Source organism: Protopterus annectens, chromosome 5.part0, assembly GCF_019279795.1.
Source record: "Protopterus annectens isolate FY-2018-M chromosome 5.part0, PAN1.0, whole genome shotgun sequence".
In the NCBI taxonomy this organism is placed as follows: Eukaryota; Metazoa; Chordata; order Ceratodontiformes; family Protopteridae; genus Protopterus; species Protopterus annectens.
Genome location: NC_056735.1, coordinates 1,765,503,123 through 1,765,575,211, shown reverse-complemented (window position 1 = coordinate 1,765,575,211; position 72,089 = coordinate 1,765,503,123).

Sequence of the window (72,089 nt, the reverse complement as noted above, 5' to 3'; positions counted from 1 at the left end):
GGGATGGGCATATGATGACTGGCCTTTAAATAAGGTTCAGTGGAATAGCAATTAATAAATACATTAGGTAAAATCAGTACAAATAACAGTGTATAAACACTGTTTATATCTTTAATGATTTCCAATTGTTATTTGTTATTTTCTTGCATGTTGATATTTAGTAAACCCATGAGACACATTGGGCATAAGTATGAGAAAATGAATTAATGTAAAGAGCAGAACTATTTCTTTAGTTTTCTTCAGTGTCTAATGAAGAGGACTAATGAGGAAGTAATGGTGGCTTTAACGATTAACATCTCTGCCTTATATCTTCAGGGTTTGGGGTTGGGTCTTGATCAACAGTCATTGTCTATGTTGAATCTGAATGCTCTTCTGCTCTCCTCATGGCTTGTGGGTTTTATCTGGGGACTTTGGTTTCCTCCCAATTCCTAAAAACATGCCTGTTCATTGCTACACTAAAGTAGTGCCCCCCCACACACACACACACATAGATATTTTTCAGTTAGTGGAAAAGATCGATTTGGCGTTACATTGACGTGCTTAACATTGGCACAATAATGTTGAATCTTGCAACACTGACATGTTCTGTGCACGTCCATAGGTTACTTCTCAGAAAATGCAATGAAACAGAGAGTGCTTTGCAGGGAGGCAAGCCCCCCTGCATCCCACTACTAATTATATATACTAACTCCAAAATAGTAAAATCCTAGGGAAGGAGCATATTCCCCTTCTCCCAAAGATTATACTTCACCACACAACTGTGAACCATCTGCATTGTTAACCAAAATGGGTTGACAATACAGGTAGTCATGATCGACCAATTTCATGGAACCGATATAGATATCTTGTGGTCCATGTTGTGGCTAAAAAGGGTCCATGATGTCAAGTTGACTTAACTAGTTAACAAATTAAGAAATAAAGTTGATTTTAGAAATACAAAGCTGCATGTTTGGCAACATTTGTAAATTAAGGAATTTTTACATTAAGCTCATGCCACACAGATCTATTTGATTCTTCCTTCTTCCTACACTAAAAGAAAACAGGAGGAACACACGAGAGTTAAGGATTACAGAAATCATCCTGGTACCAAGTAGATTTTCTGATGTACCTACAAGCATCCTTCTGGTGGCTATCAAACACCTTCCAAAGCTGACTGTGCTGACCTTGATGTGGTTATATACTTCCTCATGTCTGTAATGCTCAGCTGGAGTGTAATGTAATGGAATGTTCAAATGACCCTGTAAATATGGAGACCATTTCTTGATCTTCTTCTAGAGGGAGATCATTTCATGTCCTACAAACTGATCCCACCCCATGGATGGTCAAGCTAATGTCAGTCACTTATTCCCATGCTTCTGTGGTCAGCTGCTCCAGCACTCAGGCTGCCACCCAAACCCTGATCAGCTGGTGCAGATATGGGGGTCCCTGCACCAGGAAGCCTCTTTTAAATACAGTTTTTGCACAAGTGTCAAGATGGAACAGCTACAGCATGAAACTGATAGAACAGTTGGAACTTTACTGGAAAATGTAATTCATGCCCATAGGTGTGACTATGTTCGATAGCTTTGCTTAGAATTATGTAGTTTGGTTTATGGACAGCTGTCATGAAATTAAGTAGCAATATAATAATGTCAAGATTATGTTAAAAATATCACTTATCGCCACTGAATATGAAGACATGTACACCACCAGCATGCAAACAGCTGCAGAGATGCAGCTGTATCCCATAGGAACAAGTGCAAGGTAAACCCCAGAAACAAACTCATATGGTGGAACCATAATATCAACAAGCATTATAAAAAAGGAAAAGAATTTTGAACAAAAGTAAGAAGAGTAATTCCCAGAACGTTAGACCACTTGTCACAGAAATAAACATAACACAGGAGCTTAATAAAATCCATTAAAGCCAAGTTTGAGATTAAAATATCTATCCAAGACAAAGGGAATCACAAGGCAATTTTTAGTTATGTTCATAATCTCAAAAGCACAACACAGCAATGTGCTGAGCTGATTGTGAATGATGTTATCTACATTGAGCCTGAAGATATAGTGAATGTACTGGCCAATAAATTTAGCTCTAACTTTACCTCTCATTCTCCTTCACCTCAAGGTATATCAAAATATACCTTAAAATGGCTTACCTCCAGCTGTCACACACAAGATCAAGTCCTAAAAGTGTTATCAAATTTATTTATTTTATTTATTTCATTTTATTTATTTTATTTTACATTTGTTTACTGGGATAGTCCGACTGGACACATGTCCATTTTCAGTGGAGGCCCGAGGAGAAAAGCTCCATAAGAATAAAACAGCAATATCTATATATAACATTTATACAAAATGACATTTATGCAATAAAAAAAAATTTAAACGGAGTGGCATTTATACAGGGAAGAAAGAAAAAATGTTGCACAAGAAAAGTGGTACTAATTCCACAATAGTTGTGTATGATGTATTATTTACACATAGTAAATAGGTAAGTAATTACACAGTAAAGAAATAGCATGGTATTGGGAAGCTAGATAAAGAAGATAGTCACAGCTTTTGTTTGTAGGAGAGATATTAGTTAGGGGAGTAGAGTTACACTTTGATTATGTAGTTTGCAGTATACAGTATTTCAAGAACATGAATATTAGGGACTTTAAAGACTGTTAGTAGTGAGAGATCTCAAATGAGACCTGATTATGAAGAACTATAGGACTAGTCATTAACCACCTTAAGATTATAGGTTCATAGGTTCATAGGTTTATACTAGGCTATCTTCCCTAAGGCATTTATAAGCCTAGCCCAAATTATTGTGGCTTACGCCACCCCTTATATGAAAAAATACTGTGCCCATTAGTTTGTTGTGCCTCTGTCCAGCAGTGACACAGAGTTGATTCCTGGGGTAAACCTACGATCTCCCATCCACAGGTCTAGATTTCTCTTGAACAGAGTCAGCGAGGTGCTCTGCCTCACATGGACCGGGATTTTATTCCACAGCATAGGGAGTCTCTGAGTGATAAATCTATCCCTCCAGCACGTCCTATTTATATCCGTGCTAAGGTTTAAGTCGCTTGCTCTAGTGGTTTTGATGGATTTGGATTTTTTGAGGTGGAGCATGTCCATTAATTCCGGGTTGGACATGGCCTTGTATGTCAGGCACATGTCACCTCTGAGCAGACGGTATGCGACTGAATAGAGCTGGAGTTTCTTCAATCTGGCAGCATATGACAGATTTTGGAGTCCCTTTATCCTTTTGGTGAGGAACTTTTGGGGTCTCTCCAATTGCTGCAGATGTCGGGTGAGATACATCCTGAATGGGGCATTGTACTCGATCATTGGTCTGATAAGTGAAGAGTACAGGGGAACAATGACCTCACTAGATCTGGATGTGAATCCCTTCATGATCAGGTGGGCAATGTAGAAGGTCTTTCTAACCACTTTAGCAATGTGAGTGTCAAAAGAAAGGCCACTGTCAACCTGGGTCCCCAGGTCTCTGATAACCTCTTCTGTGCTTAGTGGATTGCCACCTATATGGTAGCTTGGGGTTACCTTGTTTTTCCCGAAGGGTATGACTATACATTTTGGCGTTTAACTTCAGGCCATGGCTCTGGCACCAGCTATCTGTTTCCGTGAGTCCCTTCTGAAGGATATCCGTGTCCGATGCACTTTCCACTATGGCCCAGTTTGCAGTCGTCTGCAAACTTTGTCAGCCAAAGTCCTCCCATGTTGGCCTGTACTTCTGAGAAGTAGATGCCAAACAATAGGGGGCCAAGGACCGAGCCCTGTGGGACACCACTTGTGACCGGCTTGGAGTCTGACACAGCGCCAGCAACTCTAACCCTGTGGGTTCTGTCCTTAAGCCAGTTTGCAACCCATCTTGTGACATATGGGTTTACATTTAAGCTGGTAAGTTTTTCTACAATACCCGAGTGGGGTATTGTGTCGAAAGCCTTTGCAAGGTCAAGATAGGCTGTATGGACTGCCTTTCCCTCATCAATGGCCTTGGTGACTGTTTCGAAGAAGTCAACCAAGTTCAAAAGGCATGATCTTCCCTTAACAAAGCCAAACTGGGTCGGGTCCAATGTCTGCAAGTCCCCTATATCTTTGTTTATGAGCTCCATTATGATCCTCTCCATAGCTTTGCAGACTAGACTTGTTAAGCTTATGGGGTAATTACCAGGGTCCGTAGAGGCACCGCCTTTGTGGAGTGGGACCACAGTTGCCGTACGCCACTCCTTGGGCACGTATCCTGTGGTAAGGCTGAGATTAAACAGCTGCCTTATGTGCGGGTTTAATTCCTCATTTAGCTCGTGTAGCACACAGCCAGGGACACCATCCGGTCCCATTGATGCTGTGTTTTAGCTTTAGAGAGAGCAGCTTTCACCTGCGCATTTGAGATGTCCGGGAGGCTACACTCGGCTGGGATAGTTATCTCTCCTTTAGGGGGGGAGGGGGGGGTGAAGTTTGCACTGAACCTTCTGCCAGTATGTTGGCAATGTCTGTGGGTTCAGTGATTTTTGTATCATTTTGGACTAATTCTGAGCATATCTGGGAGTTTCCACCCAGGTTCCTAACATAGCTGAAAAAGGCCTTATGATTGTCCTTTGAATCCATGGCAATTTTTCTCTCAAAATTGGCCTTAGTTGATTTTATGAGTGCTCGTATTTTTTACTAATAATGATCAGGGGTGACTTCCCTTTTATGGATTTTGTTCTATCATGTAATAGCTTTCTCCTCTTATTGTAAAGTTTGTTAATGGCTGGGGTCCACCAGACTGGACGTTTGCCCTTTGTGGAAAGAGTCTTGGTTTTATTTGGGATTGCCTGATCCATGCAGTCCTGGAGGTGTTCATAGAAGGCATTTGTAAGGGCTTCCGCAGCTTGGGTTGTGGTTTCCTCTGGCTCAGGGGCCTTGAAGGATACCACACCAGTCTTGAGTAGTGTGAAGTTTGCTTTAGAGAAGTTCTTCACTATGGTCTTTTTGCTTGGGGTGGGGGGATGTGGATTTCCAGTGAGATTAGTTTATGATCAGATCTCACCAATGAGGGATATACTTCCAGTGTGGAGCATTTTGTCCCCATGTTTGTGACAATGAGATCTAGTATATTTTCTCCTCTCGTGGGAACAGTGACTAGCTGTTCCATGGCATTTGAATTTATGAACTCCAGGAACCGTTGGGCTAGAAAGTTAGGGCTTGAGTAATGTTCCCAGTCTATATTCGGGTAGTTGAAGTCACCCAATATGATGGTGTTTGGAGATACATTTATACCCTCCAGTGTCTTCAGGAAGGCTGTGTGGGGTTCCTGAGTTTGAGAGGGTGGCCTGTAGCATGCTACAATTTGTAGAGCAGTTTTGCCTATGGTTAGTTGCACCTGGATGGTTTCCGAAGCTTCGTGCGTTGCCACCAACCTGGAGGTGTGAGTATCCTTTATGAATATGGATACACCGCCTCCTTTTGTGGTGTGGTCCGGGTTTTGGGGCGGAACGCATGATATGAGGTAAAACCTAATAGTGCCGGGTGCTCTCAGGAGCCTTGAACCAGGTTTCAGTTACAGCACAGACATCGATGTTCTCCATACTGAGAAGGGCCTCGAGTGCGTGCATTTTGAGATTTAGACTTCTGGCATTGAGCAGCATTACCCTCAGTTTCTTCCCATTTTTGTTTTCTAGGGTGGTAGGTTTAGAATTTGAGCCTTGCCTAAAAAAGGCACTATGGGGGTGGCAAGAGCCTTAGCTAATATCCGGAATCCCAGGGGTGACAGGTGCAAGCCGTCCCTTGCGAAGCAGCGTGGCTTGTCAATCATGTCATCCCAGGCAGACAGACACTGGATCCCCTTTGAATGACACCAGACATTAAGCCAATTGTTAAAGCTGATCATCTTGTCTCTATATTGTGGCATCATTCTTGGTGAAGGAAGGATACTGCTCAGGGTTAGGGTCATACCTGCCTGGGCTACATAATCAGAGAGCTCCTCTATGTCTCTTTTCATGTAGTCCAGGGAGGTACGTCTCAGGTCGTTCACACCAGCATGGACAATGACTGTGTCATATTTGTACTTGCCATGGAGTGACCAGTGCTTGTGTTATGTGGCGGATTCTAGCGCCCGATAGGCAGCTTACTGTGACCCTCTCCTTGTTCAGCCTGGTGAGTGGGACGTCAGTGTGTCTGACTATGGAGTCACCTATGACAAGTATGTTTGGTGTTGTATTTGGCCTTAAGGGCTGTGACTGCTTTGCACACTGCTTTTGTGGTTTATGTGTTGCTTGTGGGGTGTCTTGAGGTAGCAGTTGTTTGGGTGTCTGCTTTGGAGGCCTCTGCTGTTTAGGTAAATTTTTACTCAGAGCCTCCGAGTATGTCTTTGTGTGTTTATGTGTTTGATTCAGTGGAGTGGTAGCATTATGTGAGGCTGGTTTTGTGGTGTGTGTAGTTGCCTTCTCCTCCTGTCTGGTCTTGCCAGTCCTGAGTAAAGAGAGCTCAGCCTCCAGTTTGGCTAAATAGCTGCATCTCTCGCAAGTATTTGTGTTATGTGGGAGGAGGAGAGGGTTGTCTGTGTACATGAGGCAGTTATAACATTGCCTCAAGATTCCCAGATTCACCAGCTGGACCGGAGAGGAGATTGACAACTGACCTTTGGACATGCTAGAATAATATTGGGAAATCCTTAATTGAAAACAAGGGCCAGTGGGGAGTGAGGGTGTAGTGCTTTTAATTTTTAGTGCTGACTTATATAATTGCTTTAGTGAGCAAGTGCCAGGTAACTTGAGTGCAATGTGTTACAAGTAACTAAATGCAAAAACGACAAACAGTAACTTTCTTTCAAGTGAAACAAGGAAATAAGTACAGTAAGTAATGCAGATATCACCAGTGATCCACAGAAGCGCTGAGAAGTTGCGTATTAGGTGGAATTAGGTTCCAGGGAAATAACAAGCAAACAAACAACAAGCATATAAACAAAGCTAGATTCAGTAGGCCTGGATCTAGTCTATGCTAGAGCAAACAAGGTGAACCAATTTCAGTAAGATACAGTTCAAATATTCAGGCACTATAAACCTTTAACCAGAAAATTCCCAGCTCAGAAGGGCAGAGTCCAGCCTCTTCTCCCACAAGAGTGCAGACCACGAACCTTCTTAATGTAAAATAACTGGCCTGAAGCCCAAGCGCCTAAACCAGAACTAATACACTTGGACACTGGGCTCTCAATCAGCAGTTCCCAACTTAGAAGGATGAAAGCTACCTGTCCTGCCACCACAGTGCTTGCCACAAACCTTCCTAATGTAAAACAACTGTTCTGAAGCCCAAGTGCTTAATCCACAAGATGGAAGTGAATTAGTCTGGGGTATTACAAGGGCATAGCCATTTGTTTTGAAAGTGAGTTTTTAACTTTGATTTAAATTGAGAGAGGGTTAGGATAGATGATATTTCATACGGTAGTGAGTTCCACACTTTGCCTACATAGTTAGCAAACAGGGATTCTCCCGCTAAGTTTTTGGCTGCATTGATTTTAATAAGTGGTTTGTTGGTGGACCGTAAAGTTCTGGGACTGGAATAAGGTAACAGTATATTTTGGAGTCAGGGTGTTTTTTCTCTTTGGTAGAATATCCTATGGGCCATGTTTAGTTGGTTGTAGACCAAGAGATGTGGAAGTTCAAGCCAACTGAGCTTTTTAAGGGCGATACAAGCTCTTGATGGGGACTTGGTGGTGTATCTAGCAATTTTATTGTAGCAAGTTTCCAGCTTCACTATTTCAGATTTTCTTAGATTAGTGAGTATGGGAGCTGCATATAGTAGTGTAGATAATAAGTGTGCTTGGGTAAATTTGGCTTTAGTGTCATTTGTAAAGTATTGCTTGTTCTTATATAATGTTTCAAGTTTTTTGTGTACTTTTTTATTGTTGGGATATGCGGGCATCAAATATCATATTGTAGTCAATTTCAACTCCTAGCAGCTTGATATGAGGTGAGGGTGAAATGGGTTGTCTAATGAGGTTATGTTAAAAGCGCATAGAGCTGCATTTGATTTAGTTGGCTGGAATAACATGTTTGTTTTTTGGTGGTTTAGAATTAACTGTGAATTGGTTAGCCATGTTTCTACTGCTTGGAAGGATTGTTGTGTTATTTTTGTTTAAGTTCTTCTATGGTAGTAGCAGCACAGATGACTGTTGAGTCGTCTGCACACTGGATGAGTGATGCTTGTGGGGTTGAGGTGTGTAGGTTATTAGTGAAGATGGAGAAGAGTAATGGGCCTAAGAGTGATCCTTGTGGGACCCCTAATGTTACAGGTAGGAAGGGTGATAGTGTTTGTTGCCAGCGTGCAGCTTGCTGATGCCTGTTTAGGTAGTCCTGGAACCAGGCAAGGGTAAAATAGGACAGGTTGAGGTCAGAGAGGACATTTAGGAGTTTGCTGTGTGATACCATATCAAAGGGCCTAAGACTCTTTCCACAAAGGGCAAACGTCCAGTCTGGTGGACCCCAGCCATTAACAAACTTTACAATAAGAGGAGAAAGCTATTACATGATAGAACAAAATCCATAAAAGGGAAGTCACCCCTGATCATTATTAGTAAAAAATTACGAGCACTCATAAAATCAACTAAGGCCAATTTTGAGAGAAAAATTGCCATGGATTCAAAGGACAATCATAAGGCCTTTTTCAGCTATGTTAGGAACCTGGGTGGAAACTCACAGATATGCTCAGAATTAGTCCAAAATGATACAAAATCACTGAACCCACAGACATTGCCAACATACTGGCAGACAGGTTCAGTGCAAACTTCACCCCCCACTACCCCCCTAAAGGAGAGATAACTATCCCAGCCGAGTGTAGCCTCCCGGACATCTCAAATGCGCAGGTGACAGTTGCTCTCTCTAAAGCTAAAACACAGCATCAATGGGACGAATGGTGTCCCCGGCTGTGTGCTACGAGCTAAATGAGGAATTAAACCGCACATAAGGCAGCTGTTTAATCTCAGCCTTACCACAGGATACGTGCCCAAGGAGTGGCGACGGCAACTGTGGTCCCACTCCACAAAGGTGGCCTCTACGGACCCTGGTAATTACCGCCCATAAGCTTAACAAGTCTAGTCTGCAAAGCTATGGAGAGGATCATAATGGAGCTCATAAACAAAGATATAGGGACTTGCAGACATTGGACCCGACCCAGTTTGGCTTTGTCAAGGGAAGATCATGCCTTTTGAACTTGGTCGACTTCTTGAAATAGTCACCAAGGCCATTGATGAGGAAAGGCAGTCCATACAGCCTACCTTGACCTTGCAAGGCTTCGACACAATACCCCACTCGGTATTGTAGAAAACTTACCAGCTTAAATGTAAACCCATATGTCACAAGATGGGTTGCAAACTGGCTTAAGGACAGAACCCACAGGGTTAGAGTTGCTGGCGCTGTGTCAGACTCCAAGCCGGTCACAAGTGGTGTCCCACAGGGCTCGGTCCTTGGCCCCTATTGTTTGGCATCTACTTCTCAGAAGTACAGGCCAACATGGGAGGACTTTGGCTGACAAAGTTTGCAGATGACTGCAAACTGGGCCATAGTGGAAAGTGCATCGGACACTGATATCCTTCAGAAGGGACTCACGGAAACAGATAGCTGGTGCCAGAGCCATGGCCTGAAGTTAAACGCCAAAAATGTATAGTCATACCCTTCGGGAAAAACAAGGTAACCCCAAGCTACCATATAGGTGGCAATCCACTAAGCACAGAAGAGGTTATCAGGGACCTGGGGACCCAGGTTGACAGTGGCCTTTCTTTTGACACTCACATTGCTAAAGTGGTTAGAAAGACCTTCTACATTGCCCACCTGATCATGAAGGATTCACATCCAGATCTAGTGAGGTCATTGTTCCCCTGTACTCTTCACTTATCAGACCAATGATCGAGTACAATGCCCCATTCGGGATGTATCTCACCCGACATCTGCAGCAATTGGAGAGACCCCAAAAGTTCCTCACCAAAAGGATAAAGGGACTCCAAAATCTGTCATATGCTGCCAGATTGAAGAAACTCCAGCTCTATTCAGTCGCATACCGTCTGCTCAGAGGTGACATGTGCCTGACATACAAGGCCATGTCCAACCCAGAATTAATGGACATGCTCCACCTCAAAAAATCCAAATCCACCAAAACCACTAGAGCAAGCGACTTAAACCTTAGCACGGATATAAATAGGACGTGCTGGAGGGATAGATTTATCACTCAGAGACTCCCTATGCTGTGGAATAAAATCCCGGTCCATGTGAGGCAGAGCACCTCGCTGACTCTGTTCAAGAGAAATCTAGACCTGTGGATGGGAGATCGTAGGTTTACCCCGGGAATCATCTCTGGGTCACTGCTGGACAGAGGCACAACAAACTAATGGGCACAGTATTTTTTCATATAAGGGGTGGCGTAAGCCACAATAATTTGGGCTAGGCTTATAAATGCCTTAGGGCAGATAGCCTAGTATAAACCTATGAACCTATGAACCTAAAGGTTTTTGAGAAATCTAAAAAGATAGAGGATACATAGTTACCATATTTTCTATGAAGGTTGACAGTGTTAGAGAATGACATTAATGCTGTCGTACTGTGATACAGTCGAAAGCCATGATGGGTATTGGTTAGTAGTTTGTTAGCATGCAGGTAGTATGTAATTTGTTTGTGAACAATTCTTTTAAGGATTTTAGAAAGTGGGGATAGGATGTGCTGAGCTGATTGTGCTGAGGTGATACTGCATTAATGGTCCTGACAACATCCCTGGATGCATCTTAAATAGCATGAAGCACGATTTAACCATGCCCCTAACAACACCATTCAATCTCAGCTTTCATACATATTTTGCATTAAGCAATTGGAAAACAGCTTAAGTAATTTGCCTGCTAGGACCTTCCACATACCGGGATAATTATAGACCCATATGTTTGGCCAGCTTTATATGCAAAGCCATGGAAAGACTTGTCATGGAACTAATCAATCAGGACATGGGGAATCTCCAAACACTGGACCCATCTCAGTCATGATTACTCAACCTGGTCAATTTTTTTTAAATAGTCACCAAAGCAATGGATGAATGCAAAATGATACACACTGCATACTTGGCCAGAACTTTTGACACAATTCCCCCAGTTAGGTATAGTAGAAAGGCTAAATAAACTGGAAATAAAGCCCTATGTCACCCACTGAATTGTAGATGGTTTACAGATATGACTTAGAAAATTGAGTATGGAGAGGTTACCTCCACTAAAGAGACCAGTCACCAGTGGAGTCCCCCAAGCTTCTATGCTGGGACCTCTCCTGTTTAGCATCTACTTTTCTGAAGAAAAAGTCAATACCAAAGGGTTATTGCTGACTAAGTTTGCAGATGACTGTAAGTTAGGAGCAGCTACTAAATCCCCAAATGACTTAGCTATCCTGCAGAAAGGTTTGTCTCAAATAAATAACTGTTGCCTAAATCAGGGACTGAAACTAAATGCCAGAAAAATGCATTATTGTATCCTTTACAAAGTCATCTACCACTGGGAACTATCACATTGACAATATGCCCCCAAGTATTAATTAATACAGTTGCATGGCTAACATTTCCATGGGGTGTCACCAATTAGCATTTCCAATAATTTCCCTAAAGGCACCTCACAAAAACTGTTACTACTGAATTTTCATCAACCTGCTTTCCTCAAATCTGTGATGCAATATGTGACAAACAAGCAATGGAAATGTATGAGCTCAGCTTTGAAACTACAAATTTAGAGCATGCCATACTATAAATCACTGATTTCCAGAAAGCCAACTATCCAAAATAATGAAAAACTAATGCCCAAAACACAGAAGGGTGAATAATTAAATCTTAGGCATTTTTCCCTGCAATCAAGCCCACAATACAACTCTTACGTGGGGTACTAACCCCCACACCACATGAAATTACTATATATACATATTATATATATATATATATATATATATATATATATATATATATATATATATATATATATATATATATATATATATATATATATATATATATATATATATATATAAAACTCTATGGGTGCACCAACTCGAAGAAGGGAGAAATCTCCCAAAACAAGTGCATCATTGCTGGCATGCAATTAGAAATCACACCAACAATGACTTCCTATCTTAAACAGCATTTAATGCTTTGTGTCTTGTTGTTTTTTTTTTTTCCTGTGGACAAATGAAGGTCGAAGAATTTTACTTCAACTAACAGATGGAATGTGCCTGTCTAATGCCTTTCATCTGGAACTTACTATGGTTGCTCTAGGTAAAGATGCTTTCAATACTCCTAAATATTGCTCGCCAGTTAAACAGAAAAGATCTTACCAAAACATAATTGTCATGTGAAAAAAAAAGTATTACATAAATCAGGGCAACAGCTAAATCATAGAAAATATCATTGTAGTCTGAGAGAACAGCTCAGAATAAAAGTCATATCCTAAAATGAAGCTTGAAAGTTTTAAAAGCAGCACCACCATTCTAGCAGGTATGCCATTCTGGTGTGACCAAGAGCATTATTTTAATTGCACATTCAATCCTGAATAAACATTGTCACATAGTATTCTGAATAGTTAGCACTTTAATATAAACAATGTATTCCTCATAATTACAATATCTACAATGTAGGCAAGAGTTTACAAAAACAAAGCATACATAAAATTCATCTTAACTTTGTTGTGTGTGCAAATAGGTGTTGGCCCAGAACCCTTAAGTAAACATCAGCAATAATATTACTGCAAAATAGTGAAAACACATGCAGTTTAGTATACTGATTGTCTATTAATGTAATTTTCACTCTGTATTACTGCATTCCAGAACTTGGTGAGTTAAGTCTTGGGATACATTTTCCTGCAGACTAATGGTATTTATTTGGGCAGCTTTTTTTAAATAAAAAGCATTGTAAACTTTTTATTAAGATAACTACCCAAATAAATGTAAAGTTTCTCTGTGTAACACCATGCTAGGCAACGGTCCATAGATTTTACTGGACATATCTCTGGACACACAAAGAATGCTTCTACAAAAGTCTAAGGAAGAATCATATTTTCTCTGAGTTTATGTCACTGAGGTTAAGGATCACAATTAATCCTTACTGGCATGAAGGAGTTTTCAGGTTTTAATAGAGGCTGAAGATGTTTACCAACAGAATGAATATCCTGATAGTACTTTATGCACCACATTCAGTGGTGCAAAAGGTAAATTACAGAAGCATGTCAAAACAATTCAAGGAAAATCATGGACATAAATCCTAGCATTGTTAAAATGTGTTGGCCTGACTTTATATACTTTATGATTGTATCACAGGTGGGATGTCAGTGATGGCTCATATATCACAGTTTTGTATGTCTCCCATTTAGGAATAAATTTTAAACTTTGCAAAAATAAGTCTATTCCTTAAAGCTTGTAGTGGACCACAGTGGTCCAATACAAGCCTTGGTCTGACCACTGTGATAAAAAAATCCATTTAAATTATATGTACTAATTTTGCCAGAAATACAAAACATGTTAAGTGGTTTCATATTGTTATGCAGTGGTTAACCCAAAGCAAAAAGCCAGAATGGAAAGGGACTGAAGATTTGTTATTCAAAATATCCAAAAAGGAGTTAGCAGATGCTATTTGGTAAACATAAGTGCTTGCATTTAAGTTAGTCCTGACCACAAAGCTATACTCTGCAACATTTGTAAAATTCTCAGTTACTGCAACACAAACACAAATGGACTAAGGTCATTTGCTGCCCTAAGAACTAAATGGGCAGACCACAAACTATGATAAAAAAAAAGTTAGGAACCTCACAATCATAATTTCCATAATTCTGATTTCTATGATAATTCATCCTACAGCATGTTGCATTTCAAAAAAGTTTACATTTTGCAATGGCTTTTGTTTCTAATATGATTTCTTTGAATCCATCCTAATTTAGTCTTTACTTATCATGCAGCTTGTTATGTATTTTAAATCACACTGGCCATATAAAAAAGAAGACCCATTTTGTTATTCAAAAGAAATTAAGTAGTACACTACTGAAATCATAAATAGGGGCACCTAATAAGGGATCTGAAAATATGTCACATCAAAGTTTAGTAATTGTCTGTAAAACAGTGACAGATGGATTAATGTGAAACCTATCAATACATATCTAAATGAGCATATTAGTACAATTACTCAACATTGCAAAATATGTAAAACTCATTGGAAGATAAGGAGCTATCAGCTGCTGATGCACACAAGTCCATTTTGACATGTAATCTAGAACCATCACAAAACTGAAAGCTACAAAAGTAATACAGTAGTAAAATATGTAAAGGCATTCTGGTCATCTTGGTTGAAAGACTTGTAGTGGTTGTGTAGAGTACAGTCTGTTGTAAAATGTCTTACAGGAGGCTTTAGCTCTTAGTCATTCATCATGGCAGACTCATAAGGTATCATTTTGACTCAAGCATAGACTCCAGCAGTGGCAAATTAGCCCGTATTTATCTTCCCAGCATTAGCTATGAAAGGCTAACTCTTATGGCATTGTATGGAGTAGCACAACATGACATTAGAGCTCTTGGAGAAGCTAGCTGACTCATGATCATTTCTGACAGTTTTGACCACCTGAGCTACCACCAACTTAGGCAGCTGGTGCCTCAGTTTATCTTCTTATCCAAGGGGTGATACACTCAGGAGTGCAGCATACCCTTTTACTGCTCTGCAGTGTCAGCAATCGATATAACCTAACTGCTGTGGGAATAGATCCCACAGCCTTCTGCACCAAAAACGAGTGTGCTACCTGCTGTGCCACTGGCACTGACAAATTGATCTCTTATTCATTACTTCTAAAAAGTTTCAAGTACATGATAATGTAATACAACTACGAAAATTATAAACCACAACGAAAAAGGCAAAAGAAAGGTACCAACTGCAGACCAGTCGAAATGTTTAAAACCAAAATGCTTTACTTGCTAGCGCTTTCATGCGGAAATTCACCACACTTCTTCAGACCAGACATGATAATGTAAGATAGAAAAGGAAAGTTTTAACTTATGGTATGTGCGAGCTTTTGAATAATATAATTACAGATCCTATATGATTAAACTGAAACACAGAGGGACACGTCCAAGGATTAAAGTTATTTTACTATCAGTTACTGTACATATATCAATCATGACAGCAAATTGAAAGTATTATAGTAAGTATGCCCATATGAAGCACTTAACAGTTTTTAAATTAAATTTCTGTATAATTTCTTCAATGCTCAGTATACGACTGTAAATAATATAATATGGGCATTTATATATGATTTACAAGCATCAGCTTTTTTTTAAAGAAAATGATGGCTACTTTTACCATATAGGAAAAAGAAACATGATTTCCCAATAACATATTAACATAATTTAAGACACAGTCTGGGTTTGTCATCCCTTACATTAATTAGTCTTGTGATGACTGCGGCAGTTGATAGTGCTATACTGACAACTGCACAGCATTTTAGGTAGGTCTAAATGTGAATAACTAGATGCAGGATGTGTTTAATGAGTTAACCAAAAGTAATACAAGCAGTAATAAAATGCCAGTTAAAAAAAATGGGATACATTCAAAATGCTGAATGGCCGAAATGTGGAATGGTAAAACATCAACTACAAAAGATAAAAAGTAATTTGATGAGATCGCAGTAGAGAAGAGACAGTGTTTTGACATTTTCTTGATATAGTGCAATCTCAGTGATAGTATATATAATTAGAAGGGATGTGGGGGTGCAAGGAGGATTACCCCTGCATAGAATATTTATCTACTTTTTCAGTGTTTTGCATTTTAGCCTCTCATGGTCAATCTTTTCTTGTCTGGCACTTCAGCCCTTCAGCAACTTGAATGTATTCCACATTAGTATGCATGCTCCAAAGAACACTAACCTTGAGGCATACTAAATTAAAAAGCCACAAAATCATAATTTTTGCAGGGATGCAAGCACCCTTGCTAATCATATATACTAATTCAGAGATCACACAATGCCAGGGTAAGGGCATATTCCCAACATCAATAATGTAGTACTCTCACATTGCTGCTGACCATCTGTTCGGTGGATCGAACTATGATGACTAAACAGATGTTGACTATAATAACATTTGAATAAATTCATTGTTGTCGATCACCTGTTTAGGCAACCAAATTATGATGACTAAACAGATGTTTGCTATTTGCTATAGTAGCATTTGCATAAATTCATGTCTCCCTTACATATACATATATATATATATATATATTTATATATATATATATATATATATATATATATATATATATATATATATATATACATACACACACACACACACACACACACACACACGTATATATACACACACACACACACACACACACACACACACACACACACACACACACACACATATGTATATATCTATCTATCTGGATCTATGTCAGATTATCAAAGTTCCGAAACTTCCAAATTCATATGGCTGAGACCATATGATCAAAGTTTCGGAACTTCGAACGTTAAAAAAAAAAAAAAAAACTAAAAATTCTATTTTTAGCATTTTTGCAGGGGGGCAATCTCCCCTTCACCCCCACAGTCCCTTATAATTAAATATACCAAGTCCATTACAGAAAAGGTTAAATTTGCCATTCCATGCTGTACCATGATCGCCATTCAAAATGTTTCAAATTTTCGATCATATGGTCCGAGTATATGACTTTCAAAGTTTTGAAACTTTGATAATCTATATATAGCTAGATAGCTAGATAGATATAGATATATATAGATATAGATAGATATATAGATACATACATATATATATATATATATATATATATATATATATATATATATATATATATACACATGTATATATTTATATATATATATATATACATATATATATATATATATATATATATATTTATGGATTTACTTCATAATCTCGAAATACTGAAACATCGAATTTCAGTATCTCAAGACCATGAAACCAAATCCACAAAACACCGAAACTAGAAAGCCCCGAGCCCAAAACCACGAAATTCAAAAACCCAAACAAACCACACACACCACACCACACATACACCAAAACACCCACATCACAATTTAAAACACAAAACTACACACATACACAACTCATACACACATAAGCGGGGGGCAAGCCCCCCCTACTTATATATACTAACTCTGAGATAGCACATGCAAGAAACAAAAGTAAACTCACACATGCACATTCTCCAGTCCCTCACACACACATCAAACATATCAGCACACTCATATACAATCTACCTCTCACTCAAAACCCTTACAAAACACTCACTTACCTGACATAACACCTAGATCTATACACGGCATTGCGCACCATCAACACACAAACCAGGAAACAATGTAGCGTAAATCCATAACTGCAAATTCGAGATATTCGAATTTGCGATTATGAACTTTCACTATTTTCAACATTCGGCTTTATAGTCTCAAGATACTGAAATTCGACATTTCAGTATTTTGAGATTATAAAGTGTTTATATATATATATATATATATATATATATATATATATATATATATATATAAAACTAAACACCCTTGGAATGGCGAAGCCAGCTAGGAAAATCACATACAAATTACCGCTTTCATTCCAATTTATTATACAGAGCTTCTTTAGAATATATATGTAGAAGCAAGTTAAAACATTTTATATGATTATATTACTAATGTCACCTCACAGTTAGACGTTGCCCGTTCAATTCTCAGTTAGAGCGTCTTCTGTGTGGTGACATGCGTGAATGGGCGTTCCTTCGTTGAAGGTTGTGCATTAGGCTCGGCAAGCTAGCACGTAAAAATCTATTGCCAATCACTAGCAGACCGGAGTTCCGCTGTGGCGACCCCTAACCGGGAAAGGCCGAAAGACAAAACAACATATTACTAATGCAAAAGAGATTATTTTCTGACGTTTCATGACTACCCAAAGTTTCAAGAGAAATATTTTTCTTGCAAAACTGTTACATAATATGGCAGTTCATACATGTCAGGTTTCTACAAATCTCAGTATGGCCATAACCATTTTAATTGTTGACAATTTTTTGAACAGTTGAGCTGTAAAGATTCACATTATTTTCAGTACTCACAATTTGATGTTCAGTATACAGAATAAGAAAAAATGTACATTATTAAAATCTGATCCAGTGTATTTTGAAAATTTCACTTATAATTTCTTATATGCACCCTGTCCATCTCTTTAGTGTCACTGCAGTTTTAAAAAACTTGTGTAAAGCTCTGCTGTTTGCAACTAGTTAAGGAGAAGGTATGAGTTATTTTTCTGCTAGGGCAGCTGTATGCTGGCATTAATAATATACAGCCACACCATAATTTCTAACTTCAAAATATCAAACTTGTTTTTCTTTTCTGAAACAGCTGATTGCTAAAATTCAGCAGCAAGAGAACAGAGTGGCCAGCCAACCTCAAACTAGCACCCAGCTCTCCTGCTTGTTGTAAGATCATCTCTTAGTCTGCTGAGGCATTGGAAAATTAGATCCCTAGATGTTTTAACATTATCTTTGTAATTAATATAGTGCATCTATTCTATGGCATGTAGTTCAGTGGGATGCAGTCAATTTCCTGACAGCTGTTTCTTTGATTGCTAATAGAGTATAGAAATTGTGCTAGTACATCTTTCAGTGACAAACATTTTCCTTTCCTCCATTGGTTTGCCACCTTATAGTGAATATATATAATTTCAGGGGTACGGAGCAATTTCCCCTCTGCAAAAACATGTATTTTCAGGATTGTCAAGAGGTATTTCAGCAGAATTTTTGATCCACTGGCAGTCAAATAAATTGCAATCAATAAATCAAACTGAATCCAGTTCATTTGGATTAATGGAAGCAGATGGTGTCCTTGTTTTCCACATTGTCAGGAACAGGGACGTCGGGAGGCATACACACTGTACTGATTTCAGTACAACTTCTTAGAAGAGGGGGTAGCATTTAAAAAAAAAAGTACGTATTTTTAAAGGTTGTTGGCTCCTTTAAGGGGGATACAAGCCAGTTGGAAGCGAGCTCACATCATGTCTGTCTAGCCAAGAGCGGGAAATGTGCAGTAGTGAGCAAGTGGAAGAAGACAATCGCAAATGGATTATCACGCGCGGGAAATGTGAAGATGGAAGGCAATCGAGTGTCACAAACAGATTATCAGGTAAGGTAGGTGTGTGTGTGTAAATGCCCCCCACAGAATACACCTGCTGGCTATAGGTGTGTGTGAACATGCCCCCACAGAATACACCTGCTGGCTATAAGTGTTCAGGCTCAAACCCTATACCTTTGCTACAGGGTAAGAAGAGCCTAAAGTCCTTAACCACCACCATTTCTGAACTTTGTTCAGATTTGTTTTTCTAATGGTTGTTAGCTATGGTGAGAAGTGAGAACTGAGAACTGAAGTTGTATTTCCTCCATTATTGTTTTTGTTGTGTGTCCAGGTTTTTTCTGCTAAGGTGTGAAGTGAGAACTGTATTTGTATTCCCTCATTACTGGCTTTGTTTGTCCACGTTTTTTGTGCTAAGAGGTTGAGAGCTATCTAAATGATAGCCATTAAGTTTGTCTTCCTATTTGTCAAACTGCTGATTTAGCATAGTGGTATGTTGCACTGACTGTAATGCATATGGTTCTGGGTTCAAGACATGCATGGTGATAACACAGCATTTTATTCTAGCAACTTTCCAAAATTATACAAGCAATGTTTAAAATGTGTCCCTGGTTTTTGGGCTTTTGTCCCCCCCCCAATAAATGTTGGCTTTTTCCAGATTTCTTGTGCTGCAAAGTTCAGAGATACAGTTGAGTGTTGACATTTTACAAGGAGCTGAGAGCTGCAGGGGAACTAAAGTTTAGTGCTGCTTATGCTGAGTCAGCTTGTATTGTTAATAGCACAACATGTAGTGTACTTGCTTTTGATGCAGAAGGCTGTGGGTTTTTCTCCCACCGTAGGTAGATGCATTGCTGATACTGTACTGTGTTGTAAAGAGGGATGGATGCTGTAGTCTGTTTTGGCGAAGATATCTAGTAGTAACTATGAACCTGTTATCAGTTTGCCATCCATTCCCTATTGCAATATTACTAGCGTATCATTGTTTTTAATGCAACATAGGCAATTTATTCCTCAAGGGCAACAGGCACTTTATTTGTAGATGAAACCATGAAATATAAAGTTGTTTGCTAGCAGCAGCCTCTTCATTAGTTACAGATTTTTTTAATGTGGAATTATGTAGAAGGCTTTTACTAGTTCAGAGATTGTGCATATTTACTGATACTGGTGTACTGTAGAAGTTTGAGTAGACTTTTATGATGGAAATGTTATGAATTGGGCTGTTTTGTCATTATTTGTGCATGCATTTTGTTTCATTGTTTACTGGAAAAATGTTCAAACCAATAAATTTAAAATGGTCTCTAACAACTATACTGTATTGTACAAGGAATTTAATTTAATACAATCAGAAAGGTGTATCAAAGAGCACGTGTATGTATCATGTGCAAGGGGCCTATGATTTGAAAACAGCCCAAAGTTAATCTTTATCTGCCACTGGCAAAATGTATTTTCTTTGAATGTGGGTTTCAATGCTGTTTCAATGAATGTGAGTTTCAAGGGTAGAGAAGTTTTAATGCTAAGTCTAGTTTCATTGTGAGACTGCATTGCTTTGTTTAGCAGATATTTGTTGGTGTTCGTGCTGTAAAATGCAAAAATAAAACTTTTCTGGCAAATCATTTAGGAATGAAGTCACTAAATAATGACCGACATTAAGTTTCAGATGTCACAATTTTCAGAAAAATGCATGCTAAAGCAAGACCTGATATTCTATCAACTGTCTTAAGTTTATACGAGATCAATTTTTAGTACTGTTTGTATGTTCCCCCAATATATTTGGCCTTGTCCAGATTTCCTGCATTAAGAGGTTGAGAGGTATGTGCAAATAAACCGCTTTATAGAATTAGGAATATCCAAACCTCTCAACTGTCCCCAATTTTGGCTCAAAATATTGCTCTCCCCCTAATAATCTCTCCGCAAAATAGCAATTTTGGAAGAAAACGTGGAGGGTTTACTTTTATAAATAACTGTAATGATCAGAGTTATACATTACTTTTATTTCAGAAATGCATGTAGATTCTCTAATTTTGTCAGCTGCTCAAGTTAACTGTGCTCATATTAAAATGGTGTCCCTTCTTTGACAGGTTTCCAGCTGTATTGTCTGGCAATTTTCCATTTTTGCATCACATTTTTGGTCCATTTTTCATAAAATTGTGGTTTTCTGGCAAATTAGTGGCAAATCTTTAAAGACTGAAGTTAGAAAATAATGGCAGACATTTGAGTTTCAGATTTCATACCTTTCAGAAAATTCGTACTAATGCAAGACCTACTACTATTCTATTATCTTTCTAAGTTTATAAGAGCAATATTTAAAAAATTTTCGTATTTTTGGGCCTTTGCCTCAGTTTTATTTATGAGTTTGTTGCTCTAAGAGGTTGAGAGGTGCGTGTGTGTGTGTGTGTGTGTGTGTGTGTGTGTGTGTGTGTGTGTGTGTGTGTGTGTGTGTGTGTGTGTGAGGTAGGTAGGTAGCATACATCTCAACTGTCCAAATTTTGCAGAATGTCCAGATTTTTGCCCCATATTTTTTGCCTGTTCCTCATAAATTTTGTGATTTTCTAGAAAATCATTGAAGGTTGAAGTTGCTAAATAATGACAGACATTTGAGTTTCAGACTTCACGTCCTTTAGAAAAATTCATACTAGCACAAATCCTGTTATTCGAGCAACTTTCTCATACTAGCACAAATCCTGTTATTCTAGCAACTTTCTAAGTTCACGAGAGTATTTTTAATATCTGTCCCTGTTTATTTTAGGCTTTGTCCATATTTCTTGCACTAAGAGGTAGGTAGGGGTGTGTGTGTGAATGAAACACCCTAGTTAGGGGTAGCAGGTGGTTAGTAATTTACTCAAGCTCAAATCCTGTACCTTAGTTACAGAAAACAAAAGCATGAATCCTCTACCCCAACTACCATGCTGCATTTTTCAAAGAACTGACTTTCAGGTTCATTTTCAATTCAAGAAACTGAGTTTGAGTGAATCTATATTATATTACTGAAGAGGCATTACAGTGAATGCCTCTTCATCGACACTAAAAGAGCGAACCGTGAATTACGAGAATGGCCGTAGCTTGACTGGGGGGGGGGGGTAGCATTTTGAGAGCTGTGAGTACAAATTTGAAAATCCTAGCTACACCCCTGGTCAGGAACATCGATATTGGGTATATTATTCTTGTATGACCTATATTCACTGTCACCAAATGTATATATGGTTTAGTTGGAAAAATTTGGTAGGGCCTCTAAGTTTTTAGGCTGAGATTAAATCAATTTCTATTGAGTTCTGATACTTAAAACGAATCTTGTGATTTTCTTTACTTAGTATTCATGTGATATTATTGACTCTTCAGTGATCTACAAGTCTGTAATGACTTGCTGCATCAGGGTGGAGAGTGTTTCTTAGGAAGTGTAGATCATCATCACAGTTTCATTATTTCTGTCAAAACAGATCCCCATCTTATGCTATAGTCAAAACTTTAAGGTAGCACTGCAACTAAGAAAAATCACCTGGAATATCTGCTTTAAAGCTTATGGGTCACATAAATCAGTTATGATTACCTTTTAAAATTTAAAGTATTAGCTTTGTTATGAAGGACTTGACACCTCTAGGTGCATTTGCAGTTACCTCTTACTAATGCCTTTAGGCATCAAATATTGCTTATTCATATTTGCATCAATAATTCCAAAACCATGTTATGTACAAATTTTTAAAAGATGTCATTGTAAAGCTTACATAATGGCAAACTCAACTGCATTAATATTTGACCTCTGTCTAGTGCAGGTAGAGATATTAACTGTTTTTATGATATAAATTTATATAGCTATATTTTTCACATTCTTATAAATATCTCAACAACCACATAACACAGACAGATCTCCTTAGCCTCTCATGAAAGCTCTCAGCTAGATGAATAAAATACTGCTGACAGTATGTGTGTAACTTGAGTGGTTGCTGAGAGATTGCAAGTTGTTTACAAAATATTACAAACGTAACAGTTACTGTGTTTACTATGACTTATAAAATTCGGTTTAACACCTAGAGCCTAAATAATATTATAGTTTGCCATTTATACGTCTTCCGTAACTCCGTATGGTTCCAGAGATATGAACATTTGTTTGAAATGTGAGGACATAATTTGATTCTGTCAAAAGGCTTAGGCACCACCCATTGGAAGTTACAGTGTAAACTTCCTGAGCTCCACTGGAGTGAATGAGTTAAGTGAAAAATATTTGAAACAATTACGCAACATTTCTTGAGCAAAAATCTCAGGAGACACTGCTTTCCTGGATCTACTTGCGGTGATTAATTTAGTTTTGATGCACTGGTGTATTGATGTCCTTATTGTCCATTATCTGAAGACATCCAAGTTTACTGATAAGTCCAACCAGTCCTCTGATGTTAACAGAAGCAGGTGTGTGAGAAGACAAAAATTCCTTTTGTGTTACTACATGCAGGTCCCTGTTTTACTATTTTAAAAAGTATACTATCATATAATCATAGCAGACATAGGTTCATAGGTTCATAGGTTTATTCTAGGCTATCTGCCCTAAGGCATTTATAAGCCTAGCCCAAATTATTGTGGCTTACGCCACCCCTTATATGAAAAAATACTGTGCCCATTAGTTTGTTGTGCCTCTGTCCAGCAGTGACACAGAATTGATTCCTGAGGTAAACCTACGATCTCCCATCCACAGGTCTAGATTTCTCTTGAACAGAGTCAGCGAGGTGCTCTGCCTCACATGGACCGGGATTTTATTCCACAGCATAGGAGTCTCTGAGTGATAAATCTATCCCTCCAGCACGTCCTATTTATATCCGTGCTAAGGTTTAAGTCGCTTGCTCTAGTGGTTTTGGTGGATTTGGATTTTTTGAGGTGGAGCATGTCCATTAATTCCGGGTTGGACATGGCCTTGTATGTCAGGCACATGTCACCTCTGAGCAGACGGTATGCACTGAATAGAGCTGGAGTTTCTTCAATCTGGCAGCATATGACAGATTTTGGAGTCCCTTTATCCTTTGGTGAGGAACTTTGGGGTCTCTCCAATTGCTGCAGATGTCGGGTGAGATACATCCATCATTGGTCTGATAAGTGAAGAGTACAGGGGAACAATGACCTCACTAGATCTGGATGTGAATCCTTCATGATCAGGTGGGCAATGTAGAAGGTCTTTCTAACCACTTTAGCAATGTGAGTGTCAAAAGAAAGGCCACTGTCAACCTGGGTCCCCAGGTCCCTGATAACCTCTTCTGTGCTTAGTGGATTGCCACCTATATGGTAGCTTGGGGTTACCTTGTTTTCCCGAAGGGTATGACTATACATTTTTGGCTTAACTTCAGGCCATGGCTCTGGCACCAGCTATCTGTTGAGTCCCTTCTGAAGGATATCCGTGTCCGATGCACTTTCCACTATGGCCCAGTTTGCAGTTGTCTGCAAACTTTGTCAGCCAAAGTCCTCCCATGTTGGCCTGTACTTCTGAGAAGTAGATGCCAAACAATAGGGGGCCAAGGACCGAGCCCTGTGGACACCACTTGTGACCGGCTTGGAGGCTGACACAGCGCCAGCAACTCTAACCCTGTGGGTTCTGTCAGTTTGCAACCCATCTTGTGACATATGGGTTTACGTTTAAGCTGGTAGTTTTTCTACAATACCCGAGTGGGGTATTGTGGCAAGGTCAAGGTAGGCTGTATGGACTGCCTTTCCTCATCAATGGCCTTGGTGACTGTTTCAAGAAGTCAACCAAGTTCAAAGGCATGATCTTCCCTTGACAAAGCCAAACTGGGGCGGGTCCAATGTCTGCAACTCCCCTATATCTTTGTTTATGAGCTCCATTATGATCCTCTCCATAGCTTGGCAGACTAGACTTGTTGCTTATGGGGCGGTAATTACCAGGGTCCGAGGCACCGCCTTTGTGGAGTGGGACCACAGTTGCCGACGCCACTCCTTGGGCACGATCCTGTGGTAAGGCTGAGATTAAACAGCTGCCTTATGTGCGGTTTAATTCCTCATTACACCATCCGTCCCATTGATGCTGTTTTTAGCTTTAGAGAGAGCAGCTTTCACCTGCGCATTTGAGATGTCCGGGAGGCTACACTCGGCTGGGATAGTTATCTCTACATGTCTTCTCATTTTCAAAAGTAAGCATGTCTTCAAATACTGCGTGTCCTTGAAATGATTGTGGCTTGGTAACAAGACATACCCTCCGTATTAAAGTTGTGAGGACAAGATTCACGTACAGTAGAAGGCAAATAAAGAGAAAGTGGTAGATTATGTTAAAAGAGATATTGGCCAATACTACTTCAAAATTCAATGAGTGGTAATATCCCAGCAAATATTACTACCAAAATGGAGAGTAATGTCCTCGACCAATATACTTACATGGTACCAGGCTGTTAGATGCTTAAGTCTCTTCCAATTCTGTGGGAATCAATGAACTGCCAAAAAACTGCATGTTTCACCAACAAACACTTGAATACACGAAAATGGTTTCTTCAGAGACTGAAAATGATGACGTAAAGAGATAATGCCACAAAAGTATTTGGAGGATAACTAATGTATTTAACAGTGAAACATCAAAATAACTAAATTACTTCACATTTCTTTTAGGACACCACTTTCTCTTTCTTAACAATGCATTATCCTGGATAAGTGCCAGTAAATGGACTAGTAAAGGGAATGCAAACAGTTGATTAGCTGTGGTAAATCCATCCATATCCGTGCCTGTCTTTATTTAGTTCACAAACACTGACTCATTCCTAAATATTATGAAAATTCAGTCATGAGCATTTCAAACAGTATCGTACCATATTAATCATACTCTGTTATAGTGTTCATTTAAATAAAAAAAGAATATAATATACAACTGGCAGACATACCTCTACTGGAGAATTTCTTTACTATTTCAAAAACAAACAGGAAATCAACAATGAATGCCACTGAAATGATCTTGGCTTGGTAAAAAGGCCAATAATTAATGCAATGTGTGACACGAAGAATTGTTTATTTACACTGCATTCTAAGCATATATGAGCTTGTACTTCAATGTACTTCATCAGCTTTCTGCTACACATGTGTACAATGCTTTGTGTTTCAACATCTGAGCTGCAGTGAAAAGGGTCCACTGACCAGCCCTCTCTCCAGATTAACAAACACAGATTTTAAGGTTATGTTTAGAAGTTCATTGTTTATGGTAGGAGATACATCACAGATGATTTTAATCCCTGTGACAGGAACAGTACTTGTGAGCAAGGTGCCCTAACTGAAGAGTTGCAGGGCAGAGTAAACCACACCTGACCAAGCCTTAAACTGTTGGATTATCTTGCTGAGAAGCAGTATATTGTTTTATGATAAGCACTTTTACTGCAATAACGAACATATCCAGGGTTTAACGACACCCAAAAGAGGGTTCTGCTATTCAGTGAATAATGTAAATCCTGTGCTATAGCAGTACTTCAAAGAAACAGCACTAGGGCATAACACAAATCATTTTAACTGTTGGTACGGACTTCCCAGAATGAAAAGGATAATCTGGTGGCTAGAAAAACACAAGACAGTTTACATTGTAACAGAAATGCAAATGGATATTAACACAGTATCTGGCATGATGCACTGCAGAAGTTAAAGGGGCAGATTAGATTAAATAATGTTATGCAGTGAAGCAGCAAAAACTTAAAGTGAATGTCAATGACCAAAATAAGAATAGCTAAAAATCCATTAGCACGACAAGGAATTTATACAAGAAACTGATTACATCTTGATGTGACCATTTCTAACTCAAAGAAAAGGTGGTCACTGCTCTCACTGCCTGTATATACCAAAACTAGATGAATATGTTATGGAAATCAAGTGGTACAATATATCAGAAAACAAGGTGTTATCTTTACAGTACAGACATTTGTTCAATACTTCTGGTAACCACTGCTTAATAATAATTCCCACAACTCCTAGAAAAAAATGTGGCTAGGCTATGCTTTGTTTCCCCTTCCAAAGTTTCATGTGTACTGGACAATGTCAGCTTGAAGCAGAAGAGAGGACAATATGGTGGAATGCCAAAAAACACCACACTGCTTTCCAGACCTCAATGTAAAGGACATGTCATTTTGAGTAATGGTTAGTTAAGTGCTGATGCACAACTTATGCTGAAATGGACAGCAATCAAATGAGACTGCTGTAGAGGTCCAAGCTTAAAGAAAGGAGTAATAACCGAAAGTTTGCTTATATTTATTGTGCTCATAGGAGACATAGTTACCTGCACACCCAATTGGAGCATCCAGTTTTTTTTCAATTTCTCTAAAGCAGCTCACATAGATTTGCTATGAAGTGCTCTGTATTAGAATGTGTTTCAAAGTATAAATATATGAGTACACATCTCATAATCTACAACTCTTTTCTGAGTATATCCCAAACAAAATAAATCATCAATCCATTAATCATAAAATACATTATATTAAAAACATATAATAACAGTAGTTTTTGCTTATTTATTTATTTATGTATTTATTCATTTTGCATTGAGCAAGCCTTCTTAAACCCCATACCATATCATCATGGGACTTATAAACAAAGACATTGGTAATCTCCAAACTCTGGACCCCACCCAGTTCGGGTTTGTAAAAGGTAGATTATGGCTTCTAAACCTGATAGACTTCTTTGAAGCAGTCACCAAAGCCGTAGACAAGGGTAAGGTTGTTCACACAGCCTATCTAGATCTTGCCAAGGCTTTCAACATGATCCCCTTCTCTGGCATTATAGATAAACTCACTAAACTAGGTATAAATCCTTATGTCACAAGATGGGTTGCCAAATGGCTCACTGACAGAACCCACACTGTGAAAGTAGCAGACTCCAAATCTGACTTCAGACAAGTGACAAGTGGAGTACCATAGGGTTCAGTCCTGGGTTCTCTCCTGTTTGGTATCTACTTCTCTGAAGTACAGACTAACACAGAAGGTCTTTGGCTAATGAAGTTCGCAGATGATTGCAAACTAGGAGCCATAATCGAAACTCCTAACAATGTGGACATCCTACAAAAGGGCCTCACTGAGACAGATGCCTGGTGTCAAAGCCTTGGTCTCAAGCTCAATGCCAAAAAATGCATTGTCATCTCCTTTGCTAAAAACTTTGTACCCATGAACTACAACATAGGTGGTAGTATACTTAACACCGAAAGTGTGATAAGAGACCTTAGGACACAGGTGGACAGCAGTCTCTCCTTTGATAATCACATCGCCACAGTAGTCAGGAAATCCTTCTACGTGGCACACCTCATCACAAAAGGTTTCTCATCCAGAAAAAAAGAGGTCATTGTTCCCCTCTACTCATCACTCATGAGACCCATTATAGAATACAATGCCCCTTTTGGTATGTACCTCACAAGACATGTACAACAACTGGAAAGGCCACAGAAATATCTCACAAAGTGGATTACGGCCACAAACAGATGCCCTTTGCAGACCGTCTCAAAAAACTCCAGCTTTACTCTGTCACATATCGCCTACTCAGAGGTGATCTCTGCCTAGCATACAAAGTTATGTCAAGCCCAGAGCTGTTGGACATGCTCCACTTAAAGAAATCCCAATCCCTCCAACCAACACGCTCTAGGGACCTAAACCTTGTCACCACAATAAACAGAACATGCAGGAGGGATAGATTTCTGTCCCAGAGACTTCCCATACTCTGGAATAAACTACCTATCTATATCAAACAAAGCTCCTCATTAGCACTCTTCAAGAAAAATCTTGATGATTGGGTGGGAAATAGGAAATTCACCCTGGGGATCACCTCTGTGGCTCTGCTCAACAGTGGCACAGGAAAATAATTTTCTTGGGTGGCAAAAGCCAGGGTACCTTTTTGGCTGGGCTTGTATAGGCCCCAGGGCTGATAGCCTAGTACCTACCTATGAACCTATGTTCTCTGGCATATAAACTTAGTGTGTTTATATTGTATACAGTGCAACACTGCTGTAGATCTTGCCCGTATATTACATAACCTGACTACCTGCTGTGTCAAAGCAACCTGGGCTAGGCCTGAAACTATTCATTATTGATTATTGCCCTACTTTGGTAAGCAAACATAAATAAATGCAATGCACTGTTTTAACATTAAAATAAACCAATACTTATCTGCCTTAAAGATGATGCTTTTAAACATTTAAATTGACAAAGAAGAATATATTTTAAAAAAACAACACACAGAATACACTGTTGCTACATAAGTTCATAGTTCATAGTTCATAGTTCATAGTTTAGTACTAAGCTAACTGCCCTTGCAAGCCATTTTAAGCCTAGCCAATTATCCCTTGTGAGACTCAAACCCTGCACCTTGTGTTTGTAAGGCAAACACCTTAGCCATTGAGCCAAAATTCATGACGCAGCTGTGGCCTTGATTTTGTAACCAAAAACATATATATACTTTTGAGATGTTTCATAACTATCTTACTTTGATATTTTGCTACAAAATGCCCAACTATGAATGAATCATTGGTTAAGACTTAATGTGGAGTATGTACATCTAAATGTAACATGTTCACATGAAAAAAAATATTTTAAATTAAAGCATACAGAGGTACTCAATTTCCATCCAGGAATGCAACATAACATTCTTCCACTTCTAACACCACCCTAACATGTTAAAGCTGTACAATGGCTATTAAGAGTAGCGCTGTATATTTTATATCTTCAGCCACTGTGAAATACATTTACAAAATGAAAGTGTTCATACAACACAGACCCCGGGATTCAGCAAACATCAGTGCAAGAATAGCTTATTCTTGCATGGAAGGGACCTTTTCCTGTGCAGTACGGCAGCACACCATGCATATTCATAAAGGCATGCTGCAGTGCCATAATACGGACATAGTTCTGTTTACAAGTGCAGGGGGTGTGCCTGAGAGCAGTGCTCTCACAATACATATGCCCCCTGCATACCAGAATTGTCGTACAGCAATTTAAATAGGGCAAGATCACTCGCTACCCCTTTCAACCTGTCAGAGTAAGAAATCTGGACAAAGCCATAAGGGACAATTGCCATTACAAACTTAGAAAGTTGATAGAATAACAGGTTTAGCATTAGCATTAATTTTCTGAAGGGTATGAAGTATATAACACACACCTCACAACCCGTTAGAGTAAGAAATCTGGACAAATCATAAAGGGCAACTCTGAAACATTGCCATTACAAATTTATAGAAAGTTGATAGAATAACAGGCTTAGCATTAGCATAGATATTCTGAAGGGTACAAAGTAAAAAATGCAACAAATATTTTTTTTCACATCTGCAATAAAGTTTAAGCATAGCTGTGTATGTGTGCCTGTTGCTTAGCTATGCTTAGCCCAGCTGAAACAGCAAGATAAGTTGAATAGCAATAGACAGTCAACATAAATAGTAATGCAATAGTGTAGCAGTTAGTCATACACCTTGCATGTAGTCATTCACAGTTTGAGCCTTACCAAGGCCATTGCCATTTTCTATGTGAAATCATTACAATTGTACTTTATTTGGATATTTATGTAAGAAGTAACTTTTATTTCTCAACCAGAGTGCCCCATACAGTATAGTCACACAAGAATAAATGTAATGAAAGCACATTGGAGGATGTCAGGGAAGGCAAACAAATTTATAATATGTAATGAATGATGAATCAATCCCATACAGGTGGTAGTCCAATCAAATAAAACATAAGCAATGCTAAGCATTGCACAGCTATGCTGACCGGGTGTAAGCATTGTATAAATATGAACGCTAAGTGATGAGTAGCCCAGCTAAGTGGATTTGCCTATTGTTAAGCAGTGCTGAACCTGCCCCTTTAAGCACTGCCAACCTTAGCTAAGCAGGTTTGCCCATAGCTTAGCTTAGCTCAGCATATTCAAAACCATCCAATGACGGCAAAGGGTGGGAAATCAGCCATATTTAAACCTCGCAGGTGGGCCTACAGCTCATAACTGGTTGTAGCTCCCCACTGTAGGCAGTATGGCAGGTGTTGGAGAGGGCATGGGCTTTCGGTTGCAGCGCTGGGGCATACAGGAGTCCAAGGTCATCATAGGGCTCCTTGTAAAAAAACATGATGTGAGACTGCTGCAGGACCAGTACCAGGGCTCCCAATACAAAGCAGAAGCCTGGGAAAGTCTTGTTTGTGATCTTACCAGTGCCACTGGTATCCCTCAGACTGGTGAGCAGGTCCGGCACCACTATGCCGACTTGAAACAGAGGAAGAGGAAGCTCTTGGAACAGTGGGTCCAAGAAGCAAGACAGATGGGTAATGTCCTAACAGTGTGTAAGTGTTCATAGCAATAACTGTTTACCAAAGACCAGCCTGTGTATGTGATGGATAGATATGCATAAATGTTTCTCTATTTTCATTACAGCTCCAGATGAGTGGGATTTGACCCAGGAAGCTCATGCCAGCAGGTTGCAAAGGCTGAGTCGCGAGGCTGGTGAGTAACAATCTAGCTTGTACTATACATACCAAACGAATATAAAGGAGTAAAATCCCACCTGGCATTATTATTTTTTTATTTTTATTTTATTTATTTCCAGTTGGTTTACCAGGATAGTCCATTGGGCCAAATAACCCGTTTTCAATGGAGTCCTGGGGAGAAAAGCTCCAGAACTAAGTATGTTACAAAAAGTGATTCATACTAGTTATACAAAACTATAACAAATTACAAATTATATAATAATCCAAAGTATTTTGACACCAGAAAACAATTTCAAATAAACACAGAAGAAATAACTATGAAAGAACATTAAATAAAATTAATAGATTATAGATAGTAAAGAATAATGCATGAAAAATTTTGAGTTTGTATCATATTCAAAATACTGAATCAAGTTTCTGAGAAATAACAGAAATTTATGAAGGAAGCACTTAGGAGGTGAGGCCTAGTGTAGTTTTCCCTATAATATGAAATGATAATGTATATTAGTTATGAGTAAATAATCAGGAAGAAAGCAAGAGGAATCAAGGCAAAGAAGGAAGATGGCAATTGCAAGTAAATTAGCTATGTGGGGTGGGATCAAGAGCATTCCCACTTGGATACTAGGTGGGAATGAACCCACTATTAACCCATTATTAAAACTGGGTATGGTTTAAACGGAATAAAGCAGACAATATTACAGTAATAGTCTCATATATGTCCTATATTAATGAAATGTAATTGCCTGTGAATAAAAATCTAAACCCCGGACTGGTTGTGTTTACTCTGGTATGGTATGATTTGAAATGTGCACATGTTATGCATAGCAACTATAGCTCTGAATGCATTAAACAATCAAGTCTCATCTGACAAAGTTAGTGCTTCTATAACACACGAGATTAACTGATATTACAAATGTCATGCACCAAGATCTGATATCTGAATAGTAATGTTGTGTTAACCACTGTTTTCCACACTGTGCTATGTGAACAGTTATGTAATGTTGTAAATATAAAGTCAGATTGTACCGCAAAGACAGAATGAGAAAGAAATCATTCAAAGAAAAGACAGCAGTTTCTCAATAGCTCGCTGTGATGAGACACACACTTGTCATATGTTTAGCCGAAACATCCATGGTTTGAATCCCAGGAGTAGTAGTAAGCTGCATGCATAATTGAAACTAGGATTTTGTGAAAATGTGTAGAAACAGTCAGGTAGTATTAACAAACATTCCCTCCACAGGTCACCCAGGTAAGATGAGGTATAAAGTACCTATAAGAAGGCTGTAGTTATACTGTGTCCAACACCCATGGTCCAATCCCGAGGCTGCAATTAACAGCAAGAGAAGTACATACACCAAGTGGTTTCCCCCAAGAAATATTTAAAAATGTCATGCTGTTACAGGTCCCTGCTAACAACAACCAGGGAGACTGATAGAAATCAAGGCAGAGTATGTCAGTAGTACACACACATGCACACACACTGCACACACACGCACACACACACACACACACACACAGTATAGTATTAACAAACATTCCCTCCAGGTGTCTAACAGGTAACAGAAAGTTCAAAGTAGCTATAAGAAGGAATAAAGTATACTGTGTACAAACATACCACTGCCCAACCCAAGGCTATAGTTGTTGTAATAATACCTGTAGAGTAATGAGTAGAGCAATGATCATTAAAGCTGTGACCACTGCAAGAATATACATTTGTTAACTGACATCTCTCTCTCTCACCCACCTTATCTTCACCAATAATGTAACCACATAAATGAATGGGTATGTTTTCCACCAAACCTACTGTTGGGACATGTGTCCCGTTGTTCTAAAAACATTGAAATTTATTCCAATTAATGTTCCCTGTTCAAATACCATCACTGATGGCCTGTTGCTATCGATGTACTCTGCATGCTGGTGTAATGCCCACTGTGGTTCCATATATGTATGTGTTCTGTTTGATATGCAAATGTTCTAAGTGTGATATATTGGGTTAATGGGAATACTCATGCATGCTGCTATAACTAATCCTGAAATGTGTTAACTATTACTAACCAACATATGTTCTAAAACTGCAACACCATAGCATGTCAGGGAGGATCAATCCCAGTGGATCAGACTCTCCCACCTCATCTGGCAGTGGCACCAGGTCCCAGCATGTCTGGGACCCACCCTGGGACCTCTTCATCCACTAGTCCCTGGGTGCAGGCACGGACAGGATCCTGTCACCCGAAGCCAGGGTCTGGTGTATAGTGAGCTCCTCTAGGAATTTGGAGATCTGCTATGCCAGCTTGATGGCTGCATGGTGCCCCAGCACAGCCACCTTTGGGGCTGTGAAGGTGCAGTGGTGACTGCCCATGGGTGGGGACCTCAGTGCCACTGTATCCATTTGGGGCAACCTACCTCCCTAAATATACCTACTATTCTCCAACATCCCACTCTCACCTAAAAAGCTGTCCATTTCACACATGTGTCCATTGGACACACGTAATCTGGTCTAATGTCCAAATTCAGTATATATGCACAGCTGTTGCTGTAGAATAAATGGACAGCTATGGACCTTTCCTACACCCATCCTGCACATCCCTAGCTACTTTCCATATTGTCTTCACCATTTCCTATCACCCCTTTTTTCTTTTCTTTTAAAGAAATTAGCATGGGGGTAAGCAGGAGTAAGCTGTTTTAAGCAGTAGTAAGTGGGATTAAGCCTGTTTGCATGGTGCTAAGCAATGCCTACACAGATGATGCACTTTTAATTCTAACTGTCTGTAAGCATATTTATCTGGAAATTAGCATTACAACTGCTTAAAAATGATTTAATCACTCTGTATCCAACAACCCTTGTTCTGCCCAGCAACAAAATAATCAGCTGTTGCAAGTCTTGAACCCAGGACCCTGCACACCATAGCCACAGCAATTTACCACTAACCAATCTGAGCTGTTTTTTTCAACAATATCATGCAGCACAGTCATTCAACAGTAGGGAAAATGTATTTATATATGTATATACACACACATATATATATATATATATATATATATATATATATATATATATATATATATATATATATATATACATGCATACTTGTTATATTAGAACACAAATTAATCACCTTTGAAATCAATCCACAGCCCTCCTACCCCCCTGCACAGGTAACCACCATAAAAAGCCTTTCCAAAGCTAACTATGGCCTCATAAAATCAGAGGTGGCTAACTTCACGGCAGCCATGCAAATGTAGACTAGTTGCATGACAGCTGAATCAAACAACAATGCACTATGAACACATAGACAAATGCATGGATACCATCTTACCCATTACAAAGCTGATATGGTGGTCCCCTGCCATAAAGAAACTGTGCAACAGAATGAGGGAACCGATATGGAATAAGGTGGATTCCCAAGACAGAAAATGAACCCTTATCAGCCTCAATGAAAAGTTGAGATCCCTCATCAAATACAACAAAGTTAGCTGTGAGAACAGAATTGGAGCACATAGTAAAGACATCCACAAGGCCTCATCCAGTTATGTAAAGAATCCCCATTCCAATACCAAGATTTGTTCTGAGCTACTAGACAATGGTAACTCCCAGACTGAGCCAACAAATAATGCCAATATACTGGCTGGCATCTTGAGTGCAAACATTACCCCTCACTCCCTCCCAAAGCACCAATCACAATACCAGTACACCACCAGGCACCCAGTATTACTGCAGCACAGGTTAAAATACCACTGTCCAAGGCCAGGAATACAGCTTCTATGGGACATGACAATATCCCTGTCTGTGTTCTACATGAACTACATAGTGATCTGGCACCTTACCTGTGTGTCCTGTTCAAGCACAGCCTCACCTCAGGCTTTGTCCCTACTGAATTGTGCACTGCTACAGTCACCCCTTTCCACAAACAAGGTGTGACTACAGACCCTGGGAAATACTGCCCCAACTGCCTGACAAGTCTGTTATGTGAAGCTATAGAATGCATCATCATGCACCTAATAAAGAGGGATAAGGGAATCTGCAGACTCAGGATCCCACACAGTTTACTTTTGGGAAGGATAGGTCATACCTGCTCATTCAACCTGATCAACTTCTTGGCGTCAGTCACCTGAGCTGTGGATGAAGTCAAGGTGACACATGCAGCCTACATTGATCTGGCCAAAGCCTTTGATAACATTCCCCACTCACTAAGCTTGGCATCAACCCCTATATCACAAGCTGGGAACAGAGGCACAAACACAGGGGTAGAATGGACATACTGCTGTCATACATTGAAACAGTTGCAGATGTCACTGGGTTTGTTGTAACATCCTTTATGAGGAATTTAATGTCAGTAAGAACAATAGATGTGAGTATTTACTGACTGCATTCGCCAGAGTCCACAACTGATTTACCAAGGACATCAACTGTCCAGTGAACACACAAAACATAACAGGCAAACATGTGGCCAGTCTGTGGACAGCATGCCAGTGGAGAGGTATGTCAGAGACATATCACTGTGAGTTGTGATGTCACACACTTAATGCATGTCCACATAAACCCTGTCAATTTATCAATCCACCATGTGTATAACAGCACTGATGACATAGAATCTGTTCACAAATTTGGGGATATGCCCCCTATGTTGGTTGGCTGTCTCCACCTGTCCTGTACTGTGATGTATTGCCACCCACTGTATGTGAATCTGTAGGCCACCACCTCTGTAATATCCCTTACACAGGCAAGGAAATGGGGCAATGCCCACATTAAGGAATGTCCCATATGTTGGAACTACCAGCAGTGTCCAGGCCCATAGCACAATACAATATGGGCATCTACACAGTGGTATGGCCATTGCAATACCTGACATCTGCACATCTGTACAGAGGACAGACAGAAAGTAGATAGCCAAAAGGTTATGCATTAGGATGAAGGTTTTGAAAGATACACGTCTGAAACTGAAAGGTATGCCATTACTACATGACAGCAGTCCTCAATGACATGTCCAAAAAAATAGTAATCTACAGTTAATATCAACATATCAGATTAATATCCGATAGGAGATACATATAAACATACAGCTCAAACACCAAGAACAAGATACTCATTACTCAGAATCCAGTTTTGCATGCAGGAGTGTATGGTTCCAGTACTACAATCTGCAATCTACTCTTACTTGAAAAAGCACTGTTAAAAGTACTAACATAATGATACAATATGTGTTAAACTATTTCTGTCAACCAGTGCACTGTAGCTGGTGTAACATGCAAGTGTGACTGCATATAACCTGGGATACTACCTTTGTATGAAACAAATCCAAAGAGAAAAGATTGTGGTACTATCCATATATACTCAGGTATTCCATACAGTATGCTCACACCCCTTGCTACTGTAATGCAGCACATAGAAGCATGTTATGTACAGGGAATTAAACACACTTATTAAAGATGTCATTACCCTGCTATTTTATCAGACTGGAATGTGATCATTGGTTCCTAGGGCTGAGGTATGCTTAGCAGGTGTAAGCATTGCTTAAATGTAAATACAAAGCAGATTTGCGCACTTGCAAGAGAAGCCTACACGATGTAAGTGCCTATTCATTTAACCACACGTTAGCACCACTTACAGTCGTGCAAACCCAAGCAAACACGCTCAAAGCTGCTCAAAACTACTTTAACTACTCTGTACACAACAGTCCTTGTTCTGCCTAGCAGCAAAATAAGCAACCCTTGGAGGTCTTGAACCCAGGACCCTACACATCACAGCCTATGCAATTTACCAGTAAGCCACCTCAGCGGTATAGTTTGAGGATGTTTTTTCAAACATACCCTTCTTTACAGCCAGTTTATAATAGGGAAGAGACAAGTGTGCAATTAGGAAGGATTGGTATCTATATATATATATATATATATATATATATATATATATATATATATATATATATATCTGAATAGAAACATAGAGAGTATATATATATATATATATATATATATATATATATATATATATATATATATATATATATATATATATATCTGAATAGAAACATAGAGAGAGAGTGAGATATGTAGGCAGATCCATATATGTGTACAACAATATATAGATATATTACCAATAAATACTGAGGTGTGTGTGTGTATATATATATATATATATATATATATATATATATATATATATATATATATATATATATATATATATATATATACACATATATATATATACATTTACATATATATATATACATATACATATATATATATATATATATATATATATATCTATATATATATATATATATGTATGTATGGGTCTAGGACTATTCACTGAAAGCACATTTCACTGAAAGTCAAATGACTGTGCACAAATTACTGAAAGCACAATTCACTGAAAACTCAATTCACTGAAACACATTTCACTGAAAGTTATATATTACCTTTTCCCCACTGTAATGTGACCCTGGAGTTAGTATATATAGTAAGGGGGGGGCGTGGGAATATATATTAAGTTTAGAAAAGAGTAATTTATTGAAATTGCAAGTATCCATTTGTATAGGTCAAAATATTTAAAATAGGTGTGGGTGCCCCCCCACCTCCCCTACTATCTATTCTAACTCCAGGGAAGCACTACAGTGGGGAAAAGGCCATATATAACTTTCAGTGAAATATGTTTCAGTGAATTGTGTTTTCAGTGAATTGAGCTTTCAGTGAATTGTGCACAGTCAAATGTGTTTCAGTGAATACTATATATATATATATATATATATATATATATATATATATATATATATATATATATATACATACTTATGCTGCTGATAGACCATCCACAACTGGGGCAGCATACACAGTTGGATACAAAAGTAGCCATGACACTCACATTTGCCCCGCCCCACAGTCCAAATAAATAAGTGAACAGTACACTGCTACAAAATCATGATAAGCCATACATAATGGCCAGACATACAACACCCTCTTAGCAAAACAAATAAATTGTCTAAACATAGCAAAGAAAAATACAACCAGCCAGTAATTCACACATGTTTATTATACTTTGATGTCTTGACCAAAGCCTTCAAGGAGTAAACATTACCAGAAATATTTGCCTTAATCACAAGAAGCAATTAACACCTAATTACTTAATTGAATCCACAGCCTCCAATTATACTTGTCATTTAACCCCTTAGGGAATAAAGTATTGCAGTTAATATTAGTACATAACAATTGTCCTTTTATGAATGTTTCATCACACTGAGGAGCAGACATTTTCAGAAACAGTACCTTGAGACGCACTATTGTCCCCATGGGGAGATTTATTCAAATGTGCAGCTATACAACTGAAATATTTCTTATCAGTAATATGTCTGGCATGTTCTAACAGCCTAATTTTAAAAGATGTGTTACTGTCCCCCACATAAAATATGTTACAAGGCCATCTAAAGGCATTCTCTACACACCAATCTCTTGAATGTACAGACTTCAACATGTTTCCCAGCAATTCCCCTCAGCAGGAATTACAACAGTAAATAATGACAGACCAGTATACCTATCCACCTACTACTGTATGACATCTGGACAAAGCCTGACATAATTGGTGGACAGAAGCCCAAATACACAGCCATATATGAAATATTGCTGTTATACACTGAGAAAGTTGCTGGTGTTGCAGGGTTTGTTGTAACATATTTTTTCTGAGGGATATAAAGTCAGAAAAACAAATGGATGTTAGCATATACATAATGCAATCACCAGAGTATGCTACTGATTTGCCAAGGACAACACCTATCTGGGGAACAATACATACATAACAGGCTAACCTGTGGCCATTATGTGGATGGCCCTACAGTTGAGAACTATGTAGAGACAGAACTTTGTCAGACTGAAACCTATGCAGAAGTAGCATGTGCAGACAAACCCTGTTAAAATAGCAGTACTCCAAACATATAACAGCAATACACACATTCTGTCCCTAAGTCTTGAACCTTCCCCACTATTTAGTTGGCTTGTCTCCACAAGTTTTGTTGTAAGAGGTAGTAGCTCACACAGCTCCAGGATGTGTTCTTCACAAGTGAGGGAAAGGGCCAACATCCACATTGAGTACTCATTTATGAGAGTATGTTGCCATGACATTGGCTATTGGAAGAACTACACAGCTGCTCTGCATGCAACTAGCAAGTGGGGAACGCCAATAGGTGCACACACCATCACCTGGTCATGAGCATCACCTACAAAAGTCATGCTGCCACCTATTCAAACCAGTTCTATCCCTGTAGTGCACAGAGAGAGAGAGAGAGAAATAAAATGAAACATAAAGTGGAAAAGAGAAAAAAGAAAAAGGTAAGTGGAACATGTAAACAAATAATTGAATGTAGTACATGGTCTGTAATAATGGGAAATATGATTTGGAGGAATATATGTCCCAACAGGATATGCTGTACTAATGTCCTGCTAAGCAGCTGCTATGACCATAGCATCTGGCCCTCTCTGCAGTGGGAGATATCACAGACATACCTTTCAACTGTACAGATCTTCACAGAATGTCCACATTTTACCATCATGTATTTTTGTCTGTTCCTCCTGAGATCTGTACTTTTCTGGCAAATAACTGAGGATTGAAGTCATCAGGAAATGAAAAACACTTGAGTTTAAGACTCCACATCCTTAAGAATAGTCACTGTAATGCAAAATGTATCATTCTACGAACTTCCTATGTTTGTAACAGGGATATTTAAAGTCTGTCCCTATTTATCCCCACATCATTTTAGGCATTTTCCAGATGTGATGCTCTGAGAGATTGTGAGGGGGGATCACAGCTCAGGAGACTGACACACCCTTGGAAAGGACAGCTCATATACGACAACTGTAGAGGTGTCTGTCAAACAGTTGTGACTGTGCCACTGCTAGGCCAGTTAATGGGATGTTTTCCATATCCATGTTACCTGTGATTATGGGTATGACACATGTTTGCCTTGTAAAGCTAAGAGACCTATAGAGGGCATGTGCATAGTAAAGTACTGTTGCAGACATGTGTGTTGAACTGCATGTGATATATTGAATTAATAACATTCAACTGTACAGTGTTCTGCTGGATAATAAGCAACATTTGTGACTGATATCTGTAGTCACATACACATATACCTGTGTTATGTCAGCCAAACCATTGGCAGGTCTGTGAGCAATGACATTGTAACATAATAGCCTACTTATGACTGTTGGGCTTCTTCCATGTTATCAAAGTGATGTCAAACCCTACTGTGCAAGCAATGTACTAATATATGGTGCAGCTATATTAATACAGTATCAATATTGATATCCCCTTTGACACCCATTTATGCGTGCCATTGTCCAGACATACCACTGTAACAGGTTGAGAAGTATGATTGAGAAGCAAGACTGTAAATACAGTGTGCCATACTAACATACAACAAAAATGTATACCAGGTATCCCCTGAGCACATGTATGTATGCTTATGTTCAGCTGGAAGGCACAAAACTAAATTGCATGGGTTTCAAGCATTCAGGTACATAGGTTATGCATGTTGCATATGTGTGTACTATCAGTATCACTGCATACAACAGACATAAATGTGTACAGCTACTGGTTGTTGCAGTGACCTGACACTGAGATGGGTAATGGAGTAGGCATGATATTCAGCTATTAATCAGAGAAGTGTCCACCTGTATGACCCTCTGTCCATGCCTACCACTACCAGCTATATCCACACCTATATACAGTGGATACCACAAGTGTACATACCCGTTAGAATGCCAGGTATGTGTGCTATATGACAATCAGACCACAGAAGTTCATTTCATAATGTTTCTCATTTTTATCTGACCCCTAACCTGTACAAATCCATTGAAATATGATCAAAGGTGTTTCTAGGAAGGTGACCAACTATTGCCAAGTGAAGATGTGCCATGATGTTAGAGTCCAGACCAAGACAGATGAATGCTGTAACTATCTCAAGAGGTGCATACACAACATATCAGTTTAAGGATGTGCACACTCATTCAACTGGCTTATTGTACTGAGTATTATTTCCATATGTTTTCACAGACCCAGTTGTTATGTTTTCAATTGAATTGTACAGGCTATAGGTCACACTACATGTGGGAATTGTTATGAAATGAGTTATTGTGGTGTCATGTTCCAATTGCACAAATACCAGGCAGTATATCAGGGGTGTGTACTCTTTATATCCATTGTAGCTATATGGACGCAGCAGTACCTGACCTGTATATCCAGCCTCCACCAAGGCAGAGTAATCCCCTTTGGTGGACAGCAGCAATACACAAACCACATAATAGGTTGCTACATTTGCTGTACAAGGACACATAGGTGCAGGCAGCAACTTGGAAGCAAGTCCACCTACATCTGAGCAAGTATGTAAGTTCACAGGTGACTTCCTGTAAGGCTGACTATGACTATGAATCAGACATATCCACACCACCAAGGACAATTGCAACCATGTCTCCACATATGTTGTAAGTCTCAGATGAAACAGCACAAGTCACCCTGTACTAGGGGTAAAGAACACCTCATACACACATGCCATGGATATAGGCAACCAGCATCACACAAGTTAGGTGGAACATCGCTACCCTGTCCACCCCAGTTTTACAGGGAGATATGCACATCAACCACACTCCTCCCCCCAGCAATGGTGAGCATGTACATATTGCCTACTGATGGCAACAACAGCATATCTCCATGGGGCATAATAACATTAGTGTATGTCTCCTACATGAACTCTGGCATGTGCTCAGAGTCCATCACACATCACAGTCATACACAGACCTGCCACCATCCACACACCATCCACATGGAAGATGACCACTGTCAACCCTTTGCACAGAAATGAATGGAGGATAGAGGATTATGCAATCAAATGTCCAGCATTGGGGGGAATAAGATAGCTCAGGGACAGGCGTGTAATGCAAGCTGCTATAGCCATGATAGCTTGGAGGTTTTTGGTGTAGTGTGGATTATTTGCAAGTAATATCTACTGTTGATGTGCATTTTCACAACCGTATGAGGTCCTGTGACCTTTTTCCTGTCTATGTCTTACAGGTAACATGCAGAGTGCTCACCTACCAGCCTTCTCTGTTGGGGAAACAGACATCATCACCAAATATGTGATTGGATATTATGCCCTGTTATTTGGACGGAGGGCAGAAGATGTGCAGGAGAGGACTGCCCTGTGGAACAGTGTGATCCACATGGTAAATGATGCTGGCCTGCACAGCAGAACTTATGAGCATGTGCAGCATATGGCCACCGACCTCAACTGCCATGCCCGTCAATGGGCTGCTGTTGTAACAAGGGACTGGCTAGCCACAGGTGGGGGCCCAGCCATGTAGCCAACATTGACACTGACCGAGGATCTCCTCACCATGAATGGGCCACATGCTGAAAGCACAAGCCATGATGCTGAGGGAAGCATTGTGGAGCTGGGTTGCACACACACTGGATAAGGAACGTGCAAGTAAGGGCCCAGTGGGGATTAGTACACTAATGTATCAGACATATATGTATCTGCATTGTAGCTACATGCATGTGTCAGGTCCAATTGCAGTTGTGGATGGGGTTTTCTAATGCACAGAGGTGCACATCTATGGTGAGGACAGGACATTGTGTATTATTGCAGTTAGTACTGTAGATGTGCAGACATGCTGCATCCATCCTGTACCAAGGCCACATGTGCATCTGCTGACAATAACTCCCTCTCGCAACTACCTAGGACCCTCTGGTCTGCATATGGGAAAGCAGCCTGAAACTTGTGGGTATGGCATTGTTCTGTTGTTGCCTGGCAATACCCCAGGCATGTGCAGTGCATGCAATTTACCATGCACACAACCATCAGTAATAGCTATATTGGTTTATGTAATACCTATATTGCTTGTTGTGCATGTTCACTTGTGCTGGGGTTAACTGTATCGCATCACAGTGGTCACCACTGAGGCCTATCTGACTTGAATTCAACATTCCTGTAGCATACCTCACAACTTGTCAGTGCCAAAATGTCTGGACAGAGGCCAGCAAATTGTGCTGGACAAATGACCTAAGGCAGGGTCATGAGCGACACATTACTGGTATACAGTGGATATAAATTGTGTACATACCCTTCTTAAGATGCAAGGTGTTCCTGTTACATGCTAATTAGGACCACAATATGATAATCCACACCTCTTCCAACCTTTAATGTGACCCATAACAGGTACAGTTCACTTGTAGAACCAAGCATCTGGACTCATGTATTGCACCTACAAGGCTGGCCACCTGTGAGGGCGGCAGACATCCTATCAGCATGATGTTTCTGTCAGGTATGATATATCAGGCTACCATATGTGTCAGTACACTCACTGTGGCCTATGTGGCTATAATATCACATACATGGGCATTGTTAAGGCACACACACCACATCCGACCACATATAGTTTTCAAACATATGGATGTTCCAGACACATCTGTACAGAGAACTGTACAATGGTTTAACCTGCTGCATGTGAGGCAGATGCAGTTACCACACTATATAAAGTAATGGCAGAGGGAGGTGGACACCAGCCGTGTATGGTATACCCATCAAAATGGTATAAGCCACACAAACTATGATCCTCACACACATACAAACAGTTACTAGCATTAGGATTAGAAATCCTGCATATCTAGGTATTCCTACTATAGTGCTACACAGTTATCAGATGCACCACAGAGCTTATACATTTCCACCACTTGCAAAGGTACTTCTAAGTTGGGTGACATCAACAGATGTACTAAATTTGAGTGAAGGGAAGTGTAAAGGGTAGTACACAGGTTAAAAATGGCATGAGCCAGACAGTACATGATTCATACACACTTGCCGATATTGGGATTAGAACTCCTGCCTATCTAGGTATTCCTACTATAGTGCTAAGCAGTTATCAGACATGCCACAGAGGTTATACATTTCCACCTCTTCCAAAGGTAGTTCTAGGGTGGATTACATCTACAGGTCTACTATAGTGGAGTGAAGGGAAGTGTAATGGGTAGAACACAGGTCAAAAATGGCATGAGTCAGACATTATATGATTCAGACACACATACACTTGCCAGGATTGGGATTAGAACTATTGCCTATCTAGGTATGCCTACTACAGTGTTACACAGTTACTGCACATGCTCCAGAGCTTACTGAACTTTCATATGGTCAAAGATGCTGATAACTGCACAGCTGTGGTAAAGTATTACAGGTGGCAGATGGTCTGCCTTCTGTTCCACCGGTACATCATGCTAGTTCTTTCTGTCTTGCACTTCAACTAGCATTATGCTTGGCACTTCACCAGGTTATTGTATCAAGAAGTGTGGCACACCTGGGAGCCATCAGCGGTACTCATTCATCACAGATGTAGCCCTAGTACTTACTAGTTATGTCCATCCCTCCTGGCATGTTTGAAGGGTGGTTATCTGTGCTTTCACCCATTAACCTGGTGCACTTGTCCATTCTGGGGTACTGTTGCAACTGTCTCATGTACACAGACAACCCTCCCCTCTAAACTCCAAACACTCAGACCTGTTAAGGTTACCCATATATCACCCAATGTAGACATATGCACTCTCCAGCAAAGACTGGACTAGCAGGCAAAGAGGATAAGATCAACACCTGCACCACACCATGTGGAACACGTAGCTCATCATGACCCCCACTTTGATAGCCATGACATACAGTGAAAAGCCACACACCCACCTTCCCAGAGGCACTCAATGGACATTTACCCAAACAGCACAGACCAGCAAGACAGACACCCACTCAGACACCGCAACATGGCACATGCCAAGGGACACATATTTAACCTTCACAGTGTGCCCCCAACCTAAGCTCCTAAGGCTAACCACCTTGCACAATGCAGTGATCATGGGTAACTCAATACTGAGGCATAAATATCCCACTCACTAAGTTGAATATGGAGCAGGTAACAGCCAAATATCTATCACATGCCAGACTCTAACACATGACACAGCCAGTCATGTCACTCCACAACAACTACGAGTATCACTCTGTATCCATGTGGGTGTGAATGACTTGGGACACACCTCCCTGGACTACATGACAGGAGACATGGTTGAACTCTCTGATTATGTGGTCCAGGCAGGTGTGACAGTAGCCCTGGGCAGTGTACCGCTGTCACCCAGAATGATACTGCAGTACTATCAACAGATGATTGACTGCAACATTGGCTTATGTGTTATGTGTCATTCTCAGGGGATCCAGAACCTCTCTGCTTGGGATGACATGATTGACAGAACCCAAAGACTTGCCATGGATGTCCTACATCTGTCACCGCTGGGTTGAAAGGTACTGGCTAAGTGTCTTGCCACCCCTATGGTGCCTTATTAGCCAGTGTTTCTAATGTTATTACCACCATAACAGCTACACATGCATGCAATCTGAGGGTCATGCTGCTCAACAGTAGACATATAACTGTCAGGATGCAGTCACTCATAGCAGTTGCTGGAGTGGAGGACATGTCTGCTGTAATGGAGAGGTGGTTCACAGCAGTAGACAGTAGACCTGAAGTACCAGGCTATGAAGCATTCCACAGCTGTCAGCCCCCAAACATGGACCACACCACACCTCCACAGGTGATGTTGTCTCCATATTCATTATGGATAGGAACACCTCTAAACTAGTATCCCAGCATAATGCATTGGGAATACGTCTGGTACAACTGCATTGGGGCAATGGTGCAATCCAGACCATAGCCTGCTATGGGTCCATATCTATGTCCCTAGACTGTCAATGCAAATTCCTCAACACCCTGCCATCTGTGATGGACCAATGCAACACTGACATAGTATAAAACTTCAACTACCCCTCTATCACCTGGGGAAAGTAGCCAAGCACCAGTACAGTGGCCCAATGCTTCCTAGGAGTCATCATTTCCAATGCCCTGGACCAGCTCATACTGACCCCTGGTAGAAGATGCAACAGCCTTGACCTGTGCTGACTACTTAAATATGGGATTGTTGCTCATCCACAGTTGTCAATCCCTGCATGGTGAGATTTAAACAGGCTGTAATCAACATGGAGCTCAACATGTCAACCACACCCCCCACAAAGATAACCACCTGGCAAAACCTCTCAAAAGCTGACTTTGCAACCATGAAAACAGGGGTGGATGCCTTCACTGCACTCATGGCAATGGGAAATAGCTGCATGACTGTGGAATCATACACATAGGCACTGTACAAACAGGTAAATGAATGCATGGTACTAGCCAGAGCCAACAGAACCCAGACTGTCCTCCAAACACTGGGAGACAATGTCATGGTCCCCTGCCATTACTAAAGTATACATCAGAAGGAGGACACTGTTGCAGGGAAAGGCAGTGTCCCATGACTGTTGAACTCCCTTATTATCCTCAAACACAACTTTGGATCCCTCATGGAATCCCCGACAGGCATCTATGACAGTAGACATGCAGCAGACACTGACAACAGTCACAACAGCATTTGATAGTTACATCAACAACCTCCACAGCATTAAACACAAGTACACACAGTCTTGGCAACACATTGAGTGCCAGCTTTACCCTTCTCTCCCCCCACAAGTGAAGTGCTGAGTGAATATGTTCTTACATGCTGTTCTAGGTGTCTGTGTGTCAGGAAGATGTGGCCCTGCAGCAAGGCCACAGGGTATGCAGTGTGGTAACACATTCACCATGTCATAGACAGGGTACTGTATGTGCATGGTAATCCCCGGTCTGTAACACAGTGATTGCATATGCCTCACAGATTTTAGGACTGAGGTTGTACATAAGTATATGTTGACTTACAACATCTGTTGTAGAATGGAGAATGGTACATGTTATGGTTTGGATACACCTCCAATTGCTAATCACCACAACCACAGGGGATCTTCATCAACCAAACACACTGGGATTACTATTCACACACACACACACACACACACACACACACACACACACACACACACACACACACACACACACACACACACACACACACACACACACACACACACACACACACACACACACACACACACACTTGCCAGTACTGAGATCCATAGGTTCATTGCTTCATAGGTGTGTAGCAGATGAATGGGCCTGAAGACTCTACAAGGCTAGCCCAAGGGAATACCCTGGAATCAGGCCACATGAAAATAGTCCCCAGTGTGGCTTAGGAGTATAGTCAATGGAGTGGTCCTCAGGGGTGGGTATTGTATTCCCCATCCACTCATCCAGATTTCTATTGTGAGTAGCCAGTGATGTGCACTATTTCACATCTATGTGATTTATATTCCATAACATGGACAGTGTCTGGGTTGTGCACATGTCCCACATGCATATTCTTTGAAGTGTGGAAGTCTGCTTGAGGCCTCTGGGGCATGTTGTGTGGACAGATTGGTATCTTCTAATGTAGCATTCCCGATCTCGTTTGGTGAGACCTGGTTATGCAACTGAGGTAGTGATTGCACCTACTTTGACAGTATGATACGGGTAGTCATTGGAGTTATTGGCGTCTGTCCAAACAGGGCATGTGCATAAGGCATGATATTCCCTTTGTGGGGTACATTTGCAGACTCTACAGTTGTTGCAGGTGTCCAGTGGGGAACATGGCAAAAGGGTCACTGTACACATTGATTGGGCTACTGAGGGGATGGAACAGGTTGTCATGTCCTTTTACTTGCAGGATAACACACACTCAGTCTGGAGATGTAACACATCAAAGTACTTTCTGATGTCAGTGGCACTGTTGTGGTCAACAGGCATATAGTCCACTGCAATCACGCCGTGGGTACTGTCTGTGAGGCAATATGCAGGGGAACTACTGATATAGTTGTTGTTGCCTAGCCAAGTGTGTTTGTGCATGATTCGTGGATGGAGAGTGGTCTCTGAGTATTAGAAGGGTTGCCTATATTGTTCCCTAATCCATACTGTGACTTAATCAGCACTTGCCAGGAATGAGATTCAAACCCCTACTTATGCAGTTATTGCTACTACATTGTTCCACATTTATTGTGCATGGCACAGAGCTTACAAGTTGGAGAGGTGTCCAAAGGTATCTTTGAAGGTGAGTGATATCAGCAGTAGTGCTAAAGGAGGGGTAAGGGAAGTGTTGTAAGTGTGAATGTCCACAAAATCAGGTCTCTACAAGGATACACACACTCTCACATTTACACAGTTGCCAGGATCAGGATTGGAACTCCTACTTAACTAGTTTGCGACACTATAGTATTACACAGTTATCGCAAGCGCCACAGAGCGTATATGCTAGAGAGATGTCCAAAGGTATCTCTGAAGGTGAGTGACATCAGCAGAAGTGCTAAAGGAGGGGTAAGGAAAGTATTGTAAGTGTGAATGACCACAAAATCAGGTCTCTACAAGGACACACACATTCTCTCACACAAACACTCACATTTACACAGTTGCCAGGACAAGGATTGGAACTTCCACCTTGGTGGTTTGCTGCACTATGGTATTACGCAGTTATCACAAGCACTGCAGAGCTTATATGCTAAAGAACTGTCCAAAGGTACATTTGAAGGTGAGTGACATCAGCAGCAGTGCTGAAAGAGGGGTAAGAGAAGTGTAGTGAGTGTGAATGGCCTCAACCACATTCATCAAGAAACACACACACACACACACACACACACACACACACACACACACACACACACACACACACACACACACTCACATACAACTTTACATTTGACAGGACTATGATTACAACTGCTACATGGATACCTGTTTGTACTGTAGTGTTACACAGTTATCACAAGCACCACTGAGACTATAGCGCTGAGGGCTAACCAAAGGTATTTCTACAGTTAATGACATCAGCACATCATGTGATATAGGCCAATGGGATGTGTAGTGGGTGGGACAGGCCTCAAAATGGGATTCTCTCTGTCACTGTCTGTCTCTCTTTTCCCCACGTCTCTGCATGTGTATGTTTGACATATCATATTATGTTGGCCTTAGATATGTGTGTGTATTCCTATCCAATGTGTGTGTGTGTGAATTATCAATGGTGTACAATTTATTGTGTGTGCACATATTCTGCAAATAACCGATATCTGTAGTCCACTGTGTTGTGAGATAAGGGCTTAATTTCTCTAAGTGTAGGAGCATGCCCAGTATGACCTTCTATATTGAGTATGTGCATCCGTTCCAGGGAGGGTTAGACTCCATTTCAGGGTTTTGTGTGCTTCAGCTACACCTAGCAAACTGTTTCCGCAAGATATCTGCAGATAGGTTGCCAATACAGACACAATGGGATTAATATATGCGGGATACTGTAACTATTGCTGTCTGTGCTGCTTGTGTGACATGTTTGGTTGTAGCATAGATATTCTGACATATGTACTGTTTTACACTGTGATGTGTCATGTCATCAACTACTGACAGTTATCATTGTTTGCTCACAGTTATTTACTGGGAAATACAAGATGAATGAAGTTGTGACCAATATTCTGAGGTATATAGACTACACATTTTGGCACACATCTGCCATTGTGGAGGGGTAGCTACAGACAATAGACTGCTGGTTCTGTGTAAATGGTCCAGCACCTTGTTAGTGTGGGGATCCCCTCCTTGTGCTTTTCTCAACTTCACTGAATGACCATATCCTGCTGGGGCTATACCTCTCAGCTGTACAGATACACCCAGGTTATCCAGAGGCAGGACTCATATATCTGGTCGGTTTACCTTCACATTGTGGTTTACAAGTAGTTTTGTGGCTATTCATTCATGGGTTTGCAGTCAGGAGTAGTATGGGTGCACATTAGAGTTTCAGACTTTACACACTCCATGACATCCATGCTTCTACACCCCCCCTCTGTTATTCTGTCTTCCACCTAACATTATGTAAGCAATATATCAGCAGTATCCCTATAGTTGGGCCTTTATCCCAGTAGTATTTATGGCCCGATCAACAGTCCTTGCAGTAGGACATGGAGAGGCATGCTACTGGCATTTGTCAACATAGCCTTGCATTTGTTTTCTCTTTACTGTGTTAGGTTGTCAGTTGAGACCCCCTGACATTCCATAAATAGGCACTATGGGTGAGACATGGGTCTTTTCCAGAGGACTGTAGAACATTTGAGAGTGCTGCAGGCCATCTGTTACTGCATTACTACTTAGAATTGTGGGGGAGGGATGCACACCTGCAGACTTTAAACATTTGAAATGACTGTAATGGCATTTCAGTTACTCTGTTGACTTTCATTTCATATTGTATAGTGACCTATCATGCAGACAGGAGGCATATCAGTAGAGTACACATGTTAGATGTTAATGGCATATATTTCAGTTTCAGACTTCTTACCCTTCAGAACTAGAATGCAACTGCCATACCTGTTGTAGTATGTCTGTGTAGGTCTGGTGGGGGGCTGTTCACCATTGCCATCATTTGGGGGCCTTAGCCTGGCATTTCTTCATGGTCATCTACACCTGTCCTGCTGGGTGAGGCTGGTGATGGGTATGTGACTGTCATTGACATCCATGTGTGTGACCTCTTGACACCCACAGTTCTTTGCGCCATCACATGTACTTGGTGGGAGTTGTCACCTTGTGTAGTGCTGCCTAGTATGTTGACACCAGTATTTGTTATGAATTTCCTGCTGTCCCATATAGCTGTCTGCTGATATCCCATTCAGCCACCCAATTCCCTTGCATGCTTGCATCCATATCATACATACAAGTATGAGAACATACTACTACATTCAGTAATTGATGGGAAGGGTGACTTACCTTGTTGCTGGGCCAGTATTAAGGACGGTGCTGGAGGGATGACTATGTTTGATGCACATAGTACACTCCCTATACAAGGTAAAGCTCAGGTAGTGTCATGTTTGGCATCCCTTTTAATGTATGTGTGAGTTAGAGAGAGGTATCAGTCTCTGGGTTCATACAGTGTCAGTGTGTGTGCTATGCATTGCCTCTTTGCCAAGGCCTGGGCATACTGGGAATGTCTCCTTCTGCCTACAGGGGCAGGCTCAGGATGTCCTCCTCCGAGTCCCTCTGTGCCTGTGCTGGCCTTGGCAATGGTGGAGGGCTGTGTGGCCCTGCCCCATGCTGTTCCTGCTGTGGCTGTTTTCTGCAGGAACATATTGTGTAGCATGGCACATACTATGAACATGTGTGTACATGTAGCTGGAGAGTAATGACTTGAGCATCCCAAACACATGCTCTACAATGATCCTGTTTTGTGCGTGTGCCTCATTATGGTGTTCTTGTTCAGGTGTGTGTGCATTTCTGATGGGTGTCATCAGCCACGGCTCCAGTGCATAGGCAGCATCCCCCACTTGATGGCCATATGGGATGTCCCCCCTGGCAAATGCCTGATACAGCTGTGAACAATGCCAGATGTGGGAGTCGTGATAGCTTCCAGGGCTGCCAGCACACACATTCATGATAATGCCCTGGGTATCGCACATGACCTGGCAGTTGATGGAGGGGAGCCCTTACGATTTATGTAAACCCTACCCCGCTCACCGGGTGGTGCTTTGATGTGGATGTGTGTGCAGTCTATAGCACCAACTACCTCAAGGTATTCTGCTATATGATGGAAGAGATGCATACGTCTGGTCAGCGCCTCATGGGCAGTGGGGAAATATATGTGCTCATTGACATGTTGTGTCATGGCATCCAGGAATTGGTGGAGTACCCTGGATGCTGATGCCTGTGAGACCCCCATGGTATCCCCAGTTGGGTTTTGAACGGTACCTCTGGCTAGTATTCTTAAGCCTAGACATACCTTGGTATCCACTGGGATGGGTTCACCTCTATTAGTTCTCTGTGTGAGGTGTGGCTGGCACAGCTCAAGGTTTTGCTGTAGAATGTCCCTGTCCACCCTATAGTGCTCTACTATCTCCAGCTCATGTAGGCCCTGGTAGGTTACCCTGGGTCTGTACAGTCTTCTCCTCCTCCTCACTGTGGGTCGGTTGTCAGCATTCTCCTCCTCAACACCCTCAGTCTCTAGCACATATTGCTGGAGTAGACCAGCAGCAGCCTCTAACATTTTTAGTCAGTTTTGCCAGTTAAAAATCCCCCATCTGTGTACACCGTTCGTGTAGAGTTTGTGGGAAAAAAACAGTCTGTAGAGTGTTTGCATAGTTTATATTAGTGTGCTGGGCTGCTGCATGTGTAATTGGCTGATTCTGATACATTCCACCTGCCAGCTATGTTAGTTCTCCTTGACTGCCTTCTTTGTGCTGTCTCCCCTTCCCAGTTCCTCCCTATTTAAGCCCCGAGGCACGCCGTGCATACCCAGTGCTGAAATGTAAACAGTGCTGCCATTGCCTCTTTTTTTTTTTTTTTTTTGGTATGCAGACCCATTTAGGCTATGTACACAGTGCACAGGCACATCTGACACACCCCCATTCCTTAGCTGTGCTTAGCTAAGTGGAAACACGGGCCCCAGAGCTCCAATGAACTTACAGGAAGCATGACACACCCCCTTATGAAGTAATTCAGCTCTTACACTTGCACTGTTGTATTGCTGCACCTACATGGTTAGGTACAAGCTGACACTCTGAAGAAATCTATGATTCAGCATAAATCCCCTCATTTGCATACCCCAATGTGTAGGTCATTAGGTACTGCACTAACACAGACCCTTCCCCCTTGACAACCAGTGCTCCCTGGTATTGTTTACATTCTGCATGCCATTGACTATAATGGCAAAATGCAGATTTAACTGAAAATTAAGTTTTCCTATTTTTTTATTTTTAGTTTTTATTTTTGACATGATCCCATTTGTGCGCCACTGCCCTATGCTTAAATGGCCGTGATCAGTCAAAAAAAAGTTTAATTTTCATAATAATTAATGACTTTCCAATGCCAATGTCATTATATTTGGCCACTGGCATGTCTAATGTACATAATGCATGCTTTTCCACGAGCTGTCATGTCTCCATTTTGTCAGTTGCAGAAATGTACTCAGTTATTTTCTGAATACATTTCTGCACTGACACTGTTCTACCATGGAGATCTGGCAGCTTGGTGGATTGCAATATCAATTTATTTGCATGGTTTTCACCAGCAAATGAGGTGATTTGCATATTTGCCGATTTTCCGTGCTAGAACAGTGTAGGACTGCTTGTACACATGAAAACAGCACTATTCTGAATCGCTCGGTGCCCATTTTCCATGCAGGAGCTCCTACACTGTTCCTTGTTTGGTTCAAATGAACTAGTCCCTGTACTACAGTTAACATTTTTGCTCTGTATAGTGGCATTCAACAGTATATTGCCTTCAAGACTGTACACTATTGCAGAGCATTCTGAAGCCAAGCTGTTTTTAAATCACCACATCTGTGCATATTCATGTACTTGCAAGCATTACCTTCCATGCTGCATGAACTATGTCCAGTGACAGATTAAGTGTAGCTTGGGCACTGAACTGTTTTCATTATCATCGGCCTCACTTCCACAGCATGTTGTGTATGATGACCACATATAAATACATGCTATCTGGAGTCATCCTCCTTATTGTTTTAAGCATTGTTAAGATTTTATCTCTTAATAGAGACGGCCAACACAAAGCAGTGGCAGAAGCAAAAACAGCTTTAAAAACTGTCAGATACCTCATTCTACCACAATTTTAAACAAAAGGCGTGACAAAATAAAGTATTTTACAGCTCTTAAAGCCATTGCTTCCCCAGAAGAACACTGCTTCTGCTGCTGCCTGTGTGCTAGCAGCATTCAGTGCTTCAAAGCTTGTAAAATGTGTTATGCTCCTACACTTCCTTTATGTAACAGGTACTAAAAGGAACAATAAAACTCCATGCACTACAAAGAGTCATTATTGGGATTCTACTCAACTCTACCAGTTCTGATCTTTAATTACTAGAAAATAGAAATCAAAATCTAAGCCAACTATATAGAAGTAGTGAATGAATATAGTAACAGAAAACAACTGGAACTGATCTTTAGAAAAGGGTGGGAGCAAACTACATAGGAAACATGGGAACTGTGGGAACAATATATACAGGGGAGGAATGAGGTTTAAAAGAAGGCAGGCCTTAAATAAGCTATGTACTGTTTGAAAATGATTGGGTAGATTATAAGTGATGTATAATGTTTGCAGTTGGGAGTGTGTCAGTATGGTTTATGAAGTGATATGCTTCCAACTAGGAATGTGTTGGTGTGGTTTGTTTTCCTTTACATAAATGTGTGATTGCTTATGTCGTAAATGATGATTTAATAAAGATGTTGCTTGTTTAAAAAATAATTTATGTAATGTTGCTTAGGTTATATGATATATAGCAATATATGTGAAGTATAATATTTATTAATATTAATTTGTTAATATAGTTTGATTACTTCTGTATAAATGTAAAATTGCCTATGTCACAAGGGATAATTCAATAAAGGTGTGTTTAAAAAAAAAGCATTATTATCAGGTATCCAATCATAACTCATACACATTCTCAACACGAGTGCCACGATTCACCTCTCAAGCTTTAATTTGTTCCACTCACAAGGTAAATTTCTCGGCATCCATGTCTCTGTAACTTTGACAACAATGGCAATGTACAAAGCAGAAATCACAAACGAAGTCTCGAACTAGTCTAACCCCAGAGGTTCAGACTGTCTCCTTGAGAACTACACAGCATTGTTACAAACTCATAACTGAACAGTAGAGGGCACTACTGTGCCTAGCCATATGTCACAAATTCTAGTCACTTAGATTGTGCATAGGTTTGCACTGATCTGTACCCTTATCATTGTGTAGTACCCCCCCAGCATGCTGAATATCTAATGCTTCAAGGTTAACAAGGGTACAAAGTGTTTCTATGTTCAGAAATTCTTGCACAACTATTGTATTGTCCGCTGTGCATTGTCCTAGTAGTATGTAGCCTCTGTTAAGTACTCAGATGACGTCCATCATAATGTGGAACATACATTTCTATCCTGTTATGCACTTCTGTTCCTGTATACATGCAATGCAAGGAAGGACTCTAAATTCTGCTGCTCCTTGCAGATTTATTAATGATGTATTGGCATTCAGTCCTATAGGTTGAAAACCAAAATTGCGCTAATGACACGTTAATTTGTGCTGTGATAGAAACCCTAATGCATACTGAATAAGTGGATCTGGATAAAGAAAAAAAAATCATTTTCTAATCCAGAAGTGAAAAACAACATCCACATTGCTGCCTTTGTCAACTATACTATTACATACTGCAAAAATATGTCAAACCTGACAGCTAATCTGTAGCTTGCCAATTTAAGTGATACTCTGACTGGGGAAATCACAGTACATTTTCATGATTCAGCGCAATACAATAAATTCTCAGAGTGCATTACTAATAGGTTGCACATACACTTTAACACCAGGCTGAAAAGAGGAATTTTAGCATGTGGTATGTGTAATGATGTTCATTAATATCATTACAAAGACTATGCAATAAATCTATGAAACATCACAAGTCCATTGCTTAGCTGAAATATACTTCTGTAATAAATTATTGTGCATGTATCTGGCATCACATGAAATTCAAGTGTTGCAATAAAACTTCTAAACCATAATTAAGTTTTAGAATATCCTTGTGAAACACTTCTTCTTTTGGCTTTTTCCCAGTTAGGGGTTGCCACAGCAAATCATCTGTCTGCTCATGATTGGCAGTGGAGTTTTATGGTGCTGAGTTGCCAGCCTGGTGCCCAACCTTCCACAAAAGGCACACACACACACACACACACACACACACACACACACCTAGGGCCAATTTAGAGTGTCTAATCCACCTACAGCATGTCTTTGAGATGTGGGAGGAAACCCACGTGACCACAGGGAGGACATGCAGACTCCACATGGAAGGCACCCCAGCCAAGGATTGAACTGGAGAACCTCTTGCTATGAGGCGGCAATACTAACCACTGCACCACCACAGCTGCCCTATCCTTGTGAAACACTGAATTGCTTTAAATTAACTTTCTGTGTCATTTCTGAAATGTCCAATTTATAGCAGTAAAGAAAACAATATGCTCTTTTATATATGACTTATTCCAGAACTCAAGGAGATTGCTTTCTGTTTCCATGTAAAAAAAAAGAAATGTATGATCTTGCAGTAAAAGTAATCATAATTCAAGGCACAGTCTGGGTTTTTGAGTCTTACACAACTAGTTGTGTGATGATTCTGGAAGCTGATACTGCTAATCAAGTAAAATAAAAATCTGAATTACTACACTAAGAATTGTACAGCATTGTAATATCTCTGAATTTGAATAAATTGTTATAGCATGGAGTTTATGAGATAACTAGAAGAAATATGAGCAAAAAGAAAATGCAAAAAATATGTATATAGATAGATTTGTGTGTGTGTGTGTGTGTGTGTGTGTGTGTGTGTGTGTGTGTGTGTGTGTGTGTGTGTGTGTATAAAAATATTCACATCACCTTTTCAAACTAGTTCCTTCTTTCAAGAGCCAAATCAGGAATAATGGTCGAAAAGAAAAATTATTTTCTGAGATCTGATTTTTCATGATAATATCAATATTTCTACAGAAAATCTTTCCACCAGAAATGCTACAAAATTCAGCAGTTCATACCTATGAGGTTTCAGCAAGTCACAACATAGCTATAACCATCTTGGGAGATATTAAGAAACATTCACTGAGCCACAGTGTAGCACTAAATATCAAGGATTTTGTAGCTTGATGAGGTTGATTGCTGAAGCCCCATATTAGGACAGGCATAGTTTTGGTAATTTGAGGAGAAGGTTGCATAGTAAATGACTGCAGCTGCATTACAGAAGGCAGTTGCACTACAGAAAGGGCTGTGCTACTGTATGTCACATGCCTAATGTGATGAGAACAGTAAAGTGGCATGCCTGACACTTTACATGCTCTTGCACAGACACATACACACACACACACACACACACACACACACACACACACACACACACACACACACACACACACACACACACACACACACACACACACACACACACACACACACACACACACACACGTATAAAAATGCTTCAATATTGCCCCATGGCCACTATGAGCAGAGCGCAGAGCTGGTACAGCAAAGTGCCAATGCAATTCATTATATAAACCTGAAGGAAATGGGAATATAGCAAGGGTAAAAATGGGGAATGCCAAGCAGGGGAACATAAACACAAGGGTCCTCATAAGAAATACTGGGTGCGGGGAAGAGGGTCATTTGTATGATTACAGTTTTATATTTCTGAATATAATGAGCAGCTGCAGATTGTAATAAGAATTTTGCATGGGATGGAAAAAGGGGAGAAGGGAAGATAAGCAAACATAAAATGCAGACATAGACAGAGAGAGGTGTCATGGAGATATGAGGTTGGGTCAACAGTGGAAGAATGCAGTCATGCAGAGGGAGGACCACCAGTGATGGGGATGTGTAAACTATAAATGTAGTATGTATATTGGCACATAAGAGAGGAAACACAAAGATGGAGATAGGGCAAGGTAGAGTGTGTCTATCTGACTAGCCATGAGGACAGCCCAGGCAGATATCAGTCACCTTCATGGCTGATGTTAAGGGGCAGATTCTGCCTCTGTTGACCTGGTGATCAAAGCCAGCTTATCTGACTCTCTTTAACACCCCAGTGAGTGATTTATGTTACTGATGTGGGTGGCCAGCTGTTGGCATATCTCAAATGTATCCAGTCTCTAGGACTTGTGATAATGGGGAACACCTCTAAGCTACTGTCAGAAGAGAAGTCTATGTATCCTCACTGAAAGACATCCACAGATGCCGCTAGTAAGCTCTTCTGGTCACCTTCAGGAGAGTGATCTCCATCTACCTGTTTGAGGGACAGGAATGTCAAGCTTTACTAACCCAACAGCAGATGCCTCAGCTGGTATGCACCCAGGTGTCAGCTTCCACTTCTCCATCTGCAGCAAATTTAACCTTGTAAACAGAGAACACAGAACAAAGGTATGATTGATACATTTATAGCCAGGGGTTTCACCCTTGCACAGAACACAGTATAAGGGCATGACAGGTACATGTCCATATGTTCATGTGTTTACAGGATGGGAAGTGGCAGAGGATGTGCACAACAGTACCAGGTGTCAGCACAGTGATGTAGAAAGGTGGGCAGTGCTAACATGTGCATTGCTGATGTCATTATAAACAGGGTCATGATGGTCACAGCATGACAGCAGACAGGTACATGGCCACAAAATGGATGGAGAGGGTAGTGTAGATGCATATGAGTCAAGCAAAGATAGTCATGGACACATACAATGTTTGTAGCCCACAGGTATGAAAGCCAACAGGATTCTGATCAATTTTCCCTGTCAGATACTGAAAAATGTAACCATTTGAAAGGCTGGGACCCACTAGAGCAAGTCCCAAGTATGAGACTGAATGGCCAAAAGATCGGACTTACATATACTAAGTCCAAGATGCCATTTCTCAGAATATTCCCTTTTCTCCAAGGTGGCAGTCTCATAGTTAGTATATATAAGTTCAAGGAGCATGAGGGGCTTGCTCCCCACATGGGGAATGCAGGGGGGGGGGTTACCCCTACAAAAAGAAGTTTAAAGGAGAAGAGAGAATTTCAAAATTCGCTCTTCTCCTATGTTTTCAGTCTTTTTTTGGCTTGTTGGCACTCGCATTTCGAGTGTTGACATTTCAAAAAGGAGCCACTGAAAAGTTTCTGCACACACAGCATGAGCATACTGGAAAAAGGTAAAACAGACAAGGCTTTCCAGGATATGGTGTGGTAAGGACTGGTGCATGACATGGGTGGTCATAATAGGACATTAGTACAGGTGTGGCTAAAGGTCACTGATATGAAACTACTTCTCAGGGCAAAGCAGTTGAACTCACCAGAGTCAGGACCACTTAAGGATGTAGACCATCAATGCAGAAGGAACTAACAGGATTGTAAGACTTCCAGATATTCTTGTCCAGGGTGGGTGAACAGAACCCCATACCTGGTGGCTTGGATGAGGAAACTGGTCTGCTGCAACTGCCCGAGTGTCTATAGAAGATATACTACTTAACAATATCAGGTACATTTCCATGTCATGGACTAACACATAAGTGAAAAGGACTTCTTCAGTGCAATAAACCTGCATATCTCAAAGATAAATATCAGTAGTGCAACTCAAAATACACACCAGAAACTGCTTTAACTTTTAATAAAAGCTAACCGCTTTTGTTCCTAAAGGAACTTCTTCAGAACTCCATTAAACACAGTAACACCAACTTTAAATAACCATATACAATCACATGGTCCCTGGTCTACATATCTGTTTGTCAAATACTTTGGGGCTGTAACTTAAACAGCATGCACCATAAAGTATCTATGATCAGAGCTGTCATGTACCAGTATGTGTACAATGAGCTGAGGATGTAATGCACATATTTCAGCATTATCACAGATATGCTGAATTTACACTTTCAGAGGTTCCACTGGTAGAGGGTCTAGCACACACAACAGCACATCCTTAATGTCAGCAGATGACCTATGGCTGACTATGGCGGGATTGTGCACATGGCACAGTTTGCTGTCACAATGTCTCTATCAATACTAACACGGAGGGCTTGCACACATACTTCACATATGAGGTCAAGGGGAAGGCCAGATTTCTGAAATCACTAGGGTTTAGTGTTGGATATCCTGTATGTATGATACTTATCCAGGCTACACCTCCATTACCACCGCAGATGACATTCATCAGCCACACCATCTCAAATGCACATGCCCACACCACAGTGGAGAGTTGTGTTGCTGGACATCATTGCCATGGCTCCAGGTATTCCCTGAGATGGCTAACATATTTATCATCAATCACTAATGAGTAGATTAGAGTTCCCGGTATGGACAGACACTACTCACAAAGTATTAGATGTGAGTGTGTTCTGTGGCCTTAGTGAGGACATGCAACATGCACAATGACCTGTAGCACCTGCAGAGTAATCTAGCACACTGGAACTTAGAGCAAACATCTCTAAATGTACTAAATCTAAGATCCAGTGGGCATCCAATGATTCATTCATAAAGCAGGTGGGAACTGAGCTCTGTTATCTTTCATCAAAGCAACCAACAGACCTAGGTGGCCTTTCTCACAGTCATGGTCAACAATGCCCTTCAGAATCTACCCCTGGAATGTTTCGTCAGACAGCCTGCTCTGGTTCATACAGTTCTAATCCATCATTATGCATTGTTGGACAATAAAGTACCATGCCCATCCATGGCCATTGTGTGGGTCCTGGATGCCATCCATCTATTGGCTCCGCTTTAGGGTTCCTGTAATGCTGCTTAGGTGATATGTCATCCCTTCTTCTGAAGACAACAAGCCTTTAAACAGCATGGACACAGAGTGCACATAACCAGGGTGACAACATGATAGCCGCACCTCATCACAGCAGAGTGTAATTTTTTGAGTCACCCTAATGTGCTATGTGCCTGCAAGACTACAGCACCCACTTCCCATGACCCTTATCTATACGCTGTCTTTAATGTCACTTGTCACTGTACATCAGTTCAAATGATGATGACTGTGCTCTGTCCACCCTCTAGCCTGTTTCAGGAAGATTATGTCTAATACATAGCATGACTAGTCAATAAAGTGTAATACATAGACGGAGCACAATAATCCATGCATCAGTATAATTTTGTCCTGTATATATCATGACTCATAGTTGTGGACCAGATACTGCCTCTTTACCAGTGACTCGCTGTCTTATGTCTGCAATTCAAAATGTATTGTCTGTTTAGCTAAGTGCCAAAATTGTCCAGCTTTCTATATAGGTAAGATGGAGCATAGGCTCTGTGAATGAGTCTATGAGCATCTGTATGCTATGGATAGGCATAAGGTGGAGAATGCCCCGGCCAAACATTCCCTGTTGACTGGAGGTCATATCTTTAAATTTAGAGCTATAGATCAGGTTTTAACAGATGGCAGAGGGGGACCAGTTTCATTAAAACTTGAAGAAATCGAACATTATTGGCAACTTTTGTTAAATGCTTACAATTATCCAGACATTGATGATGCATAGGCTATTACTTGCTTACTTAAATTAAAAAGCTTAAGGAGATAGTATTATATATGGGGTAATAACCAGGAGTAGCCTTTAAGTAGAATTTTCAAGTTTTATTTGATATGATCATATCAACATTGTTTTTAATATGTGGTTTTATTTTATATTATTGCCTATATATTTTTATCATATAATAACTGTTTCTTTAAGTTTGTATTTGTATTATTTAGAAGGGAGGGTATGTATACTTCTGATAGGTAGTTGTTGGTCACATGAGTCTTGGGTTACGTTTTCAAAAGATGAATTTTTTAATCATTTGTAATCTGAAGAAGTTTATCTATTGAGGCAAATGAAAAGTGCTCCATTAAACTATTCTGAGTTTCTTTGGTTGCTTTCCAAATGCTGAAAAGTCTCTGCAGAAAAGATGGTTAATGCTATGCATCTTCATGTCCATGGGAATGGGTAGTCCACACATCTCTCTTGGCCCCATGTTTGGGTGAAACATGTCTACTAACTCCAAAATGGAGCCCTGGTCTACACAGTAGCAGTCAACAATATCCTGGGCATAGAAAGTGATGATATGTTCGCTACTGGCAGACCCATCTGCACTAAGGATGGTAACAATACACAGTGCTACAGGCTCTGTCTCTGAGAGCATTCAGTAACACAATGCCATCTCTAGCTGCTGTTAATCCTATCACATTAGCACAACCAAAGCTCCTCAGTTTTCAAAATGTATTCTCTTTGATGTAAGCACTTGTAGGATCAAGTAATCTAGTGAGAGGTTTAAAGCTGGATACAGGTCATTTGATTTGAGATTATCCCAGTGTGTTACAGTGAGTGACTAGCATCCTCAGTTCTGACATGTTCAAAAAGGGCAACACAAAATGAACTAAGCAACTACTTTCTGATTATAGGGTACAGATGGAATTCCAAAAGTTCATTCTTTATACTAGTTATTTCATTCAATACTAGCAGTCAGCATGGAATTCTTCCTCCACGTGATGTCACTTTTATAAACTGTCATTTTTGACAATCTATCTAAAGAGGAAGGAAGCATCTTAATCATAAGCCTCAGGATGGCAATGTCAATTATTTTAAAGGGTCATTAAAAATGTGTGTGTGTGTGTGTGTGTGTGTGTGTGTGTGTGTGTGTGTGTGTGTGTGTGTGTGTGTGTGTGTGAGTGTGTGTGTGTGCGTGTGTGTGTGTCTGTGTGTGTGTCTGTGTGTGTGTGTATGTGTGTGTGCTTGTCTGCATTTATTGTTTGTTTCTATGTATATGTGTGAATGTTTGAGAAAGGAGTTGCATTATCTCCAACATTGTGTCAACTTAATTATGCAGATCTACAGTAAACTCTCAGTTAACCGGCACCCATGGGGATTGGTAGATGCTGGATAACTGTAGTTTGTAATACTGTTCCCTATACTATTTGTTTGGTTTGACTTGTTCTATTCCTGTCTTCCTTTTTAAAACTCTAAAACTCTTAAAAACGTAAGGTATCTGCTTATATTTTCTAATTTGTGTTTCTTCCTACTACTCTGTTACTTCATCTTGCTTTGCTTTTTCCTGCTGCTTGCTGCCTGTTCTCTAAAGTGTTCAACTGCATCTTTTCTGTTGCATTTATTACTCCTTGTTTATAGCCTGTCTAAACTATTAAGTGTTATTCTTAAGTGTTATTCTAACCTCTTAGTTTTGGTTTAAGCACTTGGGCTTTAGGCCCACCCCTTAACTCCCCCTGGCCTTTCTACCTCAGATTCTGATAAATATGGATGGACAATTTCCTACAGTTTCTCCTGCCAATCTGGTTGATATGGGCATCCTGAGACAGAGTAGCAACTGCTTCATGTACATGGACAACCGTCTACTACTACCACCAAGGAACATAATTTGTGAGAGATGCAATTACATTCCACTATATCTGGCACTGAAAAGGTTGTCAACACAATCACTGCACCTCAAACACCTCCCACACCTACACAACACACACCTACATATGTGGAGGTCCTCCACATAAACATACCCAAACAAAGGAGACCTCCGAGGCAAAAACACACACAATCTTCACAGCCCTTCACACCACATGCCATGCATAGTCCACACACCTGAGACATGCTCCACAACCACTAAGCCTTCAGCATAAACCCAACATAGTAGTCATAACAGACTCCATTGTGAGACACACAGATGTGCCTCTCACCAGGTTGGATAAGGAGAAAGTCATGGTTAGTTGTCTGTCACATTCCAGAATCTGCCATATCACACACGCACTCAAGTGTCTTAACAACAGGTACTGTTATGACTCTGTCATAGTCCATGTTGATGTGAATGACTTGAGATGTACCTCTGTGGACTATATGAAGAGAGACATGATTGAACTCGCTGATTATGTGTCCCAAGCAGGTATGTCTCTAGCCTTAAGCAGCATTCTGCTGTCACCGAGAATGATACCTCAATACAAAGAGAAAATTATTGACTTTAACAATTGGCTTAGTTTCTGGTGTCATTCCAGGGGGATCCAGTACCTGACAGCCTGGAGAGATATGATCGACAGACCATTATGCTTTGCCACAGATGGCTTGCATCTATTTCACCTGGGCTTCAAGCTTCTGGTAAAGGCTCTTGCCTCCCCTATAGTGCCTTTTTTAGGAAAAGTGATGAGGTTAAAACTACCAACATGAAGCTTTCAATAAAACATAGGTTCATAGGTTCATAGATTGGTACTAGGCTATCTGCCCTAGGGCCTATACAAGCCTAGCCATAACAATTCTCTGGCTATTTCTTCCCACAATATTGACTTTCCTGGACCCCTGTCTATCAGGGCAACTGACATGATACCCAGGGTGAATTTCCTATCTCCCATCCAATCGTCAAGGTTCCTTTTGAAGAGGGCCAAAAAGGTGTTCTGCTTGACATGTATGGGCAGTCTATTCTAGAGTCTGGCGAGTCTCTGGGTCAGGAACCTATCCCTCCAGCATGTTTTGTTCATTGTGATGACAAGGTTTAGATCCTTGAAGTGTGTGGCTCTGTGGTATTTCTTTAAGTGTCGCATGTCCAACAGCTCTGGGTTTGACATGGCCTTGTATGTTAAGCAGAGATTGCCTCTGAGTAGACGATATGCGACAGAGTATAGCTAGAGTTTTTTTAGAAGGTCAGCATAGGGCATCTGCTATAGGCCTGTGATTCTTTTAGTGAGGTATTTCTGCAGCCTTTCCAGTTGTTGCAGATGTCTTGAGAGGTACATACCAAATGGGCGTTGTATTCTATAATGGGTCTAATGAGGGATGAGTACAGTGGGACAATGATCTCCTTTTTTCTGGATGAAAATCCCTTAGTGATGAGGTGTGTCACATAGAACGATTTCCTGACTGTTGTGGCGATGTGGTTATCGAAGGTGAGACCACTGTCCACCTGTGTCCCTAAGTCTCTTATCACACTTTCAGTGTTTAGTGTACTGCCACCTATGTGGTAATTCACGGGTAGATGTTTTTTTCCAAAGGGGATAACTATACATTTCTTGGCATTAAGCTTGAGGCCATGGTTCTGGCATCAATCATCTGTTTCTGTAAGGCCCTTTTGTAGAATATCCACATCATTTGGGGATTCAATAATGGCTCCCAGTTTGCAGTCATCTGTGAACTTTGTTAGCTAGAGTACCTTAGTGTTGGCCTGTACTTCAGAGAAGTATATGTCAAGCAAGAGCGGTCCCAGGACCGAACCCTGAGGTACTCCACTTGTCACTTGTCTGGAGTTGGATTTGGAGTCGGCTACTTTTACAGTGTGGGTTCTGTCAGTAAACCAGTTGGCAACCCATTGAGTGATGTAGGGATTAATGCCCAGCTTAGTAAGTTTATCTGTGATTCCAGAGTGGGGGATGGTGTTGAAGGCCTTGGCGAGGTCCAGATAGGCTGTGTGGACCACCTTACCCTCGTCCACAGCTCTGGAGACTGATTTAAAGAAGTCAATTAAGTTCAAGAGACAAGATCGGCCCTTCATGAACCCAAACTGGGTGAGGTCCAGTGTTTGAAGGTTGCCAGTATCTTTGTTTATAAGTTCCATGATAATACGTTCCATGGCCTTGCAGATCAGGCTCATCAGACTGATGGGGCGGTAGTTCCCAGGATCGAAGGTGGATCCCCCCTTGTGGAGTGGGATAACTGCAGCTGTGCGCCACTCAGTGGGCACGAAGCCTGAGGTGAGGCTATGATTGAACATGATACTTAAGTGAGGTGCTAGTTCATTTTATAGTTCATGTAGTACACAGCCCGGGATGTTGTCTGGTCCCATGGATGCTGTATTCTTAGCTTTGGAGAGTGTGGTTTTTACCTGTGTGACCGTTATTACCAGAATTTGGCAATCTTTTGGTATTGAGATGGGCCCTTTAGGGAGTGAGAGGGGGGTGAAGTTGGCACTGAATCGGTCTGTCAGGATATTGGCAATATCCTTGGGATCAGTATATTTAATATTTAATGCCATTCTGTTGTAGATCGGAGCAGATCTGAGCATTGCCATTTAGATACTTGACATAGCTATAGAATGCCTTGTGGTTGTCTTTGTTAATCTTTGGCAATTTTATTTTCTTAAATTAACATAAATTAAAGGTCATGCTGCTAAAAGCTAGGAGTCTGAACATGAAACTGCACTCATTGCAAGCATTCCTAACTCTGGAAAATGCTGACATATGTGCAGTCACAGAAACCTGGTTCAAAGCTGTGGAGAGCACCCCAGCCTTACCTGGTTACTCATCCTATCATACATTCAGACCCCAAACTGTGGGCAGTAAACCCAAAGGAGGTGGAGTTTCAATATACATTAAAGACATACACACCTCCAGGCTGGTCAAACAGTATGATGCATAGGAGACACTCCAGGTGCAGTTAGTCATTGACAAGACCCCTGTTCAAATCATAGCTAGCTACCAACCCCCAAATCTGACTCAAGATGCCCAGTCCTCCTATTTGGACCTGTTTGAATCTGTCAAGATTCACCCTTTTACCCTGATCCTGGGTGATTTTAACTTCCCAAATATAGATTGTAAGAACTACTCATGTCAGAACACAAATGCACAGAGATTCCTTGATTTTTGTCAATGCAAATGCCTTGGAACAGCTAGTCAATACCTGCACAAGGGGTGATGATATTTTGGACTATGTATTAACCAACATGAGTAACCACTGCAGCATTCCTATAGTATCATCCTCCCTGGTAAGAACCAACCACAAAGCGGTCATTTTTGAAGTCACCATCTCCTCCAAACCCCCTCTAGCTAGGATCAGACATAACAACTTCTCCAAAGCTGATTACAGCCTTCTGAGGGATGGTATAAACAGTTTCACAGCCCCTCCCCTCTGTAGGAACTGGCACCAATATCCAAAACTACACCAAAGCACTATACGAGCATTTATGTAGCTGCATGGAATCAGGAATACCTTTCAAGACTAAACCATCCTCTGCAAGAAAGAGTAAACCTCTCTGATGGACATCTGCAATAAATAAACTCTATAACAAAAGGAAAATAATTGCTGTCGAAGACCAAGAAGGAGCAGGTGCCTGACTGGAAGCAATGTCTCCTAACCTGAACAAGCAAATAAGAGCACTAGTGAAATCCTCCAAAGCAAACTTCAAGTCCAAATTGGCCACATCTACTAGAGACAATCATAAGGCCTTCTTCACATATGTCCGCAACCTCAAAGGATGCACCCAGATCTGTTCAGAACTGGTGGTCAAGGACACCACATATACAAAAGCATTAGATATAGCAAACTTGCTGGCTGACAGATTCAGTGAAAACTTTACCCCTCCATACCCCCCATCAGTAAATCAGGACATCCCCAGTACCTGCCCCCTTCCCCTTATATCTAGGGTACAGGTCATCACTCAAAGGCAAAAAATACAGCCTCAGTGGGACCCAATAACATCCCAGGCTGCATCCTATGTGAACTCAGGCAGGAACTTGCACCACCACTAGGCACCCTATTCAACCCAAAGCCTGAGTACTGGCTTCATCCCAGCTGAGTGGAGAACAGCCACTGTCATCCCTTTACACAAAGGGGGAGTGTCCACAGATCTGGGAAATTATAGACCCATCAGCCTAACTAGGCTGATCTGCAAGGCCATGGAATGGATTATCAAGGACCTCATTGAAAAGGACATTGGCAACATCCAAACACTTGATCCCACACAGTTTGGCTTTGTCAAGGGGAGGTCATGTTTGCTAAGTTTGGTCGACTTCTTTGAGAAGGTCACCAAAGCCATGGATGAGGGAAAGATGGTGTACAGTGCCTACCTTGACCTGGCCAAAGCCTTTGACACTATTCCCCACTCAGACATAATAGATAAACTCTCTCAACTAGGCATCAATCCATATGTTACCAGATGGGCAGCAAACAGACTCACTGATAGAACCCACATAGTCAAAATAGGGGAAGCCACCTCAAGCAGTAGGCATACCCCAGGGTTCATTCTTGGGGTCTCTGTTATTTGGGATATTTTCTGAGGTGCAGGCCAAAACCAGTGGGCTATGGCTAACCAAGTTTACAGATGACTGCAAGCTGGGTGCTGTCATCAATTCCCCTAGTGATGTGGACATCCTCCAAGAGGGTCTCACTCAGACAAATGGTCAACCAGACAACTGGTGCCAGAAACACGGCCTCAAGCTGAATATTAAAAAATACATCATCATCCTCTTTGGGGAGAGTGATGTCCCCACAAATCATCACATTAATAACAACATCCTAAGCACTCAATCAGTCATGAGGAATTTGGGTATCCAGGTTGATAGCAACCTGACTTTTGATCAACATGTTGCTTCCGTTGTATGGAAAGCTTTTTACATGGCCCACCTCATAAGTAAGAGTATCTCATGCCCTTTGCAAGGAGGTCATAATATCCCTGTATTCTTCCCTTATAAGGCCCATTATTGAGTACAATGCCCCTTTTGCCATGTACCTCACAAAGCACATGCAGCAGCTGGAGAGACCAGAGAGCTTCCTCATCAGGAGAATCCAAGGCCTCAAATATCTACCATACACAATAGGCTAAAAGCCCTATCCCTCTACTGGGTTTCAGACTCCTCAGATGTGACCTCTATCAGGCATACAAGGCGTTTACAGACCCCACCTTAATGGGACTGCTGCATATCCACAAGTCAAGCTCCACTCGAGTAACCAACATGCACAGCTTCAGCCTGGTCTGTGACATCAGCAAGACTTGTGGGTGGGACAGATTTGTTTCCCAGAGACTCCTCCATCTATGGAATAGACTCTCTCTACATCAAGCAGAGTACCTCTTTATCCCTTTTTAAGCCCAACCTGAATAACTGGATGGGAAACAGAAAATATACCCGCGGGATTCTACCCATGTCCCTGCTGGACAGGGACATCGGGTGCTGATTTGTCTAAACATGGGCTAAACTCTTGGCTAGGCTGATAAGGGCCTCAGGGCCAATAGCTTAGCAACCTCCTATGATCCTATGACCTTGTATATGTTTCTGCAAGGGGAAAACAGAAAGTGCAACACATGAAAATTCTACTGTATTTCTCGATTTTTTTTTTTTTTTTTGCTGGTTGCTTGAGAGTGCCTGTTGCTTGAGTTCTGGTTAACTGAAAGTTTACTCTATATGATATTGGGGTTGTTTTAAAAAGATACTGTGTGTGTGTGTGTGTGTGTGTGTGTGTGTGTGTGTGTGTGTGTGTGTGTGTGTGTGTGTGTGTGTGTGTGTGTGTGTGTTAAGAAAGTGAAAAATAGTTCAAGTATTTGTCAGTTAATAATTATCAAAATATTACCTGAAGCTATACAATTGGCATATTTTTTGGAAACTGTATGAAATAAAATGAAATACTTCCAGAAATAGACATTTTATTAGTTTTCTTTTTATACTATCAAAATACTTACTCGGTTACAATCTGTTTACTCAGGTGAGTGTTTGTGCCAACTTCTGAGCTCTTCAGATACCTGAATATGTGCCTGTAAAGTCAATTAGTGAAAAAAAACACAAGTGGCAGAATCTTTGTTGGAAATCCATTCCTAGCTAATTCTGTATTTCATTGTTCCATAAATAGAGATTGGTTCCTAAATTCCACCATTATTTAACAGTAAAGGAATATTTCAGTCTGTTTCTTATGAATCCTGTTTTTTGTTTTCTTTGACAGAAAAATTATTAATATATAAACCTGGTAAGCATACTGGTGAATTTCTTTCCTTTTCAAAAGTGGTCTTAAATTTAAATATTGTGCGTTTAAACTTTTTTTTTTGTCAAGACTTGCACAATGCATGTAAAATGTGTGCTGACAACTGTCTTGGAGATTATGCCTGAAAATTCATTGGAGACATTTTGTTTAGAGGATGTAATATCAGGGTAGATGATTTCAATCCATTTGGAAGGAATAATGCTTGTCAACAAGCAGACTAAACTGATGAGGTTGTGGTGGGGTAAAACCACACTTGGCACAGTCTTAATATGTTGGATACTCTTGCTGATAAGGGGCATGTTGTTCTTACTGAGTACTTGTTCTACAAGATGAACTTGTCTGGAATCCAATGGAATTCAACAGAAGTCGTGATTCAGTGGGTGAAGGTAAGGCTCACTTCTGAGAAACAGCACTGGTTATAAGGCAAAACATCTTGATTGTTGCCAAGATTTCCCCAGAATGAGAAGTGCTAGTGCTAGAAAACATGCCACAAACAGTGTACATGGTAACAGTCATCCACATGGCATCTACACTGAGACATGGTAGCTGTACAAGGAACAGATAATATTATTTTATACAGTAAAGCAGCAAAATGGGAGGAAAAGAATTTATGAATCCATTAGCAAGACAAGGATTTTTCAGAAGAATCTATTTACATTCTGATGCATCTATTTTCTACAAGAAACTCTTTATGTCTTTATGTGACTACTTTCAACTCTTTTGTTAAAACAAAGAAAACCTGGCAACTGTGCTCAGTAGTTGTAGGTAAGAAAGCTGGTTGACTTGATTATAGATGTGTAATTGTTCAATGTTTCAGAAAATAAGTAATTTATTTCCAGTACAGAAAACTTTATGGCAAGCAGTTCTCAGCAAAATTCCAAAAAAATAAAGAACAGGCTATGATTTATTTACCCTGCATATTTCAGACATTTGACGGACAGCGCCAGCATAAAGTCGATAAGAGGGAATGTGGTGGAGTGTCAAAATCACTACTAGTTTCCACATTATACTGCAATGCAGAAATCTTTTTTGCAATGGTTAGTTGATTGGTAAGGCAAATTTTGCTAAAACAGAAAGTAATTCAATTAGATTACTATAGAAAATCCCCTTTACACAAAGGTGTAGTGAAATTGAAGTATTTTATATTAAGTGGGGCAGAGAATACTTATCATCTCTAATTGTACTAAATCCAAGATCACACAACAGTGGAAATTTCCTTTCTCATATGGTCTGTAGTCTCACTGTTAGAAATACAATGGTATCAGTGAAATAAGAAATCAGTGAAACTTGCTCAGCAATTCTGGATTTATTGCAATCCTGCTTGACAAACACAATGGATCCTAGATATACCAGTCTGAAATAGGAGGTCTTGGCCCCTAGAAGAATCAAATAAGCTTAAGCTTACCCAAATGGAAGAGGAAAGGCAGTCCTCCTACAAAAGTTTTGTCTTTTGCAGAATGGAGAAAGTTTAATTTGTTTCTCAGAGCAGATGCAGCTTGGAGTCTCCATAGGGAAATTCATTTGCCTCTCTGAACAGTCAAAGTTTTGAGCCAATGGAAGGATATCTGTTCGTGTCTCAGAGTAGAGACAGAGATAAGCCATCAGGTCTAGAGAAAGAGGGGGTCAACAGACCTTGTTAGAAATGTTATCTGAGTTGGAAGACCTCACTACCACAAACCAGAAAAACAGAGGTTGTAGGCCTGGAAAGGAACCTTAATGGAGAACTGCACCCACAGACTCAAAAAAACATGTTTATTTCATCATAGTTTGGTGTTTCCTATATTTTAACACCATTCTGGGACTATTTACAGGTTTTTAAATATTTTATACATAATTTCTGAGTCTGACCACATGGGGTCTGGCATCCTGAAGTAATTCTGATTGTTTAGTCTGCCTCTAGGTATTCCACAATACAGTGCTCGTCTGTAAAAAGTTACATCACGCAGGCCTTTTTCATCCTAAAGCTCCTGCCACTGCATTGATTTTACATGCATACACTGCTTACTTTCAGTCAGCTAGTTTTAAATAACATTTCATGTCATTAAATGCCACAGAACAGACCTTCAAAGTGCTTTTTCCTGCTGCTTCTTTTTAAAATGGCTAAGCAGCAGTGAAGCCTGAATTGTCCTGCTTTGGCTCATCTCCCATCCCCCTTCACACCTAACTTCCCTTTCTGCCAAAGTGCTAAGGGTAATTTGAGCTGTTACCTGCTGTGATTGACAGCTCACAGCAGGAGATTTGACTGATGCACTGTTTCCTTGTTCTAGCCTTTACTTTCTGTATGGGTAGGGGAAGGACCAGGGAGCTGTGCCATCACAACATGGGTGGGTTTTTAGGATGGTCATGGTGATGTCAGCTTGGGGAAGGAATTGGCCAGAAAACTACCTGTATTCAGTGGCCTTGATGACATCAATGAATTG